Here is a 72,089-nt window from a genome sequence, read left to right on the forward strand (position 1 = left end):
AGCGACAAACCTTACTTGTTGCAGCAGTTTAGCGCCCAAGTAGTCTAGTTTTTTTTAATTAAGTAGTTGTAAACCTGTTCCTGCACATACTTTATCGTAGATTAACGGAAGATTTCATGCTTAGGCCTTTGGGCACAAAGTTTGGATGGCTAAATGGTTGTTATTACTATTTAGGACAGGAATGTATATGTATATTATCACGCCCTGAGCCTACACCCTTGACATGGCCGACACTCGAAAACCATTGCTGGTCCCAAGTGAACCCTTGGTCTGGCTGACTACTAAAATTGAAGACTAAACATACTTGTGGAATCTTTAATAAGCTAACCTTTAAAATCATTTAAAACATATTATGTAATAGTTTGAAATAAAGCTTAATATAATTAATAATGATTATAATAATAATGTTTCCTTGTGATGGATGGATTGAAGCGACAAATTCAAGGTGAGGTGCCATGATGCTTTTTGCGGATGACATAGTCCTGATCGATGAGACTCATAGCGGAGTTAAGGCTAAGCTTGAGGATTGGAGACATACCTTGGAGTTTAAAGGGTTTAAGCAAAGTAGGACCAAGACAGAATACTTAGAGTGTAATTTTAGTGAGACACCTTAGGAGGTTGGCGCGGAAGTTAGGCTTGGTGACCAGGCCATCCAAAAGAAAAGTAGTTTCAAGTATCTTAGGTCTGTCATGCAAGGCAGCGGAGAGATTGACGATGATGTCACACATCATAATAAGGCAAGGTGGATGAAATGGAGGCTCTCTTTTGGTGTGCTATGTGACAAGAAGGTGCCACTACAACTTAAGGACAAGTTCTATAAAGTGGTGGTTAGACCGGCTATGTTATATGGGGTAGAGTGTTGCCAGTTAAGGTCTCCCACATTCAAAAGATAAAAGTAGCCGAGATGAGAATGTTGAGATGGATGTGTGGGCATACCAAGAGCGAAAGGATTAGAAATAAGGCTATTTGGGACAAGGTAGGAGTGACCTCGGTGGAAGACAAGATGCGGAAAATGCGACTGAGATTGTTTGGGTATGTAAAGAGGAAAGACACAGATGCCCCAATGCAGAGGTATGAGAGGTTGTCCATGGATGGTTTCAGAAGAGGTAGGGGTAGGCCGAAGAAATATTGGGAAGAGGTGATTAGACAGGACATGGAGCAGTTATAGCTTACCGAGGACATGACCTTAGATAGGAGGGTGTGGAGGACCCATATTAGGGTAGAAGGCTAGTACATAGTTCGTTATTCTTTCGTATTAGTAGGCGCATTAGCGCACTATAATTTCTTATGCTCTAACTTTTGTTATTATCTTTCTATTACTTTCTGTACTTTGATTACTCTATTTTATCTGTGTCGCTTTCATTATTTGCGTTATTTGTTATTTGCTTTCCCATATCATTTTGAACTTCTTAGCTGTATCTGACCTCTTTTTATGCTTTTTTTGAGCCGAGAGTCTCTCGAAAATAGTCGTCCTACCTTGGTAGGAGTAAGTTCTATGTACACTTTACCCTCCCCAAACCCCACATTGTGGGATATCACTGGGTTGTTGTTGTTTTTGTTGTTGTATAATAATAATGCTTAAAACTTCTGAATACAAAAGACTGAATTGACTCACTAACTCTTACTATCTATGAAGCCTCTACTAACTGAAGATAGCTACTGAGACAAGGACCACGTCTACTTGACTATAAATAAAATGAAACTAAACTAACTACATCGGAGTCTTCCGAAAGAAAAGGAGGTCTCACCAACTGTTGATGGAAAGAGATCTTACTAAAGTGTCTACGATCGAGAGTAACTGAATCTATATGAAAAAATAATGCAACGTCGAATGATGTCAGTACATGAAATATATGATATGTAATAAAGTTGAATGAAACAAATAACTGAACTGAAAGACTGTATGTAACTCAACTAAAGGAAACCATGAAAATGAGGTAAAATCATTTACACTTGACAATAAAATATGCAATGGAAGTAAAACATTAAAATAATATACTTTACTTTATTGGAGAGTTTCTCTAACCGATAACCATCATTGATGAGCCCAGTGATGATACAACATCCTGCCCACGTTGCTAGAGCCATCCTATGACTTGCCAGGGCATAGGACAACAACTTTAACTTATGGATCCATCTAATAGTCCTTCTCAGAGGCAATAAGGTGTCGCCCGTATTGCTATACGATCCTATCATATACTAGCTACGTAGTTTATAGGGTTTGAGTTATCTAAACTCTTACCCAAATCGTTGCTCAATACTACTCTCAAAATAATGCATTAATAATAGTGCTCATAGAACTTTTGTGTTGAGACAATACTCAACTGAAATAATCCTCTTTAGGAAAAACCTAAAAATCTGATACTTAGAGCCTTTGCAAAAAATACTATATTTGAACTGAACTCTGCTTTACATCACTTTACTTTACTTTACTGAAATACCTTCTAAAAACCATCAATGCTCTTCTTGAAATGGTAATTCTTTTCTCAATGCAAAATAATGCACTTGGAACCATTTATGTTCCCTTAAAACTCATTCTCAATGAAAATGCGAAATACTTTAACTTAATTAAAACTTAGAAAATCATGCATAATGGGTAGTAATGCACAACACTTTATCTGACTGAACTTCTCTTTCAAAATTGATATGCTATGCTTTCTTTTAGAAATGACCATGCTCTTTTTTTTGTAAAAATAATGCACTTGAAACTCTTAACGTTTCTAAAAAAACTCTTATTCAACTTATAACTTAAAACACTTGAACTTTACTTTAATTGAAAATCAAAGCATGAAATCATTTATGACAAAGCTTTAACACTTCTTCAATGAATAAGGTTCAAGTGATCTAATAAGCATGAACAATAATTTAAGAACTCAAAGCATATGAAGAAACTTAATGTCAACGATAATTATATTCGAACTCAAGAGAATTTGAGGTAAAACCCATAACTTTTACTTGTACTAACTGAATTTAGATGTAGGGCATGAGGACTAGCATAGTACAACATTCTGAGTAGTCTTACATACCTTATACGCTGCTAGTTCTTAAGAGAAGTGAGATCTTTGGAGGAAGGGATGGCAAGAATCCGTTTCTTGAACCTTAGAGGTGGATTTTCTTGAAAACCTATGAATTCCACGGGTAAAAGATCTAAATTCAATGAATAAGGAGACTTGAACTTGAAATTCCTTGAAACCTTGCTTAAGGAAGACAATAAACTTTGAGAGAAATTCTAGAGAAAAGTTTTATTTTTTGGGTGAATGGGAGTGAATGAGGGATTTAGGAGGGTTTTGGGTAGTTAATATATGGATTTGTACCCAAAAACTGTCCAAATACACCACTTAATTAATTAGAAAAGACAAAAACACTCCTTTAAAATTAACTAAATGGGTCACTGAATGGAGCATCTTCACGGCCCGTAAAATCTCCATGGTCTGTGAAGAGGGTCATGATCTAGAGGGTTGAAGACTTACTAGAGGGGTCAACTTCCATGGAGGCCACTACGGTCCAGTAAGTGTTCCATGGATTATGGACCCAGTCGTGGAGTCGCCCTTTCCTTAGGGACCAACGACTTCCTCTACAAAGACCCTTCTACTATTCGTGTCACATTTGATAGTCCGTGCAAGGGCTCGTGGTCCTTAATAGGTTGAGTATGCATTCTATGGTGTCCACCATGACCTATAAACCCTTTTGTGGACTTTTCAGCCTTTTCCTCTTTTTCTCAGTTCACTCCCACGGTGCCTTTCACAGCCCGTGGTGAGTTATATGATCTGTCAACATGGCCTGTGAAACCCATCTGGTGTAAAAATTAAAATTTTCTAAGTATCTTCTTTTAAACTCCATTTTCTAACTTTCCAACTTCTGGGTCTTAAAATATCTCCCCCTTGGGAACATTCATCCTCGAATGAGACTCAAACTTGCATGAATAGAGTATGGAAAGAGACATATCATCTGAACATGAATGCAATGATACATCAAAATGCATAAATCATGAAATATTGAATCCCAAGATAAAATGCATCACACCCTTCATGGGTGAGATTTTCAAGTTAACCCAATAATCCACCTTAAACTCAAGTTCCTTTTCTTCACATCTAAATAGGACTTTTTTTCGACTTTGGGAAGTCTTCAATCTTTCTCTAATCAATCTAACCTTATCCATGACCTCATGCACCAACTCGGGTCCAATCAAAGTGACTTCACCAATTTCAAACCAAATAATAGGACATCTACACCTCCTCCCATATAAAGCCTCAAATAGAGCCATCTGAATGCTAGAATGGTAACTATTGTTATAAGCAAACCCGATCAACGACAAATGATCATCCCAATTACCCTTAAAGACAACTACATACACTCTCAACATGTCCTCTAAGGTCTAAATGATATGCTCAGCTTGACCATCTATTTTGGGGTAAAAACTTATGGTAAACTTAAGTACCAAGACCCTTTTGAAATGACCTTACCTCGATATGAAATGATAGAAAATGGAACATTATGAAGCTTAAAAAACTCACGAATATAAAGTCGAGCATAGTTTTCGGCTGAATAGGAAGTCTTAAGGGAGAAAAAAAGCACCGACTTGGTCAAAAATAACCCAAATTAAATCATTTTGTCTACGGTTATGAGGTAAACCTGTGATGATGTCCATATTCAATTCTTCCCACTTCTAAGTAGGAATCTTAATGTCTTGAGCTAAACTTCCCAAATTTTGGTGCTCAACCTTCACTTGTTAAAAATTAGGACATTTGCCCATGAACTCCGTAATATCATTCTTCATGCCATTCCACCAATACACTTCCCTCAAATCTTTATACATCTTTATCAACCCGGGTGAATAAGATATTGCAAACTATGAGCTTCAAATAAGATCATTTTCCTCAATCCATCAACATCGGGAATACATAATCGACCTTGATATCTAAGTACACCATCTCCTCCTTGAGTGAAAGCCTCAATGGATATTTTGGCAACTACTTTCTTCAACTCAACAAAAATATGATCACTATTTTGTTTTGCCTAAAAATCTTCCACAAGAGATAATTCAAAACCATTTAGTACAACTATACCACCATCCTCTGAATCAACTAAGAAAATACCCAAATGAGCTATCCAATAAAAATTACCAACTAAATACTTTTTTTCATCCTCAAAATGGGAAAAACTATTCATGGATAATCTATTAAAAGAATCAGCAACCACATTCGCTTTACCCGAATGGTACAACACACTCATATCGTAATCCTTTAGTAACTCAAGCCATCTCCTTTGTCAAAGGTTGAAGTTATTTTGGTTGAACACATATTGTAAACCCTTATGGTCGGTGAATACATCAACATGGATACCATAAAGATAGTGTCTCCAAATATTTAAAGAAAACACAACCGCCGCTAACTCCAAGTCATGATTCAGATAGTTCTCTTCGTGCACCTTGAGTTGCTAGAAGCATAGGCTATCACCTTCCTATTTTAAATCGAAACAAAACCAAGACCAACTCTTGAAGCATCATAATATACCATAAAACCATCGTATTCTTCCGACAAAGTCAACACCGGAGCGAAAGTAAGCCTATATTTCAACTCTTGGAAACCTTTCTCACAAGACTTAGACCTTTGAAATTTCACCTTCTTGTTAGTCAAAGTAGACAAGGGCGATACAATGGAAGAAAATCCTTCCACAAACTGTATGTAATAACCGGCTAAGCCTAAGAAACTTCAAAAATCGGAAGGAGACAAAAGTCTAGGTCAATTCTTAACAGCTTCAGTTTTTTTAATATTCACCATGATACCTTCATCGGATATAATATGGCCAAGGAAAGAAACTAACCTCAACCGAAACTCGCACTTGCTAAACTTAGCAAATAGTTGATGATCCTTGAGAATTTACAAGACAATTCTCAAAAGATCGGCATGCTCCTCCTCACTCCGAGAATAGATCAATATATAAATAATGAATACAATAAAGAACATAGCCAAATATTGCTTTAATATCCTGTTCATCAAATCCATAAAATCTACAGGAGCATTCATTAGTCCAAAAGACATAACCAAGAATTCAAAGTGATCATACCAAGTTCTTAAAGCCATCTTCGGAATATCATATTTCCTTACTATGAGTTGATGATAATCCGATCGAAAATCAATCTTTGAAAAGTAGCTTGCTCATTGAGTTGATCCATTCTCATGGTGGATTAGTTACCGATGGGAAAATTATTAAAGAACACGGTGAAGCTCTATCGACTGGTAATGTTTAAACTGAATGCCAAATCATTAATGAGGATGAAATAAAACCTAAGAACAATAAAACACCCACTGAAATTGACCAAGGTTCTTTGAATTTAAGAATTGGAATTTTAAAAGATCGAGATGTCAAAAAATTCCCAACAAAGAAAGGAAGAGCAATGTAGTAAATCTCAAAAAGAGTAAAAATTAATGGTTCTGAGCATAAGACCACTAATGAAGAGTTGAGTTCTTCAAATTTCTCTGTTGATGCTCAAGTCAATGTTCCATTTACTGGATACTTGACTAAAATGGATGGCAAAGATGAGAATACTGATTCAGCTAAAGAAAAGGATCGACCACAATTTGTTGGCAGTAGCAATGGTGGCATCAATACATAAACTACTTATGGCAATCAAGGTATGTCCATTAATTCTCGAAATGAAAAGGTTATAAAATTGAATTCTTTGAATGATTGTAGTGCTCAATTGTAATCTAATGCAGTTGAGAAACCTTTATGTGAATTGATCCCTGTTATGAAGCAAGATGGAAATGAGACTAAGGACTTGGCAGGGTCTTCTAGGAAAAATTCCATTCCTATTTATCCTAGTAGCAATGTTTCTCCCAGGGATACTGAGAAAGAGGAGAATAACTCTAAGGAGAATCTCAGTTCCTCCCAAAAGACCAACACCCCCATCCCTCATGATCTCACTAAACTCACTTCAAACTTTGCTAAAAAAATTCCTAACACTAACCAAAATAAACAACACCAAAATTGCCAGATTTCAAAACCACATTGCCAACTCAAAAATGGTCTAATCCTTGAACCAGGTCCCTATACTATAGTTTTGACCTTTCCAACACAATTCAAGGCCAACCAAGCTAAGAGTGCAATCCCTATTGAGCTTTTAATTCCTACTTTTACTACTATGCAGGGACTGCCTGTAGTGATCTTTAAGAAGAATGATTTTATGGTTAAGCTGGCATGAAGATGTAGGTTCAATCTGGTTGGAAATTTCATCAACATTATGCCTAACATTGAGTTGATTAGAAAGAGTTTTATTCTACAAACTTAGCTTACTGGAGGGGTAAAATTAGATCACTTCAATGCTAGACACATCTATATAGATTTGGACAATAAGGAGGATCATATTTCAATATGGAATAAACAAAAGATGTATATTGAAGGTCATCTTATGAGATTACAAATGTGGACCCCCTCATCTTTACTATGGAAGAAGAGACCCTAATTATTCCTGTTTGGGTAATTTTGCCAGAGCTACCTTGGCATTGCTATAACAAAGAATTTCTATCTGCACTTCTATCCCATATTAGAAAAACCCTGTACTTGGATGATGTTTCTCTACAAAAAACTAGGAGGAGTATTGCCAAGGTAAGGATGAAGATATATATAACTAAGGAAAGACCTCCCCATATGTGGATGGAATTTGATGAGGATGATTATACAATAGGAAGGTGGCAAGCTGTTCAATATGAGGGCATTCCTGATTACTGTGCCTACTGTAAGCATCAAGGGACTATAGCTAATGGATGTAACACAACAAAAAGAGATGAGGAGTATAAAAGGAGAAAAGAAGTTGAAGAAGATAACACAGATAAGGATAAAAAGACAATAGCTCCCAACAACCAAGTAAACTCTCAACCCTCTTCTCAATAGGTTAATATTAACATGTCTTCTAGTGTTTCAGGTACTGATGACAACAAACAACAAACACACCAAAGGAATCAGGAAGTAGATAATCAGCAAAAAGATGACTGCAAACTAAAAATAAAAAGAACAAGGACCAACACAACAAAGTTCAGCAAAATAGTAATCAAAACCCCAAAAATAATATGAACCAGAATGATAAAAATAAACAAAGCCTAATGGATAAGATGGTAGGTATTGACTTATCTCTCTCATCCCCTCACCCTAATAATAATATTGATCATGCAAAGGATAATATAAAAAGTAAGAATGATAAAGGTATATCAAGAATTAACTCAATGCTCTCTAAAACCAAACCCCCCTATTAATTCTTTTATTGTGCTGGCTGATAATGAAGTTATGGGAGGAAAGGAGGATGGGAACAAGGAGGAACCTACTGACTTGCAACATGGGGATACTAGGGGGGAAAGAATTTGTCCCATGCAAACCATGGGAACCAAATAATTAACCCTAGGATGGACTATAGAGCCCCTGCTACCACACAGCCAGATGATCAATAGGAACAAAGCCATATCAGAGATACTTCATAAAATGAGATCTCAGAAGGCTATAAAAAAAGAAATTCAGATGGGATAGAAAGGTCTACCAGCAAGCAATAAAAGGGGGATAATACAGGAACTAATGTGTCTCAAACTAATGGGAATTGTGGAGATAATGAAATTCAGAGGGATCCTAATGTTCACAATGACAGTTTTGTTCAGAAACAAAAAGAGACACACCAACAGATTACTCATAATGTTGTGGTAATAAAGGACAATATTCAGACTCCTAATAAGGGCTCCATGGCCAAAGATATGGGATCAGTGGAAAATACCTATGCAAAAAGTTCTGCAGTTAAGAAAAATAAACTCAGCAAGAAGAGGAGGGAGGCCATTAAAAAGAAATCTGAAGAGTAGGTTATTAGAGAAGATGATACTTCACCTCATAGTAGTATAGATAAATATGGGGTCTTGAACTCAGAAGATGAAGTAGATATTAACACCCAACCTATTGCTGATCAGGATGAGGATGATGAAACCAGTGAGCAGTTAATTAAGGCATTTAGTTCCTCTCTAATCACTGAGAGGTTAATGATGATATTCAACAAGTCACTAAGGAACAAGTTTTATCTCCAAGAAGACTTTATAAAACCAAGTTCTCAACCAAAAAAATAGCTCCTAATAGTTCTGTCACTATTGGCAAACTTATCACCATATCATATACCTCCAAATCATCTCAATTATCAATACAATCATTTGGAATACAAAGGGTATCAATACCCAAGGTGCCATGGAAAAGGCTCAAATCTCTCAAACACATTCACAATCTTTCAATAACTGCTATTCTAGAGCCAGTCTCTAATAATTCCCATCTTTATAATTTCATAAATCAATTGGCTATGGATCATGCTGTGTGTAATACTAATGGGAAAATATAGATTTTTTGGACTCTAGATATTGACTGCACGGTGCTAGAGACTGATGAACAACATATTACCTATAGTATCACATATGTTCAGCTTCCAGTGCACTTCATTAATACCTTTATTTATGCCAAATGTAATGACTATTTAAGAAGGTCTATGTGGGATAGGTTATTATATTATGCTACTGTTAACAATGGAGTTCTTTGGTGTACAGTTGGAGACTTCAATGTCATTATCTTTATTGATGAGAAATTAGGAGGGATTCATTACAATATGAGGAAGAAATTTTAATTTATTAGAGTGATTGAAGAATGTGGACTTATGGACCTTGGTTTTATTGGTCAAAAGTTCATCTGGTCCAATAAGAGGGGAATTCAGTTCAGGGTGTGGAAAAGATTAGATAGAACAATGGTAAATCATAAATGGTTAGAGGATATGCCTTACACCACTATTAATCATTTTCCCTTTGTGGGATCTGACCATTGCCCTTTACTTATGGAGATGACTATGCAACAAGACACAACTATCAAATATTTCAAAATTTTAAATTGTTGAGTTGATCAACCTAACTTTATGTATACTATTAATCAATGTTGGGAAAGAGAAGTGGAAGGCAACCTTATGTGGATATTTCATCAAAAGATGAGAAGATTGTCCTCTACACTCAGCACTTGGTCAAGAAATTAGTTTGGTGATATTTATGCTAGGGTTAAAGAGTATGAGGAGAAAGTCAGAATCACAGAAGAGGAGTTGATCAACCATAATACTGAGGCTAATAGAACCTCCCTCTATGATATAAATATTAAGTACATTAGATTTTTGAAGTTAGAGGAGTCTATCCTCAAACAAAAGTCTCAACTACAATGGTTCAAGGAAGGTGACACCAATTCTAAATATTTTCATACCCTTATTAGAGGAACAAAGATAAAACTATATATACATAAGATTCAAAATGAAGAGGGTGATTGGATACAAGGGGATGAAGTCATTACAGCTTCTTCTTGTGAGCATTTTGCAGCATATATTTTCTGGTAATGAGGAAGTATTCAATGAAGAGGTACTTAGCTGCATACCAAGGATGGTTACTGAAGGACAAAACCTTAATTTAGAATCCATGCCTGATATGAATGAATTGAAAATAATAGTTTTTTCCATGAATCCCATATCAATAGCAGGCCCTGATAGAATGAATGGAATAAAATTTCAAAGCTGCTGGAGTATTATCGATTCAGATCTATTAGGTTTTGTCCAATCTTTCTTTTGTGGTCAAGTTTTACCCAAATACTTCTCCTATGCTGTTTGGTTTTACTACCAAAATTAAGTCATCCTAATAAATTATCATAATTCAGACCTATTAGCCTCAGTAACTTCATCAATAAAATCATCTCTAAGCTTTTATGTCTGAGACTTGCACCTATCCTTCCAAATCTTATATCTCTGAATAAGTCAGGCTTTTTCAAAGGTAGAAACATATCTAAAAACATCATGTTGGCTCAGAAAATTATTCACCAAATAAAAAAGATGTCATAGGGGAATTAGGGTAATCAAGTTGGACATGGCAGAGGCATATGATAGGCTATCATAGTCTTATATTTGTTTGGTTCTGAGAAAGATGGGATTTAGTGAGACCTCTATTGATATGAAACGGAGAATTTTTGCTAATAATTGGTACCTAATCATTGTGAATGGGTCAAGATATGGGTTATTTCATTCCACTAAGGGACTTAAACAAGGTGATTCACTATCTTCTGCGCTGTTCATTTTGGGAGCTGAGGTGTTATCTAACTTAATAAATTGCATCAGAATCCTCAGTATTATGGTTTCTATATGGAATGGAGGGGTACTCAAATCAATCACCTTAGCTTTGCTTATGATGTAATAATCTTCACTTATGGGAGAAAAACTTCCTTGCAATTGATAATGGATACATTAGCTACTTATGAGGAGACTTTTGGACAGTTGATCAATAGAGAAAAGAGTCAGTTCATGATCCTATCAAATGCCTTCAAAACCACCACTAATAGGATTAAAAGAGTAACTGGTTTCAATTAGAAAAAAAACTTCATCACTTATCTTGGTTGTCCCTTATGCATTGGTAGGCAAAGAATTATATATTTTTCAGAAATGGTCTCTAAAGTGATCAATAGAATCACTGGTTGGCTTTCTAAGATGCTAAGTTATAGGGGAAGGGCAACTCTGATCAAGTTAAGATCCTATTCAATTGTACTCAACTATATCTCCACCCTCTACTAATGTATCCATAGAATTACTGCATACTTTTTTGGGGGATGGCAAAATGAAAATAAAAAATACCATTGGGCCTCATGAAAAACTATAAGCTTCCCTTATGATGAAGGGGGAATTGGGGTTAGAATGATTAATGATTTTTGTCTTTCCTTTCAATAAAAATAGTGGTGGACATTTAGAACCAAAAAGACACTTTGGAGTGACTTTCTGATAGCTAAGTATTCCCAAAGATCCAATCCAGTTAATAAGAAAGGGCATATAGATTATCCGGGAACGATTATCCAGGAACTGGAAGAATTTCTATTTCTTAAAAAAAAAAAGATTCCAACAACTCTTACACATGGTGTTAGCTTACAGCAGGTATTTCAAAGGTGGTGGAAATTTAAATATTATTTAATGGATGAAAATGGAAAAATTTTTAATCCATCCTTTTCATCATAAAGGATCCGCTTGCCCCGAAATGACATTGAGGGGAGCTTGCCTTCGAAGTTTGCATTCAAAGGTCTTCTATCGAGTCACGTGCCTAACTTCCAAGTAGAATCACAACAAGGCCGGAAGAAAAGAATTTGAAAATATCTAGTATGGAAACACATGATGAAAAACATGCTTATGGTGGAGCCTTACATTCAATGGATTATCAAATCAGATTCTTGTTATTTTTGGTGGGATGATTGGCTTGGTGTGGGTCCTTTGTCTAATTTCAGAAGTGAAAGCACTAGGCTTAACAACACTAAAGTGGCTGACTTTATATTGATGGAAATTGGAATGTGGATATGATCACACAACTTGCTCCTCCTCAATTTGTAGCTATATATTTTTGCAATCTAAATTCATTATCAACAAATGGTTCCTAATAAGCAATTCTGCAAACCAAATACAAATGAGGAGTTTACATGTTCCTCTACTTGGAATGTTATTAGGGAAAAAAGAACCAAAACTCAAATCAACACTTAGAGCCTGTTTGGATGGACTTATTTTTAATAACTTATAAATTGAAAAATGCATATAAGTTAAAAAAAAATAAGTAGGTGCAATCCAATTTATTTTTTTGACTTATAAGCTCTTTTCAAATTATAAACTGCTTAAAATAAGTCCATCCAAATAAATCCAATTATTTATTGGGACTTATTTTAAGCACAAAATGACTTTAAGTTGGACAGCCAAACACTCAAAAAAGCTGAAAATAGCTTATAAGTCAATCCAAACGGGCTCTTATACTTGGCATCAAAATATTCCTTTGAAGTGCTCATTTCTTCTGTTGAGAGCATTGAGAGGAAAGTTACCCACAAATCAGAAGATTACAGTTTTTGGAAATGATCCAGTCAATTGTTAGTACTGCCACAATTCTGGTATGGACACAATAGATCACATCTTCATGTCTAGATATTTTGCTACCAATGTCTGGAAATTTTGTACAAGATTCCCTGGGCATCAGTAATGTATATATTCCCTTAAGACATACACTGATAAAATAGTGGACTTATAAGTATAAAAATGCAGTCCACAAGCTCATTTTACACTCTACTCCCATATTTATTTGTTGGAATTTGTGGAAAAATAGATGTGCTTGTAAGTATGGAGGAAAAAAAGCCAATCTTGCAATAGTTAAATACTCTGTGTTCAAAGATACTACCAATCTCCTACTTACGGTATTTTCATACATTAAATGGCCTGCTAGTTGAAGGAAACTGGTCCTTCTAGTTGAGAAGTGAACTCGTGCAATAAAGGTGATCATTGTATATTGTTTTAAACTTCCTAATCATTGGGTAAAATTAAATACAGATGGAAGTTCCTGGAATAATCCTAGTAAGATAGGTGTTAGATGCATTTTAAGGAACTGTCTAGGAGAAATTATTTTTATATTTGCAACCCCGTTGCGAGAAGGCACAAATAACCAATCTGAAGTGGAAGCTGTTGTGTTTGGACTGTTCTGATGTATCCAATTGGGCTAAAAAAGAGTAATCCTTGAGGTTGACTCAAAACGTTTGGTGAAATGGATAGGGCCACAAGATGAACCACCCTGGAGTATCATTCAGCCACTGTAAAAACTTCATTACCTTACCAGTCAAATAGAAAATTTGAAATGTAGGCATACTTATAGGGAATCCTACTTCACTGGAGATGCACTCTCCAAAAAGAGTCACATTAATACTATCCCTCAACTTTACTTCAGCAAAAATAAACTTCCTGATGTAGCCATAACTCATTATCATTTGGACAAGATTGGATTGGCCAACTTCAGAAGGAGAAAACTGAGGAGGATCAAGGAACCACCTTAGATTAGCATATTATTTTGGGTCTATTTAGCTGCTTCTTGCACAGGCTCTCCTTTTTTTGGTGCTACTCAATTTTCTTCGCATAGGTTGTTCCTATGTTAGAAGTTATAGCTTTTATGAAGATGTTTGTTTTTATTTTGTGCATTGTAAGGGGAGAGTCTCCCGTATTTACGCTTTCCTAGATGTTTTTTATTGAGAGGAGTCATCTCTTCTAGGTGCTTAGACTGGTTCCTTGTTATAGTATTGGAGATAAGTGGGCCGTCCTTAGTAGTTGGCTGACTTATGAACCACCATAGGATGGAGGTAAGGTTTACGTTCCACTCCTTGTACTTTTGCTCTTTTTGTTATTAATGTTAAGGCCTGGGGGTATTACTCAATCCCTGACCCCCCCGAGGGTCGTCAAAATAAAAAAATAAAAACTAAAATGGAAATAAGCGATCAAGGAAGGCACTCTTGAATTCCTCCCAATCAACGAGACCCATTTCTATAGACCTTTCACTTTTCCACTAGTCTGACCAAACTTGTGCAACTTCGTTAAGTTGATAACCTGCCAAGTCCGCCTTCTCCACTGGACCAATACCCATGGCAGAATTTACGGTCCCTGAAACTATATACGGATAGTACAACCGTCCATATATCCTAACCTGAAATTTCCTTTTCCTAAGTTCCCTTCCACGGGTGGGTTCCATATACAGTAGAACCTTATACGGTCCATCAATGGCCTTATGAAACATGAAAGTTGCAAATTTTTCACCATATTTGATATTTCCCATTCTAACCCATTTTTTTTATTTTTGAGGTGTTATAGTATCTCTCTCTTAGGAATATTTATCATCAAAAGGGATTCAACCAAGCATGAAAAGAGTAGGAAGGAGATCTAATAGCCCAACATGAATGCAAATCAACTCAAAATGCATAAAACCAAGGAGTAATCGACCCCAAACTAAAACATGAACTTTAAATGGATTTCATGAAAATCCGTGCATATGGAAACATAATATTAGCTTAAATGCATGAATCTAAAGAGTGCTCAAGAGGAACTAATGCCTCGAGCTAAAATTGAAGAAGAGGGAAAGAAATGAGGATATTGGAAAATCATATCATCTTCGGCCTCCCAAGTAGCACCCTCAATAAACATATTCCTCCAAAGGACTTCACTAAACAAACTTCTTCATTCCTCAACATCCAGGCTTGACGATCAAGAATCTCAACTGGAACCTCTTTGTAAGAAAGAATTCCTTTAATGACAACACACTCTAATGACATATTGAAGTAGGATCACCAATACACTTCTTCAATAAGAAAACATTAAACATCGAGCGGATTGATTCCAACTCAAAGGAAAAATCCAACTCATAGGCCACCTTGCCAAAATGCCTCAAAATCTGATATGGACCTACATAATGGGACTAAGCTTCCCTTTATTACCAACCTCATCACACCCTGCATATGTAAATTTTTTATATAAACCTAATCATCAATTTCAAATTCAAGCTCTCCTCTTGTCACAACGACATTTTCATGACCTAAGCAAGGCCCTATGCATGATATGACGATTAGAATCTCGAAGGACTCTAACCAAGCCTATTACCATGTTATGTATGAGCATACATAAGGTAAGTAATATAATGTGACCAAATCATAAATATGAAAATAAATTATTAACATGAATATCTCAATAAAGGAGAAATCAACATCAAAAGAACATGACGACATAAACTCCATGGATATCCAACATGCCTCAACTACTGTGGATGGGGTGTAGGCCATGTTCCTAGCTCATGGATATAAAAGTAAAAGTCATAGGAACAATGAAAATATAAATTTCTCATCCTCGAATCATGAGGACTCACCAAAAATAGGATAATAGTACTCAAACTCTAGTCTAGATTAAGAGGTGTGTGATGATCGTCGAACCCTACATTATGACACAATATAGTCAAAAAATATATGTTAGTAAATGGAATGCACTAAGTATGTGAGAAGCATGCACGAACAATGATAATCGTACATAAACAATATGAACATAGAATGCATGACTAATATATTAAAAACATGAGTAAAACTTCAAAATATTTGAATATCATAATCATGTGGTCAATGCATCATAAAACATCATGAGAATTTATACCATTTCATATACCTTTGTGGGATAGGACCTTTAACCGACATATAAGACCATGTGTGCTATAACATAGAATTTAGTGTTACTTCCATACCAAAAAGAGAGAGGCTACTTGACAAGGTAGACTCTGTAAAAATATCATTAACTCGAGATATTCGTGGATCCATTAGCTAGACCATAAAGGCAAACCTATGCAGGCAACTTAGTTAGGGACTAGAGGTTACTATTAGAGTTCTCTTGGGTCACTACTTAAGCTTTCAAATCAAACCCCACCTCAAAGTCCTCTCGGTGCTTAATTAATATCCCAACATAAATCATAAATAATATTCATCAATATAATTAGGAAAGTTAATAATATATACCAATTCAATATCATATATTAATCATATGAGTAGCTCATTAACAAGATAATTCATACAATAAAACCTTTTATCTTTATGAATTCGTCAGTCGGTGAGAAAATATTTCACCATATTTAACATGAATAGGTGAGAAAACCATTCACAACCATAGATACATGCTTGAAACATCATTCATACACAAGTCCTTGATAACAATTCTTAAAAATCCTTTATAAATCATGATCATAATTCTTCAAATTCATACTTGAAAATAGCATAAATCATAGGTCCATGAAAGCCAATTGAAAACATTCAATTGAAACTTGAATCAAGCATAATTATATCGATGATAATGAAATAAACCATAAATAAATTGATCCAATGCAATTTTATAAGAATTAGGGCTAGAAGGTAATCATAGAAGAAGAATTTGGGAAGAAGCATTTGAGACTCCATGGATGGAAGGATCCATGGTTGAATTCCTACATACCTCGGTCAATTAAAGCCCTAAATGCAGTGAATAAGGCGACTTGAACTTGAAATTTCTTGAAACCTGAAATTTTTTAAAATCTTGCTTGAGGAAGAAGATGAACTTTGAGAGAAATTCTAGAGAGAAGTTTTGTGTTTAGGGTTAATGGGAGAGAATGAGGGATTTAGGTGGGTTTGGGATAATTAATAGACTAGGATTTGTACCAAAAAACCATCCAAATACACTACTCAAATAATGGGAAAATACCAAACCACCTCTTTAAAATTAACGGAATGGTTCACTGGACGGGCCATTTTCACAGCCCATCAAACTCTCCACAGTTCGTGAAGAGCTTCATGATCTAGAGGTTTGAAGACTTCCTTGAGGGCTCAACTTTCACAGAGTCCACTATGGTTTGTTAAGGGTTACATGGATCAAGGACCCAGTCGTGGAGTGCCTTTTCCTTAGGGACCAACGCCTTTCTTTACACGGACCCTTCTAAGGTCCGTATAGGATTTGACGATCCATGCAAGGGTTCGTGGTATTCAATGGGTTAGGGGTCATTGAGGGGTCAAGTTCACGAATGAGTATACAATCCGGTGTGCCCACTACGACCCGTAAACCCTTTTGTGGACTTTTCCCCCTTTTCCTCCTTTTCTCAGTTCACTCCCACAATGCCTTTCACATCCCGTGGTGAGTTATACGACCCATCAATATGGCTCATGAAACCCATCTGGTGCAAAAAGCTAACATTTTCTAAGAATCTTCTTTAAACTCCATTTTCTAACCTTCTAACTTTCGAGGTCTTATAGGTATAACATTTTTGCCTACTCTTGGTAGTTTTCAACCTCTCTCTAATAAGTCAAATTTTCTCCATAGCCTTATGAACTAACTCATACCCTATCAAAGCGACCTGACCAACTTTAAACTAACTAATAAGAGACCAACACCTTCTACCATATAGGGCCTCAAATAGATTCATCTGAATGTTAGAATGGTAACTATTATTATAAGCAAACTTATCATGACCCGACCTAGGGCCTTGTTGTAACACAGAGATCAAAAACCCGAAGGGCTCAAACCAAGCCTCTTATTTATATCATAAGCATATATAAGGTAAAGTAAAAGAAAAAACATCATAATAGAGTCTAAACCAGGGATAGTAAATGAAGGGTGTATCATGACAACATAGACTCAAAATATTTATCCAACTAGATGCCTCTAATCATGAACTTGGGCAGGAGCTAAGACATGTTCCTAGGTTACCCTCAAAATGAAACATAACAAATGTATTTGTAAATAATAGCCAACTCGGTAACTAGTTTCCGATAAATGAGGACTCACCACAACTTCGCCGGATAGAAAAGCTTAACTAGCCACGTGGATGGATATGATACTCAACCTCAACCCCTACATTATGAGACAATGTAGGAAAAAAGTATGCATTAATACATTTGAATTTTACTAAGTATGAGGGCATGCATGATTTGCAATGTAAATAATGGAATGTAATGTTCAAGTAAAGGACAGGATAAGATGAGATAAGTAATACATGAGAAAATCATAATGACCTAAGCATTTGAAGAGCATAAATTAGATCATGAAATAAATAATAGATCATACATATGTGGGATAGGAACCATAACTGAAGATAAGACCCTTGCGAACTATAGCATGGAATCCCGATGTTACCCCTAATGGGAAAAAGAGAATCTACTTGCCAAGGTAGACTCTACCCCGCTAGGCAGGTTATATCATACTCTATATGTGGATCCAATAGCTAGACCATGAAGGCAACCTACGGTGGCACCTAGTTATGGGACAAGAGACTTTATATACGAACCCCATATTTCAAGTTACCACCTCAAGTCCACATTCAGTGCTAAGTTAAATCCCATAGAATACTTACATAGCATGAAAATTGTAATCGACATATATTATAGTCATGATCATAGGTTTGAAATCATAGAGTAGCTCATTTTTATAAAATAAGTGAAATGTGAGTGTCGTCCTTCCACATTACAAATCATACATACATAGTCATAATTTATACTTGGAAGTTAGGGTAAAACATAAATGCATGATCAATTGATTTGAAAATTATGAAATTGACTTGAAAACATGCATGATCATATACATTCTATCAACCCATACATAATTCATAAAGATAATATCATTTGGAAGTATAATAGAAAATACCCACAATTTATATGATGAACCCTAATGATCAGTACAGGAGAATTCATGGAAAAACTCTTCAATTTAATACAATAACCATCAATTTATATTAAAATAGACTCATAATCATAATTTGAATCATAATTTATTCAATTGAAACAGAGATCATAAAACCCATAAAATCTCATATTTGAATTTAATAGAAAACTTGAAAAATTAATTGGGCTTCATTGATGAAAGAATTCATGAATCAATACCCACATACATTGAGCGAGAAGACCAAAAAATTTGAAAGAATTCGAGAATTTTGATGGAGAGTTTGAGTGAATTTTTTGAAGGTCTTCAATGGAGTCGTTGAGAGCTCTTGTAGAGAGAAAAATATTTGAGTAGGTGAATTGTAGAAGAATGAATGGAATTAAGGGATTAGGGTAGTTTATAGAGTAGAATTAGAACCTAAAAATGTCCAGATTCATTAACTAATAATTAGGGAAAAGTCAAAGTATCATTACGTAAAAAATGAATTCGGACAAAATTTCTTGCCCAGGTCTGCGATGTGAAGCTGCTCCCGAATAGTTTTATTTTTAGTGAATGAGATTTTGGCCTGATTTGACTTGAGGAAAATTATATTGAATGGGAATAAGAGGACGACGCGGAGCTACCGCGTACCTCACTGTTTTTTTTGCAATTTTTGACAAAATTTATCTTTTGATAAACGAGTCTTAAAAATCAACCGAGACCATTCTCCCATAAGTTTTGACCCCCTGATCAATATTTTGGACTCAAATTTTCCAAAAAGAATAAGAATAATGTGTTAGGCGAGTGGCCTATTCCCAAGACATTCTTGAGGTACTTATGAGCATTTTGAGGAATGTTACAAAACTCAATAAAAGACAAATGGTCATCCCAATTACCTTTAAAGTCGATCACACAAGCTCTCAATATTTCCTCCAAAGTGTGAATAGTCCTATCAGTCTGGCCATCAATCTGTGGATGAAAAGTTCTACTATCTTAACTTGAGTACCAACCTTTCTAAAATGATCTTTAAAAGTGAGATATGAACTAAGTACATCTATCAGAAATTATAGATAAAGGAATACCATGCAATCTTACTGTCTCCTGAATATGAAGGCTAGCATAGTCTTCAACTGAAAAAGGAGTCTTAACTAGAAGGAAATATACCGACTTAGTCATTTAGTCTACAATCATCCGTATGGAATCAAAATATTGACCATTTTAGTATAGAAGAAAGGTTGGTTTGGGTTTTAGAGTCCTCATTTTGATTAAAGGTGATTTTGCTATTTTAACTTTAAATTTTGGTCAAGAGTTGACTTCAATCAATATTTTGAGTAAACGTGCTCGGATGAGAATTCTATCAGCGCAGTTAGCTCCAGAACGCCAAATTTGGTCTAGAACAACCTTTGTTTTAGGTCCCAAGGTGATCGAAATGAGTTTTTGGCCATTTGTGCATTTTAAGTTTTTTCTTTGAAATCTTTGACTTGGATCAACATTTCGTTGAAACGACCTCCATTGGGAAATCTATCAATTCCGTTAAGTTTGGAATGTTATTTTTAGTTGGGTAGCATAGTTTGTTTGTGTCAACAGGATTTCGAATGAATTCGGAGCCCCCATTGAGGGGTTTGTTCCCTCAGTGAAAATGCACCAGCACAGCTATGGGTGCACATAAAAATTACTCTCTGCATTCGCGGAGGTCAATCCATTTTTTCTTCGTGTTCGCAGGCCTTAGGCCACGTTCGTAGAGTTATGGATTGTTGTTCTCTACATTCACAGAGAGTCAGCTTAGTGACCTCCGCGTTCGTGGAGCTTGTCTCCACGTTTGCAAAGTCCAAATAGGGCTTGGCAGTGTGGTCTTTTAAGACCTGTTTCCAGCCCCTATTTCCCCATTTCTAACATATCAAAATATAAATTTTGGGAGAAAATCTTGATCATTTTCGATCATTCCCATTACGGTGAGTTGGGAATTTTTGTGGGAATATTCCGAGACCTTTTTCCATCCTAAAAATCTTGTAAGTTTCGCGTAAATTTGATTGTTTCTTACATTTTTGAACTATTCTAGGGTTTGAATTTGATGGAATTGTTTGAGCTCTTTTGTTTCTCGGAATGAGCCTATTTTGGGGGCACAAGTTCCTTGAGTTATTTGGGACCTTGTGATGGAGTTGGTTTTTTGGTTTTGTGAGTGGGTTCCAATGTTGAATTTTGACACGATTTTAATTTCGTTTGTAATTATAGCAATATGGGTATCATTGGCCTTGTTTTTTTGTGTCCTTCGATAATTTGATAGAGTGGCATCGTTTAGAGGAGGCTCAGAAAGGAAAGACTCAAGTGTTGTAGTTCGGGTGTGGTTTTGGCTTTGAGCTAGGTTATGGCTTATTCTTTTTAGACTTGGCTTGGTTGGAATTGGTATATTTTAGGTGGTAACGTGTGATTGGTTGGTGATTTAGTGTTGATATCCTATTTATTAATTTGGAACCAATGATCATAGTTGGGACTAGTTTGGGTTTTGCATTGGAGCCTTATTCTAGGTGATATTGTGGCATGCTTGCACCTCTTAGAATCCTTAGGACTCGCTCCTAGGTGATTTGGACTTAGAATACCGTGGTTTGACTTGTTTGTGTTTGTTTGCCACTTGTTGTGAATTTTGGCTTATGTTTGTATCTTGATTGCCTTTGATATTGAAATATTGGGTCTGAGGCCGTGCTCTTGGTACATCGGAGTCTCAAGTTAGTGATTTGGTGCCCTAGGTAGGATTTTTACTTGGCTTGAAGAATATATGATTTTGACATATTACTTGCACTGATTTGCCTAGCCAGTGGTAAAAACTCTTTTTAAAGAAAGAACGAAATAATGAGATTTAGACTTTTGGTTGATAAATAAGAGTAAGGATTTTATTAAGGAAATATCGGTGATATTTTATTATGGCATTTCTTACTACAAAGCTCAATGTGTGAATTCCGAGTGGCCCATTAATACATATTTCATATTATTACTATTATTAATACTATTATCATTGAGAAGCTGGTGGTGTGAATTTTTGGCGGCCCTTTGATACATATTCGGATTACTATTATTATTATTATTATTCAAAAGCTCGAGGTGTAAATTTCGGGCGCCCCATTATACTTTTGAGGGAGTATTGACCTATATCTACTTTTATATTGATGCATTTCTCTGGTATATTGTAGGTTGAGATTATTAATATGACTACTTGTTTGGTTGGAAGTTACTTGTTTACCGTATGATTCTCCCTATACCCTTTTTCCCATAACTGTAGTTTTATGCTTCTCTCTTATTATTAATGGTATCATCGTGTTGCTTAATATATATTTAGTCTTTTTTAGCTTGGTTGGCCTATGATGCCTAAAGAGTACCCCATGTTTTGGTACTCATACTGCTCTTCTGCATCTTTTTGATGCAGCTCGCAGTTCGAGTCACCCCTAGTGCGCGCCTGATCATCCGTAGCGGTGCCATATTTGGATAGTGGTGAGCTCTCGGCATTCAAAGACTTGCTACTTTCCCTCTTTTTTACTGACTTACACTTGTACTTTTGGATAGTCAAATCTGTATTATATATACACATTGTCAGCTTTTATACTTAGTAGCTCCTGTATAGGTGACACCATGTTCAGGATTGGTCTAGTGTCAATTCATCATTTTTGGTCACTTTAGGGCCCTTTGTATATTTTGTATCATATTTACATATCTATATCTCATCCCGATTTCCTTGTTATGTTTTTCATGCTTCCTCCTTCTTATGTTCTTTATTATTTAATTAAATTAAGGTTTGACTTCCGCTTGAATTGGGTTTGGATTGTCTACTTGGGGGTTATAGTAGACGTCATCATGGCTCGGATTTAGGTCGTGACAGAGTAGTATCATATCTTAGGTTCATCGGTCTCACTATTACAGGAGCAAGTATCTAAAAGAGTCCCACAAATCGGTATGATGACGTCAATATCCAATATTTGGGAGGCTATAGGACATTGTTAGGAATAAATTCACTATTCTTATTTTTGATCATGCGCTAACGATAATGAACACCTCTAAATTCTAATTGTTTCACTCTTTCTCAGATAGCAAGGACAAGATCTACTCATGGTGGACAAGGGCCCTCTATGCCTATAAATTGAGACCAGTTTGGGGTAGAGGTCGAGGTCAACATCGAGGCCAGGAAGATCTTAGGCCACAGCACCAGTGCCGGGGCTAGATATAGAGGTTGAGTAGTTTGAGTATCAGCTGGCAGAGGAGGATCAAGCCCATCCCCTACATGAATTTTTGGCAACACTTCTATTACAGAATTCTCTAGTCCAGATCCTTAGCTTTATGGAGGTGATGTCTTAAGTAGGGACACTACCTAGTACTTCAGTTGGACCTCAGTTTCGAGAGGAGGCACACACTTTAGGCCAAGTTGGGGCACAGTACAATCAGACCCCAGTTCTACAGCCCACTACTACCGCTCCTCATCCAGTAATTCAGCCTATTCCTATTGTTGTTCATCACATGGCAGCTAGGTTGGTTATGACTATAAAGGATCAAAAGATTTTAGGGAGATTTATCAAATTGGCCCCTCCTAGGTTCTTAGGTGCCACGAGCAAGGATGCCCATGAGTTTTTTGTTAATTTCCAGGAGAGGTTGCATAACCTCGGATTGGTGGAGTCCCACGGGGTTGATTACATTTCTTTCCAACTAGATGGACCAGTGAAGCAGTAGTAGAGGTCTAATCTTAGCTATAGACCTATGGGAATGCCACCCATGTCATGGCCCACTTCTTCGAGGCCTTTTTGGAGAAGTATGTACCCCGCAACTTAAGGGAAAGGCTGAATGATGAGTTTACAGTTCTGGTGTAGGGATCGATGACGGTCACAGAGTATGAGTCTTTGTTCCATAAGCTTTCCAAGCACGCTATCATGATCATGCCGATAAAGGAATATCGGGTATGCCAGTTTGTCAGAAGGTTATCTGTTCTTTTGAGGTTATCTACGAAGTAAATGGTTGCATCGGGCTGTTCGTTCTTGAAGATAGTAGATCATGCTCATACTATTGAGGTTATGGATCGTGAGGGCTACAGAGGCAGGGACAAAAGACCTCGCTGTCAGGGCAGTTTCAGTGGATGCCAAACACATGGTAGGGGTTCCTTTTGTACAATCCATCCATAGCAGTATCCCCCTAGAAAACTAGTACAGGCAGTCTTACAGCTTACCAATGGTGGATCAGTAGGTGCCGTCATTCAGAGAGGCCAGGCTTTGGGTTAGTACTCTCGAGGTTAGACTTCTGCATATTTAGGTCTTGGTGGCCATTCAAGTTTAGTTGGGATATCAAAGGGGGTTCATTTAGAGGGCCATACTCTGAGTGCGGTGTAATAGGTCATTTTGCCAGGTAGTGTCCTACTATTAGCCACCGCGGACGCCAGATATAGTAGGGTCTGCAGGTTCAGCCCCAAGGGCCCCAGTTTATCCCTCTAGAGAGAATGTACAGGGTGGTTGAGGTGAGTATCAAGGTACTAGAGGTGGTCCCCAGGCAGGCCGAATGGGTGGTAGAGGTGGACGCAAACACGTGTATTCTTTTTCGTGTAAGACAGAGGCAAAAATATTGGATTCCATCATCATAGGTATGATCTTCATCTCTCATAAGCCTGCCTAAGCTTTATTTGACTCAGGGTCAACTTACTCCTATGTGTCTGCTTATTATACTACCTAATGGAATCTTTTATGTGAGCCATTGTCTGTGCCTATATGTATAGCTACCCCATAAGTGATTTTTTAGTAGTGGACCGAGCATATCGATCCTGTGTGGTGACTATCATGGGGTATGAACGAGAGTAGACTTGATTGTGCTAGATATGGTAGACTTTGACTTGATTCTTGGCTTGGATTGGTTGTCTACCCATTATGTCATGCCCCGAGAGGATACCCTAGGCGTGGCCGGCACTCAAAAACCATTTATGGCTTCCGAGAGAACCACTTGGTCTTATTTCTTATTTATTCATCAGCGGAAGACTTAAGAATACTAATGTGGGCTTGTCATCATCAAAGGAAAAATAGATAATTCTTAGAAGAAGTAGTTTCTGAGGAGAACTACTCCGATTACATCATCAAAACTCTGTCTATGAAGCCTCTAATACTCTTAGATGGTGCCAATGACATGTCCATAGCTACCTTAAAAGAAATATAATACTCAACAATAATTAAGTTCCTCCGAATACAAGAAGGACTCACCAAATAGCTGAAAAATAATGATCTTCAATGAAACGCCTGTTGAGGATCTCTAACACCTGTATCTGCATCATAAAACGATGCAGGTCGAATGACGTCAGTACGTGGAATGTACGAGTATGTAAAATGGCAGGAAGGTAAGGACAGATATCAAGAAACTCCTCTCAAGAAAACTTAGCTCAGAACTCAACATCATCTCAATATGAATATGTAATGCAAGTTTAAAATATAATAATAAAAATAATAGTAATAAGCAATGCTTACTCAGTTGGGAGTTTCTCTAACCGACAACCATCACTTATAAGCTAGCGATGATACAATGAAGCGATGTCGTTGCCACATCCATCCAATACCTTGCCAGGGTAAAGGACATCACCATCTTGGATCCACTCATCAAAGTCCTCTTTTTGGACTTAAGAGGCATAGCCTCCATCCTACGCTGGCTACGTAGTTCTGGGGTTTGAGTCAATTAAACTCTTACCCAACTCGGTGCTCAATACTACTCCCAAAATATGTGCTCATATTAAACTCATCATCTAGTCTCATTGGACTTTAATTTAAATCATCAAACTCGTCTCATTTCATGTTCATCAATCATTATACTTCCAAAAACATCATGTACATCTCATCAAAACATCTTGCTCAAAATATCATTTGCTCAAATTCATTCAAACTCAACTCTTTTGCTCTTTCAAAACTCAATAAAATACATATATAGTATTAATTCATATAACTTTATTTTTATCAATGAAAATAATAATAAAAAGCCAACATCTTTACTCAAAACATATGTAAAAATATTCATGAACATCAAATCAATTAGGATTCATGGGAAAGTAGCCATGAATAATAATTCCAATAATATGAGAGATAAGAATAATAATAATATTAATGCATAAATATATCAAACTCAATAGAAGAAGAATTAATTCATCTAGAATTCAAGATTTGGATAAAACTCAACTATAACTCAATTATAATAAATTTAAATATTGGACGCATGGATGAACTCAATCCAATGCTATGAAAGCCTTACATACCTTAAATCCGAAGGTTTACTCCGAATTGGAACACTCTTGGACCCCTAGCCTTTTCTTCTCGTCGGAGCGTTTTGTGTTCTACCCGGAGTATAAAAATTACCGGAGTAGTATTTTTATACTACTAAAACTAAAACTATATTTGAGAAGAAGTATATAGAGAGAAGAAATGCTTAAGAAAGCTTGATGAATAAAATGAGGAAATAAGGTGGGTATTTATAGGTGGGAAAGAGGGACCTAACAATAAATAAAATAATTATAAAGAAAAATCTGAAAATTTAATAGAATATATTGATGTCATGGATGATGTTAAATGGAGGACAATTTATGTAATGCATGATGTCAAATGTATCTAGATGTTTCCATGGTAGGTAAGATGAGTTCTTTTTAACAGAATACCTTTTTTCGAAGCTGCGTTTGAATAAGATAAATTCCTTATTAGGATTTAGTGTCTTCATAAGAATTGTAGATATGGAAGACTAGTTTCATATCATTTAAGAATCAACTAATTTGGAGAAACCTATAGTGAGATATGAATTTTCTTCTATAAATACTCAATTCCGTCACAGCACTATATCTTGCAAAGATTAATTTATTTGATCTACTTATACTCTGAATCTTAAGATATGTTATTCATGAAAGTTGTAGGTAAGGATGTTGTGGTTACCCAGAAATTTGAATCACCTAATTTGGACCAACCTATGAAAAGTTATGCCCAAAATACAAAGGCTGTATTATTTTCATCGAGAATTGAAATACCGACATACAACATTTTAGGAGTTGTTACAATATCTCCCCCTTGGGATCATTCGTCCTCAAATGAAGATGAAAATAGGAGACATAAATAATGAATATCATCAATACATCAATTTCTCAAAAACTCTGATACTCAAATGGTCAATGACTCAAACTCAAGAATAAACATCGATTCAAAGGTAGAAATAAGGAATATTACCTTGAATATCGTTATCAGAAGGCACAAATAGATGAGGATAGTTAGCCTTCATATCTTCTTCAGCTTCCCATGTAGCCTCTTCAACAAATTGATTTCGCCATAGGACTTTGACAGATGCCACTTCCTTAGTTCTTAATTTGCGAACCTGACGATCAAGAATTTGAACTGGAATCTCTTCATAACTCAAACTCTCTTTCACCCCAATGCTCTCAGCTGGGACAACAAGTGAAGGATCTCCCAAACACTTCTTAAGCATAAAGATGTGAAACACGGGATGAATAGCAGCTAATTCTGGAGGCAACTCCAATTCATAGGCTACGTTACCTACCCTCCTCATAATCTGATAAGGACCAATGTAGCGGGGACTAAGCTTCTCTTTCTTTCCAAATCTCATCACACCCTTCATGGGTGAAACTTTCAAGTATACCCAATCGTACACTTCGAACTCCAAATCTCTTCTTCTAACATCAGTGTAGGATTTCTGGTGACTTTGAGCAGTCCTCAACCTCTCTTGTATGGTTTTCACCTTCTCCATAGCTTGGTGAACCAAGTCTGGTCCAATCAACTCAGCTTTACCAACTTCAAACTAACCAATTGGTGATCTACATCTCCTCCCATACAGAGCTTCATAAGGAGCCATTTGAATATGCAAATGGAAACTATTATTGTATGCAAACTCAATAAGAGGTAGATGATCATCCCAATTACCTTTGAAGTCAATGACACAGGCTCTTAACATATCCTCCAAAGTCTGTATCGTACGCTCTGCCTGGCCATCTGTTTGCGGATGAAAAGCAGTACTAAGGTTCACTCTTGAACCCAAGCCCTTCTGAAATGACTTCCAAAACTGAGCAGTAAATTGAGCTCCCCTATCAGAGATAATAGACAAAAGAACTCCATGTAGTCTAACAATCTCTCTAAGATACAGTTTGGCATAATCCTCTGCAGTGTTTGTAGTCTTAACCAGCAAGAAATGGGCCGATTTGGTCATCCTATCCACAATCACCCAAATAGAGTCATGTTGTTTGCGGGTTCGTGGTAAACCGGTAATGAAGTCCATATTGATCATTTCCCACTTCCATTCTGGGATCTCTATATTTTGAGCCACTCCACAAGGCCTTTGGTTCTCAACTTTAACTTGTTGGCAATTCAGGCACTTGGACACAAACTCTGCTATATCTCTCTTCATTCCACTCCACCAGTATACTTCTCTCAAGTCATGATACATCTTTGTTGAACCTGGATGTATGGAATACTTAGAATTATGGGCTTCTTTCATGATTCTCTCCCTAATACCATCAATACTTGGAACACATAATCTTTCTTGATATCTCAACACTCCATCTCCTCCTTTGGTAAAAGCCATTACCTTCTGCTTGTGAACCTCATCCTTCAGTTGAAGAAGAATGGGATCCTGATCTTGCTTTTCTTTCACCTCTGCAACTAGAGATGATTCAGCTCTATTTCGTACTATTGTACCACCCTCACTAGAGTCAATAAGTTGAACTCCCAAATGCGCAAGTCTATGCACTTCCTTTGCCAACTCCTTCTTTTCCTCTTCCACATGGGTTGTACTCCCCATAGATAACCTGCTAAGAGCATCAGCAACTATATTTGCTTTACCTGGGTGGTAGAGAATGCTCATGTCATAATCCTTGAGCAACTCTAGCCATCTCCTCTGCCTCAAATTCAGCTCCTTCTGGCTGAATACATATTGTAAGCTCTTATGGTCTGTGAACACATCCACATGTACACCATAAAGATAGTGACGCCAGATCTTAAGAGCAAATACCACAGCTGCCAACTCAAGGTCATGAGTGGGGTAGTTTCTCTCATGAGTCTTAAGCTGCCTGGAGGCATAGGCAATGACCTTACCTTTCTGCATCAATACACATCCCAATCCAACTCTTGAAGCATCACAATAGATTACAAAACCATCCGTTCCTTCGGGTAGGGATAGTACTGGAGCAGTAGTCAATCTAGCTTTCAACTCTTGAAAACTTTTCTCACAAGCATCAGACCATTGAAACTTAGCCTTCTTCTGAGTCAGCTTAGTCAATGGTGAGGATATAGATGAAAATCCCTCAACAAACCTCCTATAGTAACCAGCCAAACCTAAGAAACTCCTTATGTCGGTTGGAGAGGTGGGTCGAGGCCAGTTCTTAACTGCCTCAATCTTTTGAGTATCAACTTGGATTCCATTCCCAGATATAATATGGCCTAGGAATGATACAGACTCAAGCCAAAACTCACACTTTGAAAACTTAGCATACAACTCCTCCTCCTTAAGAATTTGAAGGACAATCCTAAGGTGATTAGCATGCTCACTCTTACTTCTAGAGTAGACCAAAATATCATCGATGAAGACAATTACAAATGTATCTAGGTATGGCTTGAATACTCGGTTCATGAGGTCCATAAAAGCTGCTGGAGCATTTGTCAATCCAAAGGACATAACAAGAAACTCAAAATGACCATAGCGGGTTCAAAAAGCCGTTTTCGGGATGTCACATTCTCTCACTTTCAACTGGTGATAGCCTGATCTGAGGTCTATCTTAGAGAAGCATATGGCACCCTGAAGTTGGTCAAAAAAATCATCTATTCTGGGGAGAGGGTACTTGTTTTTAATGGTGACCTTATTTAGTTGTCGGTAATCAATGCACATTCTAAGGGACCCATCTTTCTTTCGCATGAATAGGACAGGAGCGCCCCAAGGTGAGACACTTGGCCTAATAAATCCCTTATCTAGGAGGTCTTTCAGTTGTTCTTTCAACTCTTTCAACTCAGCAGGAGCCATCCTATAAAGAGGAATGGAGATAGGTTGTGTATCAGGAAGGACATCAATACCAAAGTCTATCTCTCTATCAGGAAGGATTCCGGGTAGATCCTCAGGAAAGACTTCAAGAAACTCATTCACAATGGGAATTGACTCAAGAGATGGAGTCTGATCATTAATATTTTTGACTCGGACTATATGATATATACATCCCTTAGAGTTTAATTTTCTGGCCTTAAGGTAGGAAATAAATTTACCCCTAGGCACTACAGAATTCCCCTTCCACTCTAAGATAGGCTCGTTTGGAAATTGAAACTTGAAAATTCGGGTCCTACAATCAACTGAAGCATAACAAGAATAAAGCCAGTCCATACCAAGAATCACATCAAAATCAACTATGTCCAACTCAACTAAGTCAGCCATGGTATCCCTATGATAGATTAACACAGTACAATTTTTATAGACCCTCTCAGCTAAGATAGAATCACCAACAGGAGTAGACACGCTGAAAGGCTCAAGAAGACACTCAGGAAGGATCTCAAATTTTCTAGCCAAGTAAGGAGTCACAAAAGATAATGTAGCACCCGGATCAAGTAATGCATACACATCAAAAGAAAGGACTCGGAACATACCAGTAACAACATCGGGTGCATTCTCTTGGTCTTGGTGACTACCCATAGCATACAAATGGTTGGTTCCCCCACCTGCACTTGAAGCTGCACCTCTATGGTTACCTTTATTCTGTGGAGCTGCAGAAGAAAACTGAGCTCTACTACTTCCATCTTCCTGCCTCTTTGAAGGACACTCATTCTGGAAGTGACCTGTCTTTTCACATCCGTAGCAAGCATTGGTGCCCACACGACACTCTCCCAAATGGAGCCTCCCACATCTAGCACATGGTGGTTTTCCTCTAGAACCTTGAGCCATACTTAATTGGGACTGAGAACCTTGAGATCAAAAGTTTTGGTGACTTACCGATCTCTGATCATACCTGGTATTAGGTGTAAAAGCATTTGTTGGGGAAGGTGCATAATTAGAAGACCTTTTCTGAAAGAAAGACTTGTTACCCTTCCCTTGCTTCTGCTCATTCTCATGTCCAGCAGACTTAGCCTTCTTGCTTAGGTGTTCCTCTCGGTCCTTTTTCTTGTCATCCTCAACCTGCTGAGCATATACCATAAATCTAGAAAAATCCATGTCAGAAATCATTAGCATTGCCTTACATTCTTTCTTTACATGTTTGCCTAGGCCAGAGACAAACTTCCTCATCTTAGACCTCATATGAGGAATCATTTCTGGGGCATATTTGGACAACTGAATAAACTTCAAACTATACTCTTTCACAGTCATACTCTCCTGCTTGAGGTTCACAAACTCTTCAATTTTTGCTTCACGTAGCTCTTGGGGAAAGAAGTAATCAAGAAATGCTCTTCCAAACTCATCCCAAAGAGCAGGCTCTGCATCCTCACCTCTACTTTCTTCCCACTGGTTATACCAGACATTTGCCACATCCTTGAGTTGATAAGACACCAACTCAACCCCCTCGATCTCTATAGCATGCATCGCTTTTAGTATCTTCCACATCTCATCAATGAAATTTTGGGGGTCTTCATCAACATTGGAACCCGTGAAGACCAGTGGATTCATTCTCAGAAAATCTTTGATCCTCATGGCAGCAGACGACTCTTGATAACTAGAGCTAGGAGTTGGTGAACTTTGGCTACTATTTCGAGCAGCCACCAACTGGGTGAGCATAGCAATCGCTCCTCGAAAATCTTCCTCAGAAGTGGGAGTGGTCTGAACAGTAGGTACTTGGGGTACCTAAGTAGACCTTGCAGGTCGGCCCCTTGTTCTCCATGGAGGTATCACTGACTGTGGAACCTCAGTGCTGGCAGCATTCTTCTGACTAGCTGAACATTTAGGAGGCATGTCTGAAACATGTAAACAAACAAATTAGAAAGAAAGCTTTTATAGAGTTAAACTCTATCGCACGAACTCAGATTATGAAAGAAGTGAAATAATTCCTAATGTCCTATAGCTTCCTGATTATAAGTGTGGTGCACGACACACCCATAAACAAGACTCTACTAGACACAGCTTCATAGACACCCTAGGACTCTTGAACTCTGTGCTCTAATACCAAGTTTGTCACGCCCTGAGGGGTACCCTAGGCGTGGCCGTCACTCAGAAACCATTTATGGCTTCCGAGAGAACCACTTGGTCTCATTTCTTATTTATTCATCAGCGGAAGACTTAAGAATACTAATGTGGGCTTGTCATCATCAAAGGAAAAATAGATAATTCTTAGTAGAAGTAGTTTCTAAGGAGAACTACTCCGATTACATCATCAAAACTCTGTCTATGAAGCCTCTAATACTCTTAGATGGTGCCAATGACACGTCCATAGCTACCTTAAAAGAAATATAATACTCAACAATAATTAAAGGATAAAGAGTTCCTCCGAATACAAGGACTCACCAAATAGCTGAAAAATAATGATCTTCAACGAAACGCCTGTTGAGGATCTCTAACACCTGTATCTGCATCATAAAACGATGCAGGTCGAATGGCGTCAGTACGTGGAATATACGAGTATTTAAAATGGCAAGAAGGTAAGGACAGATATCAAGAAACTCCTCTCAAGAAAACTTAGCTCAGAACTCAACATCATCTCAATATGAATATGTAATGCAAGTTTAAAATATAATAATAAAAATAATAGTAATAAGCAATGCTTACTCAGTTGGGAGTTTCTCTAACCGACAACCATCACTTATGAGCTAGCGATGATACAACGAAGTGATGTCGTTGCCACATCCATCCAATACCTTGCCAGGGTAAAGGACATCACCATCTTGGATCCACTCATCAAAGTCCTCTTTTTGGACTTAAGAGGCATAGCCTCCATCCTACGCTGGCTACGTAGTTCTGGGGTTTGAGTCAATTAAACTCTTACCCAACTCGGTGCTCAATACTACTCCCAAAATATGTGCTCATATTAAACTCATCATCTAGTCTCATTGGACTTTAATTTAAATCATCAAATTCATCTCATTTCATGTTCATCAATCATTATACTTCCAAAAACATCATGTACATCTCATCAAAACATCTTGCTGAAAATATCATTTGCTCAAATTCATTCAAACTCAACTCTTTTGCTCTTTCAAAACTCAATAAAATACATATATAGTATTAATTCATATAACTTTCTTTTTATCAATGAAAATAATAAAAAAAAAGCTAACATCTTTACTCAAAACATATGTAAAAATATTCGTGAACATCAAATCAATTAGGATTCATGGGAAAGTAACCATGAATAATAATTCCAATAATATGAGAGATAACAATAATAATAATATTAATGCATAAATATATCAAACTCAATAGAAGAAGAATTAATTCATCTAGAATTCAAGATTTGGATAAAACTCAACTATAACTCAATTATAATAAATTTAAATATTGGACGCATGGATGAACTCAATCCAATGCTATGAAAGCCTTACATATCTTAAATCCGAAGGTTTACTCCGAATTGGAACACTCTTGGACCCCTAGCCTTTTCTTCTCGCCGGAGCGTTTTGTGTACTACCCGGAGTATAAGAATCACCGGAGTAGTATTTTTATACTACTAAAACTAAAACTATATTTGAGAAGAAGTATATAAAGAGAAGAAATGCTTAAGAAAGCTTGATGAATAAAATGAGGAAATAAGGTGGGTATTTATAGGTGGGAAAGAGGGACCTAACAATAAATAAAATAATTATAAAGAAAAATCTGAAAATTTAATGGAATATATTGATGTCATGGATGATGTTAAATGGAGGACAATTTATTTAATGCATGATGTCAAATGTATCTAGATGTTTCCATGGTAGGTAAGATGAGTTCTTTTTAACAGAATACTCTTTTTCGAAGCTGCGTTTGAATAAGATAAATTCCTTATTAGGATTTAGTATCTTCATAAGAATTGTAGATATGGAAGTCTTGTTTCATATCGTTCAAGAATCAACTAATTTGAAGAAACCTACAGTGAGATATGAATTTTTTTCTATAAACACTCAATTCCGTCACATCACTATGTCTTGCAAAGATTAATTTATTTGATCTACTTATACTCCGAATCTTAAGATATGTTATTAATGAAAGTTGTAGGTAAGGATGTTGTGGTTATCTAGAAATTTGAATCACCTAATGTGGACCAATCTATGAAAAGTTATGCCCAAAATACAGAGGCTGTATTATTTTCGTCGAGAATTGAAATACCGACATACAACATTTTAAGAGTTGTTACACATTATGCGGTTTTGGATTGCTTTTCCAAGACCGTTACTTCGTGTATGCCTAGTATTCTTCCGATCATGTGGACAGGTGCAGTTAGTCATGTTCCGTGTGGTATGACATCCTTTCTCAGGGATCAGCGGTTAGTGGGGAATGGGTGTCTAGCCTATCTGGTTGTCTAGGAGTTTCCTAATGTATTTCCCACCGATCTACCTGGTCTTCAATTGAAAGCTCTATAGGATGACTTCAGAAGCCTTGTTCAAAAGTTTCCCCAAGGCCAAGAATAAGACTTGCAGGACAAGTTGTAGAAATTATGTCTGGTCATGAAAACCACCCATCACTTAACTTTAGAGACCCTAGAATTTGCAGGTTTTGGGGACCTACAGGACTAACCTCAGGAATAACTCATTTTCAAGTTGACGGGATATAAACTTGACCCGTTCCCAAACTTTAGAGACTCGATTTTTAGATTTTTTTCTCAGACATGTAGGATGTGTCAATTAGATGACTCGTCATCCCTTCAATGACTCATAGAAGTTGGTTCATAGGTTCAAAATCCATAGTTTAATAAAGGAAAATAGTGTCTTTTCCAAAGTTTGGTTCAATGAACGTAGGCACATTTATGGCCAAGTTCAAAGTCTATAAATATTCAATTCTTCAAATTCCCCTCCTATTCAATTCATTCTCCCAAAACTTGTCTAAGGCAAGAACAAAGTCTCTCAAGGTTTCTCTCTAAATTCATGCTAGGGTTTCCAGATTCTTCAAGGTTCTACTTCAATTCTTATTGAGTTCAAGTAAGGTATGTGGGTATTGATTCATGGGCTCTTTTCACCCATGAAGTCCCAAATATTTCTCAAGTTTTCATTCAAATTATAATTGATTAAGAACCCTAGTTTTGATGAATTGCATTGGGCTGAATTAATTCTATTTTTAGATGTTATTAATAACCATTATATGTATATTCTCATATGAATTGCATGATATTAAATTAAGTTATAGATTCCCATGCATAAAGCTATTTTCAAGTTATGATTATTTCTTAAAGATGAGTTTATGAGTTGATCATGAGTTAAATAACTTATAATGAAAGTTTTCGATGATTTAAAGTTGGGGTTATGATTTTAAGATTGAAGTTATGATGATGATCAAAGTTAAGATCAAAGATGTTATTATAGTGTGATAAGTCCAATTCTCACATAAGTATGTTTTAAGATGGTGATAAGGATAATTCTCACCGAAGTTATGGATTCTTATGAATCACTAAGTTAACATGAGCTATTCTTAATATGTTTTAAAGGTGGATGTATAGGCAGTTACTATCTTTCCCTATTATTTTATGATCATATTTATGAGTTTTCGTTGGGATATTGACTAAGCGCTAAGAGGGATTCTAGGTGGGGTTCGGTGTGGTAATGCAGTTAGCTAGCCAAGGGTATCCTAATAGAAACCTAAAGTCCAAAACTATACTACCCGTATAGGTTTCCTTCATGGACTAGCTAGTGGATCCATATAGCCTAGTTGAATAGTTACTTTTGGAGTATTCTATGGCAAGGTAGCTCCCCTGCTTCGATGTAGGATTCATCAGATTCCATGTAATATCTTTGATGGTCTTATATGCCAGTTAATGGTCCTATCCCACATAAGTTGGAGTTAAGTTATGAGATGTCAAGTCATAAGTTTATGATAAAGTTTTTATGATATACATTGACCAAGAGCTTATTATGTTTTAAATTGCTTTTAAGTTTTACTCATATTCATTATGATTGGTCATGCATCTTATGGCATATTGATTATGCTTCTTTACTTGTTCATGCATACCTCACATACTTAGTACCTTCAAACATACTAACGCATATTTTGCCTACAATGTCTCATAATGTAGGGATGGACGATTCTCACGATTATCCTATTCGTGTCTAGAGTTTGTCGTACATTCTTAAGGAGTTGGTGGTCTTCATTCTATCAAGGACATGACTATTATTCATATTTCTATTGTTTTGACTTTCTTCCTTTTTTAGGGTGAGCTAGGAGCTTGTCCTAAGCCCCTATCAAAGACTAGATTAGAGGCATATTTAGACGATTTATGATATAGTCCATATTGGACATCTTTTGAGTTGTTACCCCTTAGACCCATTCCCCTATGTTGATTACTTCCGCTTATATTGTCATGTTACTTTTACCTTATGTATGTGATGTATGCTAAGATGGCTTATAGTTAGGGTCCCTATCCCTCACATCCCAATGTTGTTTCGCGGCTTGGCCCTAGATTGGGTCTTGACAAACTTGATATCATAGCACAAGGTTTAAAAGAGTCCTAGGGAGTCTAACATACCGCTTTAATAGAGTTTTATTCATTAGTGTGAAGCATACCACATCCCTTAATAGGAGCTATAAAAGATCTTAAGAAAATCTTACTTCTTTCATGATCTATGTCGGCGGTCGAGTGGTTAAGTCTTTTCCCTCTAATGCTTGTTCTTTACAATTTTTAGAATATGACATCATGAACATACCCTGTTAAAAGAAACGTGGTTGAAGAGGAGCAATAAGCTCCAAATGATCCTATGAATGATCAAGTTTCAAATCTTGAGTTTCGAGCGGCTTTTCAAGTACTCGCTCAAAACATTACGACTTAAGTTAACCATGAGGTGGTGTCTCCCATGAATCCAAATATGGGTAGGCAGTGACAAGAGTTTGTGATTTCATAAGGATGGATCCTTTGGAGTTTTGGGGTTCTAAAGTTGATGAGTATCCATAAGAGTTTGTTGATGGCATCCATAAGATTGCTGAGATCATGAGGATTGGCTCGGTTGAGAGGGAGAATTTGTCTACCTACCAATTGAGAGGTGTTTCTCAAATTTGGTTTGACCAATGGAAAAGTAAGAGGTCTAGAGAGGTGGAGCTTGTGACTAGAGATGAGTTCAAAGAGTTGTTTCTTGATCTCTTTCTCCCATTAGAGTTGAGGGAGGCCAAAGGGCAAGAGTTTACCAACCTTAAGCAAATAGGTATGAGTGTTAGGGAGCATGCCCTCAAGATTACTCAATTATCAAAATATGCCCCATTTATGGTTGCCAACTCAAGAGCTCGTATGAGCAAGTTCATATGGGGTGTGTCGGACATTATCGCGATAGAGTGTAAAATGACTATGTTGATTCGGTATATGGAAATATATGGACTCATGACCTATGTGGAGTAAGTAGAGGGTGACAAATTAAAGATGAAGAGTAGGGAGTCCAAGAGGCAAAGGACTGATGGTAGTGAATTCTCTCATGCTAAGTCCGAAAGTGGTGGAAATCCTCATTTTCGCCAAAGGTACTCCACCAAGGTTCTTCTAATGCCACTACTCTAGGATTTCACAAGGATAGGGTGCCAACCCTAAGCCCCTAAGAGGTGCTCCTATTGGTCAAGTTACTCTCATATACAAGAAGTGTGGCAGGAACCACAAGGGTGAATATGTAGCTGGTTTAAATGTGTGCTACCAGTGTCATCATGCCAAGGAATGCAAGGTAAAAGATGTTCGTCCTCAAGGTACCCAACTGCAACCAAAGGGTAGTCAACACAAAAATAGGTTTTATGCCCTCCATGGTACGCAAGAGGTAGAAGAGACTCCCTATATTATTATCGATATGTTACGGGTCTTTCACTATGATTTTTATCCTTTGCTTTATCTGGGTGCAAACTTATCTTTTATTTCCCCTTATGTGGCCATGAGATTTGATGTTAGTCCTGAGACATTGTTAGTGCCTTTCTCTGTTCATATTATAGTAGATGAGTCAGTTGTGGCTAAAAGAGTTTATAGAAGTTGTCTGGTTATGGTTTTCTATAAAGTTACTTTATGTGATCTAGTGGAGTTTGAGATGACTAATTTTGGTGTTATCCTTTGTATGGATTGGCTATATGCATGTTATGCTTCTATTAATTATAAAACCCAAGTGGTTAAGTTCTAATTTCCAAATGAGCCAATTCTAAAATGGAAGGGTAGTAATTTTGTATTTAAAGGTCAATTCATTTCATGCCTTAAATCTCAGAAAATGTTTTCCAAGGGTTGTATTTACCATCTTGTGAGGGTTAGGGATGAGAATTTCTAAGACCCTATCTTAGAGTAGGTCCCTATTGTTAATGAGTTTCCAGATGTGATTCTCGATGATTTACCCGGTGTTCCTCCCAAAAGGGAAATTGACTTTGGCATAGACCTTTTATAGGATACCCAACCTATTTCTATTCCTCCTTACCAGATGGATTCGGCAGAGCTAAAAAAGTTGAAGGATCAATTGAAGGACTTGTAAGACAAGGGTTTCATTAGACCAAGTATATCCCTATGGGATGCTCCCGTATTGTTTGTTAGAAAGACAGATGGCTCATTGCGCATGTTCATTGACTACCAAAAATTGAACAAGGTAACAATCAAGAATAAATACATGATTCCAAGGATAGATGACTTGTTTGACCAATTGCAAGGGGCAAGTTACTTCTCCATGATAGATCTTTGTTTCGGTTATCACTAATTCAGGGTAAAGGAGTGCAACATTACCAAAATGGCATTTTGGATGAGGTATGGCCATTATGATTTTCTAGTCATATTGTTTGGTTTGACCAATGCTCCCACGGCTTTCATGGATTTGATGAATAGGGTGTTCAAATAATATTTGGACATGTTTGTAATTATGTTTATTGATGATATATTAGTTTACTCCCACAATGAGGAAGACCATACTAATAACTTAAGGATTGTGTTGCAAACTCTAAGAGACAAACAACTATTTGCAAAGTTCAACAAATGTGAATTTTGGTTAAGGGAGGTGGCTTTCCTTGGTCATATTGTATCCGGTGAAGCGATTATGGTTGATCCTAAGAAAATTGAAGTGATTAAGAATTGGCCTGGACCATTATCTCATTAGGATATTAGGAGTTTCTTGGGCCATCCAATCAAAAAAGACTTTTTTAGATTTTGTTTGAGTTTTTTCTGGAGTTTGAGTCCCAAAACCACAGCCATTCAATGGGATTCCTAGCCGGATAATATAGAAAATTTGTGGAAGGATTTTCATCAATCTCGTCACCTTTGACAAAGCTGACTCAAAATAAGGTAAAGTTTCAATGGTCAGAAGCTTGTGAAAAGAGTTTTCAAAAGTTGAAAGATCACCTCACTACCGCTCTTATCTTGACTTTACTGAAGGGGTCAACTAGTTTTGTGGTGTATTGTGATGCTTCAAGGGTTGGTCTTGGTTGTGTATTAATTCAACATGGTAAGATAATAGCCTATGCTTCTAGGCAACTTAAGGTGCATGAACAAAATTATCCAACCCATGATCTTGAGCTAACGGCGGTTGTGTTTTCCTTGAAGATTTGGAGACACTATCTTTATGGTGCCCATATAGATGTGTTCATTGGCCACAAGAATTTACAATATGTGTTTAAGCAAAAATATTTGAAACTTCGACAAAGAACATGGCTTGAATTGTTGAAAGACTATGACATGAGTATATTGTACCATCCGGGCAAAGCTAATGTTATTGATGATGCACTAAGTAGATTGGTCATGAGTAGTGTGGCACATATTGAAGAAGATATGAAAGAATTGATTAAAGATGTTCATAGATTGTCACATTTAGGTGTGCATTTGGTAGATTCTAATAATGGAGGTGTCCTTGTTCATAAAGGTTCATAATTATCTCTTGTAGCGAATGTTAAGACCAAGCAAGACCAAGATCGAATATTGGTTGAGTTAAAGAAGTCGGTTGCCGAAAAAGCCATTGAGGCTTTCTCCCAAGGGGAATATGGTGTGCTACGTTACCAAGGTCGCCTGTGTGTACCCAATGTTGATGTCTTGAGAGAGTTGATATTGAATGAGGCCCATAGTTCCTAATATTCGATTCAATCAAGTTCCACCAAGATTTATCGTGACTTAAGAGAATTGTATTGGTAGAATGGTATGAAGAAGGACATAGCGAAGTTTTTAGCTATGTGTTCATATTGTCAACAAGTTAAAGTTGAGCATCAAAGACTGGGAGATCTAGCTCATGATATTGAAATTCTTACTTGGAAGTGGAAATATGTGAATATGGATTTTGTAACGGGTTAGCGTCGTACTAAGAAGAAACATAATTCCATTTGGGTTGTTGTAGATTAGATGACCAAGTTGGCTAATTTTCTACCGGTTAAGACTTCTTACAGTGTCGAAGATTATGTAAGTAGTATGTTCGTGAATTGGTAAGACTTCATGGAGTACCCTTGTCCATCATATCATATTGAGGTATACAATTCACTACGCACTTTTGGAAGTCGTTTCAAAAGGGTCTCGGTACAAAGGTTAAGTTCAATACCATTTTTCATCCTTAAATCGATGATCAAGCTAAAAGAACGATCCAAACATTAGAGGATATGTTAAGGGCGTGTGTTGTTGATTTTAAAGGTAGTTGGGAAGAACATTTGTCATTGATTGAGTTTGCCTATAATAATAGTTATCACTCTAGTATCCAAATGGCTTTTTTTGAAGCATTGTATGGGAGGAGATATAGATCCCCGGTGGGATGGTTTGAAGTAGGTGAGATGGCCTTGATTGGTCCAGATTTGGTTATGGATGCTATGGAGAAGGTAATACTCATAAGGTAGAGGTTGAAGATGGCTTAAATTCACCAAAAGTCCTATTCTGATGTTTGGAAAAGAGAGCTTGAATTTGAGGTGGATGATTGGGTCTATTTGAAGGTTTCACCCATGAAGGGTATAATGCATTTTGGCAAGAAAGGGAAATTGAATCCTAGATATGTTGAACCTTACAAGATATTAAGACGTGTTGGCAAAATGGCTTATGAGTTAGATTTGCAACTTGAGTTAGCTATGGTTCACCCAGTATTTCAAATGTCTATGTTGAGAAAGTTTGGGGGTGATCCAAACTCCATTATGCCATTGAAACATGTAAGTGTTGAGAATGATTTGACTTATGAAGAGATTCTGGTGAAAATCTTAGACCGGCAAGTTAAGAAGTTAAGAAACAAAGAAGTTGTGTCTATCAAAGTATTATAGAGGAATCAACAGGTAGAAAGCGCTACTTGGCAAGCAGCGGTGGATACGATGAAATGATACTCGTACCTCTTTCCTTGTACTCAAGCCTAAAGAAGTAAGTTGTCCTTATTCAAGTTAATTGAACTCTTACAAATTCAGTTCCTCCTATGTCATTAATATGCATGCATGCTCATGAAAAAGTTGATTTTAAAGTCATGATTTTATGTAAAGTTGAAGTTTTCATGTTCCATGCATTTTAAGATGTCATCATGTTCATGTTGGGTTGCTAGTCCTCTTTCTGTGTCCTTTCTTGTTAGACCCGACCTAGGGCCCAGTCATAACACGGTGATCGGGATGCGAGGGACCCCAACCATAATCCATCTTATCATACATCGCATACATAAGGTAAAGAACAATATTAACATGAGCGGAAGTAATCATTAGGTGGGGAATGGGACTAAGGGAGATCAACTATATAAACGTCAAACCAGAGTACACCATAATATTATCTAAACATACCTCTAGTATAGTATTTGACGAGGGCTCGGTAGAATAAGGACTCACCAACTTCTTGAAATCTAAAGCAAATCTCAAGCCAAAAATGGGGTGATCGTGAGTGTCATTCGTCCCTACATTATGAGATAATGTAGGCAAAATATGTGTTAGTACATTTGAATGTACTAAGTATGTGAGGTATGCATGAATAAGTAAACAACATAATCAATATGCCATAGGATGTATGACCAATCATAATGAACATTAGTATATTTTAAAATTAATTTAAATCATAAGAAACTCTAGGTCAATGCATATCATAAGAACTTCAACTTTTAACTCATAACTTGACATCTCATAGCTTTAACTTGAAATTATGTGGGATAGGACCTTTAACCGACAACTAAGACCATGCGAGCTATTACATGAAATTCGTTGACTCCTGCATCGAGATAGGCCGATGACTCCTACATCGAAATAAGGGAGGCTACCTTGCCATGGCACACTTCAAAAGTTACTCAACTAAACTGAAATGTGCTATATATGGATCCACTAGCTAGTCCATGAAGGCAACGTACGTGGGCAACGTAGTTTGAAACTTTAGGTTGTGACTAAAATTCCCTTGGGTAACTAACTGTGTTACCGGACCGAACCCCACCTAGAAGTCCTTTTGGTTCTTAGTCAATATCCCAACAGAAACTCATAAACATGATCATAACATGGTAGGGAAAGATAGTAACTTCCTATCAATCCCTCTTTAAAATATATTAGGAATAGCTCATTTATGGAGTGATTTATAAGAATCTATAACTTCAGTGAGAATTGTCCTTATCACCATCTTTAAACATCTTTTGATCTTATCTCTGATCATCATCATAACTTTAAATTTAGAATCATAAATCTCAATTTTAACTCATAGAAAACTTTCATTTAAAATAATTTAACTCATGATCAACTCATAAACTCATCTTAAATTCATAATCATAGCTTGAAAATATAGCTTTATGCGTGGACATATATAAATTAACTTGAAATCATGCAATTCATATGAGAACATGCATATAAAGATCATTTATAACATTTAAAAATGAAATCAAATCAGTCCAATGCAATTCACCAAAACTAGGGTTCATATAATCAATTGAAAATTTAATGAAAACTTGAGAAATATTTGGGACTTTACGGGTGAAAAGAGCCCATGAATCAATCCCCACATACCTTGAGTAAGAAGACAGGAGAATTTGGAATAATTTGAGAATTTTGATGAAGAGCTTGAGTGAATTTCTTGGAACTCTTCAATGGAGTCCTTGAGAGCCTCTTGTAGAGAGAGAAACATTTGAGTAGGTGAATTGTAGAAGAATGAATGGAATTAAGGGTAGTTTATAGAAGAATTACATCCTAAAAATGTTCAGATTCATTAACTAATAAATAGGGAAAATTCTAAAGTGCCCTTACTTAAAATCTGAATTCGGGCAAAAAATACCTCCCAAGTCTGCAATGCAGAGTTGCTCCCAAATAGGTTAATTTTTAGCGAATGAGATTTCGGCCAGATTTTGACTCGGGGAAAATTTACAGTGAACGGGAACAAGTGGCCAGATTTTGACTCGGGGAATATTCCAAACTCAGATTTACCAAAAATAATAAGGATAATTCATTACGTGAGCGTCTTATTCCCAAGGCATTCTTAAGACTTAGGAGAATTTTAAGGAATGTTACAATATCTCCCACTTGGGAATATTCTTCCTTGAATAAGATTTAACTTATCATAAAAAGAACACAGAAAGAGGACTAGCGACCCATCATGATTATGATGATATCTTAAAATGCATGGAACATGAAATCTCTAACTTAACATAAAATCATAACTTTGAAATCAACTTTTACTTTAGGCTTAAGTAGAGGGATAGAGGTACGGGTATAGTTTTATCATATCTGCCTCCGCCTCCCAAGTAGCACTTTCTACTAGTTGATTCCTGCATAACACTTTGACAAACACAACTCCTTTGTTTCTTAAATTCTTAACTTGCCGGTCTAAGATATCCACCAGAACTTCCTCATAAGTCAAATTCTCCTCAACACTTATATCTTTCAAGGGCAAAATGGAGTTTGTATCACCCACAAACTTCCTCAGTATAGACACAAGAAACACTGAGTGAACCATAGCTAACTCAAATGGAAAATCTAACTAATAAGACACTTTGCCAACACATCTCAATACTTTGTGGTCCAATGTATCTAGGACAATTTCCCTTTCTTGCCAAAACTCATTACACCATTCATGGGTGAAACTTTCAAATAGACCCAATCATCCACTTCAAATTCAAACTCTCTTTTCCTAACATTGGAATAGGACTTTTTAAAACTTTGATCTATCTTCAACCTCTCCCTTATGAGTTTTACCTTCTCCATATCATCGATAACCAAATCTAGACCAAGAAAGGCTACCTCACAACCTTAAAACCATCCCACCGGGGAACTACATCTCCTCCTATACAATGCTTCGATGATCCATTTGGATGCTAGAGTGATAACTATTATTATAGGCAAAATCAATCAATGGCAAATGTTCATCCCAAATTCCTTTAAACTCAATAACACATGCACTTAGCATATCCATTAAATTTTGGATTGTTCTTTCGGCTTGACCATCTGTTTGAGGGTGAAAAGCGGTACTTGACTTAACCTTTGTACCGAGACGCTTTTGAAATAAACTCCAAAAATATGAAGTGGATTGTGTACCTCGATCTAATATGATGGACAAGGGCACACCATGAATTCTTACTAACTCACATACATACAACTTAGCATAATCTTTGGCACCATAGGAAGTCTTAACCAGTAGAAAATGAGCCGCATTGGTCATCCAATTTACAACAACCAAATAGAATCATGTTGCTTCTTAGTATGGGGAAAACCCGTTACAAAATCAATATTTAAATCTTCCCATTTCCAAGTAGGAATTTCAATATCTTGGGCTAGACCTCCCAGTCTTTGATGCTCAACTTTAACTTGTTGGAAATTTGGACATGTAGCTACAAACTCCGCTATGTCCCCCTTCATGCCAGTCCACCAATATCACGATACATCTTGATGGAACCCGGATAAATCGAGTATTGATAACTATGGGCCTTATTTAATATCAACTCTCTCAACCCATCAATGTTAGGTACACACAAACGACCTTGGCAATATAGCACACCATCTCCTCCTTGGGATAAAGCCTTAATAGTTTTTCCGACAACCAACTTCTTTAACTGAACCAACATTGGATCTTGGTCTTGCTTGGCCTTGACATCCGCTACAAGAGAAGATTTCCAACCATTATGAACAAGAACACCTCTATCATTGGAATCAACCAAAATCACACAAAAATGTTCTAATGTATGAACATATTTAATCAATTCTTTCTTATCTTTGTCAACATGGGCCACACTACTCATGGAGAACTAATTTAGTGCATCGGCAACCACATTTTCCTTGCCCGGATGATACAACACACTCTTATCATAATCCTTCAACAACTTAACCCATCTTCTTTGCCGAAGGTTCAAATTTTTTTACTTAAACACATATTGCAAACTCTTATAATCGGTGAACACATCCACATGGACACCATAAAGATAGTGTCTCCAAATCTTCAAGGCAAACACAACCGTCGCTAGTTCAAGATAATAGGTTAGATAGTTTCGTTCATGCACCTTAAGTTGACTAGAAGCATACGCTATTAACTTACCATGTTTCATCAATACACAACCAAGACCAACCCTTGAGACATCATAATAAACTACAAAACCATCGGATCCTTCAGGCAAGGTCAAGATAGAAGCGGTAGTGAGACGATCCTTCAATTTTTGGAAACTCATTTCACATGTTTCCGACCATTGAAACTTTACCTTTTTTTGAGTCAACTTGCGCAAAGGTGAAGAGATCGATGAAAACCCTTCCACAAATCTCCTATAGTATCCGGCTAGGCCCAAGAAACTCCTAATATCCAAAAGAGATAATAGTCTAGGCCAATTCTTAACTACTTCGATTTTCTTAGGATCAACCATAATACCTTCACCAGACACAATATGACCAAGGAAGTCCATCTCCCTTAACCAAAACTCACATTTATAGAACTTTGCAAATAGTTATTTATCTCTTAGAGTTTGCAACACAATCCTCAAGTTACTTTCATGCTCTTCCTCATTACGAGAGTAAACCAAAATATCATCGATGAATACAATCACAAACATTTTTACATATTGCTTGAACACCCTATTTATTAAGTCCATGAAAGCTGCAAGAGCATTGGTCAAACCAAATGACATGACTAGAAATTCATAATAGCCATACTTTGTCTGAAATGCCATTTTGGGATTGTCCGAAATGCCTTTTTGGGAATGTCACATTACCCTCACCCTTAATTGGTGATAACTGGAATGAATGTCTATCTTGAAGAAGTAACTTGCCCCTTGCAATTAATCAAACAAGTCATCTATTCTCGGAATTGGATACTTATTCTTGATGGTTACTTTATTCAATTGCTGATAATTAATACACATATGTAGTGAACCATCCTTCTTCCTAACAAATAATACAGAAGCACTCCATAGAGAAATACTTGACCTAATGAACCCCTTTGTTTAACAAGTCCTTCAATTGATCCTTCAACTCTATTAACTCCGATGGAGCCATCCGGTAAGGAGGGATATAAATAGGTTGAGTATCCAGAAGAAGGTTTATACCAAAATCAATCTCCCTTTCAGGAGGAACATCAGGTAAATCATCGAGAAACACATTCAGAAAATTGTTTATAATGGGGACCAACTCTAGGATAGGAGCTTCAGAATTCTCATGCCTAACCCTCACAAGATGATAAATACAACCCTTGAAAATCATCTTTCGAGCTTTAAAGCATAAAATGACTTGACCTTTAAACACAGAGTTACTAACCTTCCTTTATATGACCAACTCATTTGGGGGAATTGAAACTTAACCTCTCGGGTTCTACAATCAATAGAAGTATAACATGCATAGAGCTAATCCATTCCAAGGATAACATCAAAATCGATTATCTCAAGCTCAACTAGGTCACATATGGTAACTTTATGAAAAAACATAATTGGACAACTTCTATAGACTCTTTTAGCCACAATCGACTCACCAACAGGAGTATAAACAGAGAAAGGTTCTAGCAATGTCTAGGGACTAACATCAAATCTCATGGCCACATAAAGGAGACAAAATATAAATTTACACCCAGATCATGAAATTCATAAATATTATAGTGAAAGACCCGTAACATATCGGTAACAATATCGGGCATCTCCTTCACCTCTTGCCTACCATGGAGGGCATAAAACCTATTATTGCATTGACCACCCTTTGGTTGCCCTTGGCTACCTTGAGTAATTTGGCCTTGAGAATGACCATATTTGACCTTGAATTCCCTAGGACCCATCTTACCACACCGGTAGCACACATTCAACTTGGCTAGACATTCAACCTTGTGGTTCGTACTATACCTATTGCATACAGGAGTAACTTGGCCTATAGGATCACCCTCTTGAGGTTTAGGGTTGGGCACCCTATTTTTGTCAAACCTTGGAGTAGTAGCAGTAGAACACCCTTGGCTGGAGTACTTTTGGTGAAAATGAGGACATCCACCATTTTCGGACTTAGCATAAGAGAATCTACTATCACCGGTCCTTGGCTTCTTAAACTCCCTATTATTCACCTTTAGCTTCTCACTTTATACTTGCTCTACATAGGTCATGAGTCTAGATATATCCATCTCCCAAATCAACATCTCCATTTTGCATTCCGGTGCAACCATGTCCAACACACCCGATACGAACTTGCTTGTACGAGCTCTTGAGTCGCCAATCATGAATGGAGCATATTTTGACAATTGAGAAAACTTGAGGGCATACTCACTCACACTTATACCACCTTGCTTAAAGTTGATAAACTCTTGCACTTTGTCCTCCCTCAACTCTAATGGGAAAAAGAGATTAAGAAACACCCCTTTAAATTCATCCCAAGTCACGGGCTCTGCCTCTGTAGGCCTCTCACTTTTCCATTGATCAAATAAAATTTGAGAAACACCCTCAATTGGTATGTAGCCAACTTCGCCCTTTCAACAGGGCTAATTCCCATGATCTTAACAATTTTATAGAGACTATTGACAAACTCTTGGGGATCCTCATCAACTTTAAGTTATGAGGTATGCATGAACAAGTAAATAATGTAATCAATATGTCATAGGATGCATGACCAATCATAATGAATATGAGGATAGTTTTAAAGCAATTTAAATAATAAGAAACTCTTGGTTAATGCATATCATAAGAACTTTAACTTTCAACTCATAACTTGAAATCTCATAACTTTAACTTGAACTTGTGTGGGATAGGACCTTTAACCGATAATTAGAACCATATGAGCTATTACATGGAATTTGATGACTCCTACATCGAGACAGGTCGATGATTCCTGCATCGAAATAGGGGAGGCTACCCTGCCAGGGCATACTCCAAAATCAACTAAACTCAACTCAACTGTGCTATATGTGGATCCACTAGCTAGGCCATGAAGGCAACCTACGTAGGCAATATAGTTTGGGACTTTAGGTTGCTACTAAGATTCCCTTAGGTAACTAACAGTGTTATTGGACTGAACCCCACCAACAAGTCCGCTCGGTGCTTAGTCAATATCCCAATGGAAACTCATAAACATGAACATAACAAAGTAGTGAAAGATAGTAACTGCCTATCAATCCATCTTTAGAACATATTAGGAATAGCTCAACTATTAAGTGATTCATAAGAATTTATAACTTCGGTGAGAATTGTCCTTATCATCATCTTTAAACATCTTTTGATCTTAACTTTGATCATCATCATAAATTTAACTTTAGAATCATAAATCTCAACTTTAACTCATATAAACTATTATTGAAAATCATTTAACTCATGATGAACTCATAAACCAATCTTAAATTCATAATCATAGCTTAAAAATTTAGCTTTATGCATGAGCATCTATAAATAAACTTGAAATCATGCTATTCATATGAGAAAATACATATAAAGATCATTGATAACATTTAAAAATGAAATCAAATTAGCCCAATGCAATTCACCAAAACTAGGGTTCATAATCAATTGTAAATTTAATGAAAACTTGAGAAATCTTTGGGACTTCATGGGTAAAAAGAGTCCATGAATCAATCCCCACATACCTTGAGTGAGAAGAAAAAAGAATTTGAGTTTTGATACAGAGCTTGAGTGAATTTCTTGAAAATCTACAATAGAGTCCTTGAGAGCCTCTTGTAGAGAGAGCACTATTTAAGTAGGTGAAGTATAGAAAAATGAATGAAATTAAGGGTTTAGGGTAGTTTATAGAGTAGAATTAGGCCCTAAAACATCCAGGTTCATTAACTAACAAATAGGAAAAATCTAAAGTGCCCTTACTTATAGACTAAATTCGAGCGAAAAACATCTCCCAAGTCCATGACGCGGAGTTGCTCCTGGATAGGTTAATTTTTAGCGAATGAAATTTTAGCCATATTTTGACTATGGAAAAAATTACACTGAATGGGAATAAGTGGGCGATGCGCATCTACCGCACCCCTCACTATTTTGTGCATTTTTTGACAAAATTCATCTTTTGATACGTGAGCTTAATCTGCCGAGATCATTTTTACGCAGGTTTTGACCCCCTAATCGACATTCCGGACTCGAATTTGCCAAAAATAATAAGGATAATGTGTTACACGAGCGGTCTATTCTCAAGGTATTCTTAAGGCACTTATGAGCATTTTGAGGAATGTTATATTTCTATGACAAGTTAATATCATTCGAGGATGAATGTTTCCACGAGGAGATATTGTGAGGCCTCGTAAGTCAAAAAGTTCAAAACAAGGAGAAAATTCTCAAGTCTTGAATTAGATCCATGTTCGCGACTGTCTTTACGAGTCGTAGAAGTTCCCATGAGTCACGACCTGATTTCTTAGTTTATGATTGCACCTACTATAACCCACTAGTAGGTAAGCCAACCCACCAACCAGGAACTTCAAGTAATGGGTTTGAGGGAAGAAACTAAATAAAAGTGGCGAATTATAAAGATAAGCAAAAAAAATAAGCGAAAGTAAACCAAAACATGATATAAATAACTAAAGATCCCTCCCAGAACCTGGAAATCACAAGTATAGAGCTGCTACAAAAAAAAGATGAGTACAAGTCTCGAAAGTGGACCGGAAATATATACAACAATTGGCTAGTCTCATAAGGGAAAAGAAGGGCCATCCATACTGAAGGAGACAGAAATGATCCAAAAATGCCAAGTGCCCACCCTAGGTTCTGGAGCTGACTACAACAAGCTCGATATATCCACGACGGTAGCTGGTGCTCGGTCCTGCATCACGAAAGTAGATGCAGAGTATAGTATGAGTATCAAGACAATAGGTACCCAGTAGGAATCATAGGCCGACTGAGCAGAAAAGGTGAAAACTATATGAAAAAGAGAAATAAGCCTAAATAGGATTCAACATAAGCATCTAAAGAGAAAACAGTACTATCTACGAGAGCTACAACTGATTATACCCAATTGGGACCCCATAAGCCCAGCAGGGACATACGTGCGCAAGTTAAGTAAAAACCCGAATGAACCCCCATAAACTCACCGAGTACACAGAATAGCTACAACTACCAAGCCTAGGAACCAAGAATATGAGGTTAGGAACCAAAGAATTGTATAATTTCTAAACCCAGAATCTTTGAGAGTCAACGAACTAGGGGTGCCTTAGGGGTCAAGGCCGGGATCGGGACCCAGATGCTCGCTCGAATGTTCAATGTCTCCACGGCCAGGACTAGGTACCCGGAGGCTTGACATAATACATCAATGCGGTCGAGGCCGGGACTGGGTACCTGGATGCTCGCTGTAATGCATTAGTATGATCGAGGCCAGGACTGGGTACCCAAATGCTCATCATACTAGCAAGCCGGCAGAGGCTTGGGCAGAGTACCCGGATATTCCCCGATAATTCAGAATGGAGACCGAGATTGGATACTCGGATACTCACAGATAATTTATTACATGGTGCCGAATATTCTTCTTCCTAACTAGGCTACAACATTACCGAGGATCTCCTCCCCAATGTGTCAACCAATATACCGCCAAAACTTGAGCCAAAGCCAAAGCCAAATGGTCACAAAATCTAGTATTATCGATGGATATTGAAGTCATGGTTATACTGAGTTATGGATGAGAGTGTTATTAAGAGGAAGGGTATCACCTAGCTAAGGCCAATTACCAAGCACTAGCTCGCTACACCATTCTACAAGGATCTAAGTTCACCGAAGGTATGCCGAGGCAATAGAAGCAAGTTTACAACCTATACTAAGGACAACATACTCCACAATATCAGCAACATTCTCATTCAACTCTTCTTATAACACAAACAAATAACAGTAAGACACGCATGCTTCCAAATACCCAAAAAATCCAATAACAAGTCTAAAGCATGATTTCTAACACCTAAGATATACCGTTAAGCTACCTAACCCAAATTCTAATTATTTCAACATGCTTTCACACATTTCATCTCAATCTAAAAAAGAAAAGTTGTAGCCTACCTATAGGTTGAACACGTGATATCCAAATCACAATGTTGAATCCTTTCTCTTCTGAGAAGTCTTGGAACGCTTTCATGCTGGAAAGAATATAAGCACAAAGTCGATATGGTTGTTTAGAAACAAATTTCATATTTTTTTTAGAGGGACCAATTTTTGGGTCTAAAATAGAATTTGGGGGACTCACATCTGGAATTTCAAAATTGACCCCAAAATAGGTTCTAATTACTATCCTCAGCTTGTGTTCCAAACAGGAACATAATCACAACCCCAACATGATCATGCAACAAAACCTAGGGTTTAGCTAAGAGAATGGAAAAAGACTGCATTTTAGGAGTAGCAAATTACCACAAATGATGAACCCTAACCCAAACCAATAATACAACGATGATACTTGACAAAAACCCCATAATTTAGCCTAAAAATCACTACAATCGGAGTCAAAATGAGCAAGAACCAGCCCCTCAAAGATCAACACAATTCTAACTCGAAAACATAACAACCAGCTGCTAAATTCAAAGTTTTACCTCAAACAGAGCCTCTCCTAAAGATTTTGAGCTACCAATAGATTTCCCACGAAATTCTCTTGAACTTAGACTCTTGAATCGTCAATATCGAATTTATATAGACCAAGAAATAAATTCTCAAAATTCTTCAAAAATTAATTTCGAAAATAGGAAGGGCAGCTGCTATAATGCAAATCTTACCTCAAACGAAGAGTACCCAATAGTCCTCAAGCACTCCAATGCATAGCCACGAACTTCCTGAACACACTGGGCTTGGAATCTCTACAAATGGAGCTCTAGAACTCAAGTTATGGGGTTTTAAAGTTGAGTGAAAAACCCAAAAAGGGGCTTTCCTTTGCGCCAGATTTTTGCTGCAATATTTGATTTTGGAAAAGTCTAAAATCTCCGACGGATGCTCGGAATTCGTTCAAAATCAGATAAAAATAAACCAGATATGCGACCCCCAATAAATTTGACATTTTGGACTTAATGGCACATTTAAAATTATCATACGAGGTCATTTTAATAAAAAGTGGATCTCACACCCAAGTGTCATTTTAAGTCACATTCCACAATGGGCCTCGAGATTAGATGGAAGCCTCGAAAAGTGAATGAAGTGTCCTTCTAGACTAAAATTGACATTTCAAAACTAACCTACTATGAGAATTTTCATCCGAGCGTATTTTTCAAGAATATTGACCAAAGTCAGTCATAGGCTAACTTTCAAAGTCAAAAGCATCAAATGGCCCCAAACTCGTATTGATTGCCTCGATAGTCATGAAAAAAATGTTTCTAGCCTAATTTGGTCATTCCAGAGCTGATAGAACCATCAGAAATTGAATTCAAGGTCTCCTTGACCCAGAACTTGAAAAGTCGCAACTAAACCAACCTAGGCCATCAAAATACCAAAATGGGCTTGGGGCCTCTAATAATTCAGCCAGCACTTCTTCTAGAACAAAAACCATTCCTTAAATCCAACAGAGTCGTCGGAATTGCATTCCAAGCATCAAAACTCCAAAAGTTGACCAAACTTAAATCTTCACCTAAAATTCCTTAAATTCTCAATTCAAAACCTCAAATCTTGGTTACAACTCCAAAACTGATTTTGTAAACTTTTCTAGGCCAATTTTGACATTCCAAAGCTGTTGGAATTGACAAAATTTCGTTCTGAGACCCGTAGCTTTGGTTATCCCAAAATACTACTTTTGAACACTTGAAGCTTATGTAAACTCAAAATTTCCAAAGACATAACTTTTCATAGGATTTTCTAAAAATCAACACCCGGTACCAATCAAAAATGGCTCACGGCAACTAAAGGGAGGTGTAAAATAGTCATTTTATAAAATTCCAAAAATGACCTTCAAGGTCACTACAACATCCACTACTAAAAGAACTTTCATCCATGAAAGTAAAGAAAAGGGTATACTTGGAGGGACAAATAAGCTGGGGAACTGCTCCCACATCTCCTGCTCGGTCTCCCATGTAGCCTCCTCTATCATACAATGGCACCACTGGACCTTAACCACATTGATGGACTTAGAACGAAGTTGGAGAACATCTCTGTTTAGAATAGCAATTGGCTCCTCAACAAAAGTCAGGCGATTATCCAACTCAACAGAATCATACTGAAGCATATGAGAATCATCTGGAATGTATCGGTGCAGCATAGAAACATGAAAAACAGGGTGTATAGCTAAAAATATCGGTGGCAAATACAATACTCCTCAGATTCTCAAAGGGCCCGATATACCTAGGGCTAAGCTTACCTCGCCTGCTAAATCTCATCATGCCCTTCAAGAGAGACACCCACAAGAACACCTGATCTCCCACCTCAAAGCGTAAGGGCCGACGCTTGCGATCAGCATAACTCTAGTACCTACTCTGAGCTGTCCTCAGCCATCCTGAATAACTCGGACTCTGGCTATGGCATCCCGAAGTAAATCGATACTGTACGGCCCAGGCTTTAAAGACTCAAACTAACCAATAGGAGTGCGACAACGTCGACCATAAATGGACTCGAACGAGGCCATCTAAATACTAGAGTGGTAGCTTTTATTGTACGTAAACTCTGCCAAAGTCAAGTACTACACCTAATGACCTTCGAACTCTAATACATAAGCTCGCAGCATATCCTCTAGAATCTGAATAATAAGCTTTGACTGACTGTTGGTCTTTGGATGAAATGTCGTTATAAGATCAATCCGGATGCCCAACTCTCTCTAAAAGGCCCTCTAGAAACTAGAAGTAAATTGACATCCCCTATCTGATATAATGGACATCGATACCCAGTGCAGACAAACCACTTCCTGAATATAGATTTAAACTAGATGATCTACAGTAAAAGTGGACCGTACTAGCAAGAAATGCTCTGACTTGGTCAATCGATCAACGATGACCCGTATACCATTATTAACTCTGTATGTCCGAGGCAATCCCATTAAGAAGTCTATGGTAATCCTTTCCCATTTCCCCTTGGGAATGGGTAATCTCTGAAAGACTCCACTAGGTCGCTGATGCTCGGCCTTAACCTATTGGTAACTTAAACAACGGGATACATACTCAGCTATGTCTCTCCTTATACCATACCACCAGTAATGTTGTCTCAAATCTCGATACATCTTCGTGATACCCGAATGGATAAAGTACTTAGAATTGCGGGCCTCACGAAGGATCAACTAAATAAAGTCTGAAACTCTGGGAACACAAAGACGACCATCAAACCGTAGTATCCCATCTGAACTTATAAAAGCCTGGCCACCCTCGCCTTGCAATACTAACTCTTGAAGCTCTACCAATGCTCTATCTTCAAACTGTAGGCCACTAATCTGGTCCAATAGAGATGATCGAGCTTCCACAAAAGCCAAAATCTATTTGGAATCTGAGATGTTCAACCTGACCATCTGATTAGCCAAAGACTGGATGTCCAAGGCTAAGGGTCGCTCCGTAGTAGACAAGTAAGCTAAACTACCCATACTCCTCTTCTTCTAATTTAATGCATTCGCTACTACATTCGCTTTTCCCGGATGGTAGTGGATAAAGATGTCATAATCGGCCAGTAGCTCAATCCAGCGCTGTTGTCTAAAATTAAGATACTTCTGACTCATAATGTACTGTAAGCTGCGGTCACCTATATATATCTTGCAATGGACTCTATATAAGTAGTTCTTCCACATCTTAAGTGTGAAAACTACCACCGCCAGTTCCAGGTCATGAGTGGGGTAGTTGCGCTCGTGCACTCTCAACTGTCCAGAAGCATAAGAAATAACTTAGCCTCACTCTCGTGTGCTCTCAACTGTCTAAAAGCATAAGAAATAACTTAGCCTCGCTACATCAGTACAAACCCAAGACTTACACCAGAAGCATCACAATATACCAAAACGATCTCTCCGTCAACTGGAAGAGTTAGAATAAGAATGGTAGTAAGCAATTTAAGCTTCCAAAAGCTCGACTCACACTCCTCGAACCACACAAAGGGAACATCCTGGAGCGTCAAATAGATCAATGAGGCTACAATGGTGGAGAAACCCTCAATAAATCATCTATAATACCCAGCTAATCCAATGAAGCTCCGAATCTACATAAGAAATATGGGCCTAGACTAACCAGAATAGCCTCAATCTTCGCCGGATCAACCTGATACCCTCTCTGGACACCACGTGTCCCAAAAATGCCACAGACTCTAACCAAAACCCGCACTTTGAGAATTTAGCATAAAGTTATTGATCTCTCAAAGTCTAAAGCACAACCCTCAAGTGATGTGTGTGCTCCTCCCTACTCTGCGAGTATACCATTATATCATTGATGAAAACAATCACGAAGGAGTCAAGAAAAGGCCTGAATACTCGAGTTATATGGTCCATAAAAGTTGCGGGGGCATTGGTAAGCCCAAAACACATCATAAGGAACTCATAGCGGCCATACTAAGTCTGAAAAGTAGTCTTAGGAATGTCGGCTGCTCTAAGCAACTGGTGGTAGTCGAACCTCAAGTCAATCTTGGAAAATACAGTCGCACCGTAAAGCTTGTCGAATAGATCATCAATACGAGGCATGAGGTAACAGTTTTTCACCATCACCTTATTCAACTGCCTATAATAAACATACATCTGCATAGTCCCATCCTTCTTCTTAACAAAAAGAATAGGTGTACCCCACGGTGACACACTCGGGTGAATAAATCCCTTACTTAAAAGAACCTCAAGCCGCACGCTTAGCTCCTTGAGCTTTGCGGGGACCATACGGTAAGGTGGTATAGAAATAGGCTTAGTTCCCAGATCCAAATCTATGGCAAAGTCAATATCTCTCTATGGGGTAGGTCAGTAGGGAAGACATCATTTTACTCTCTAACTACAAGGACTGAATCAACAGTAGGGGCCTCGCTAGACACATCACAAACATATGCTAAGTACGCTAAGCACTCGGACGCAATTAGCCATTGGGCCTACATAAAGTATATGATCCTAGTCGGTGAGCGACTATAAGTACCCTGCGATAAGATTGGGGAATGCCAGTCATGGCTAATGTAACAGTCTTGGCATAACACTCCAAAATTGCATGATGAGGGAATAGCCAATCCATGTCCAGAATAATATTGAAGTCTAGTATATCAAGTAAAATAAGATCTGCCCAAGTCTCATGCCCCTGAATAGTTGCCGCACAGGATCTACAAACCTGATCCACTACTAAAATATCCCCTACCGGGGTCGAAACATGCAACGACACGTCAAGTGACTCATAAGCAATACCTAAATATGGAGGAAAATATATAGACACATAGGAATACGTGGAACCTAAATTAAATAAAGTTGAAGCAGTCTGCTAATGAATAAGGATAGTACCTATGATAACATCATCTGATGCCTCAGCCTCTGTCCTTATCAGAGCAGTATAGAAGTAGCCATGTCGGCCTCCCCCATGACCATTCACCCTGCCACCTGACCTACCTCCTCGAGGACATCCCTGAATACCCTGCTGACCATCGCCATAGTCGTGACCCCGATATATATCTCCTGGTAGAGATGTCTCTACTGCTAATGATCTAGCTCGACCTGGACACACTCTAGCCCAATCTTGAGTGAGCCACAATCAAAGCATCTTAAAGCTGAGTGGTCCGTGATAACTCATCCACAATAGGAAAAAAGCATACTTGATCCCCTCGAGCTCTACCCTGTGATAGAACCCCCCGAACGGGGTTGACTACCCTTAACTACTCGCAGGGCGGCCTAAACCGGCCGGCTGGATGGACCTGCTAGTACCTATCCTACTGGAACCATTGGTGAGGCCTATCATAACTATCATGTCCCCTAGACTGGGATCCACTATAGCTTTCTTGATATCTGGGCCTCTTATCGCTGCCCCCTTGGGCCTGGCGATGAATAATCTCAATTATACAGGCATGATCCACTACATCTAGAAAAGAGCGACCTATGGAAACCAAGTGCTCGGTCCCCAACCTCAGGTAAGGTCTCAGTACACATACAAAACATCATACCCACTCCTTCTCAGTGGGTAGAATCATAGTGGCATATCGGGATAACTGATAAAATCTGGTCTCGTACTCGACAATCATCATGTGGCCCTACTCCAATAGAGTAAACTAATCTCAAAGTCGGTCCTTAATAATCCTAGGGATGTATCGAGCCAAGAAAGCCTATAAAAACTGGGCTCTTGTCAATGGTGGTGACCCAACTGGCCTGGACTACAAATAAGAGCACCACCACATTCTGGCTGCCTGTCTGAACTAGTGAAAAGTGAATTCGGCACCTCTGGACTCCACAAGACATAACGAATAGAGCTGCTCCTGACAGGTAGTCAAGAACTCCATGGCATCCTCGCCAATAAATCTAGAAAATATTAGGGGTGACAGCCTATGAAATACACCTAACATCTTTTGGTCCTATAATGATATCACACCCTTCGAACTACTGGTGAAGGTGCAACAACTAGTGGAAGGGCATCCTGGTGCTCCTCTACATGCTTAGGTGCTATATTCAAATCGAGAACTGGTGCTGCTCCCCTACATATGCCATAGGGTAGGCCTCTAGTCCTGCCAGGCCTTGGTGCGTTATTACGACCGGTGGTACCACGCGTACGAACCATCCCTATGAAAGAGTGGAACAAATGAGATTTCAGGAAACCAATAAGACACAACACTGCATGAAATGATACAACATAGAGAATGTTCCTAATGAAATCCTATAACCTCTCGAAGATAAGTTACGAACATCGTCGCACCCATAGGTGAGACTCTACTAGATGTTAGCTCTGTACAAGTGAGACCAACGAACCTGGGGCTCTGATACCAACTTATCATGACCCAATTCCTTAGGTCATGATGACACCTACTATAACCAACCAATAGGTAAGCCAACCCATCAACCCGAAACTTCAAGTAATGGGTTTGAGGGTAGAAACTTAACAAAATTGGCAAATTATAAAGATAAGTAGAAAGAATAAGAGGAAGTAAACCAAAACATGATATAAACAACTGAAGATCCCTCCCAAAACTTGAAAGTCACAAGTACAGAGCTGCTAAAAAATAAAAGATGAGTACAAGTCTCGAAAGTGGACCAAAAATATATACAACAATTAGCTAGTCTCAAAAGGCAAAAGACGGTTCTTCCATACTGAAGGAGACAGAAATTATCCAAAAATAACAAGTGCTCACACTAGTCTTCGAAGCTGACTGCAATAGGCTCGATCTATCCACGGTGATAGCTGGTGCTCGGTCTTGTATCACGAAAGTAGATGCAGGGTATAGTATGAGTACCAAGATAATAAGTACTCAATAGGCATCACAGGCCAACTAAGCAAAAACGGTGAAAACAGTATGTAAAAGAGGAATAAGCCTAATTAGGAATCAACATAAGAATCTAAAGTGAAAAGAAGTACTATCTAAGAGAGCTACACCTAACTATACCCAACTGGGCTCCCGAATTATAAATGATTGGATTGTATATGACTGGTCTCTATTTAAACTGTGTTCTTACTTTAGACTTATGACACCTTGATTGAGTCTCCCTTATCTTTTTGACTTTATATATTTGAATTGATATTACTCTATCTTGACGCATATTTCATTCTTCCATATTACGTACTCATACATTCCACGTACTGACATCCATTTAGACCTATATTATTTCATAATACAGAGATGGTTTAAGATATCATCAATAGGCATATCGTTGAGGATATTTTTGCACTAAGCTTATTGGTGAGTCCTCCCCTACATTCAGAGGATACCACTTATGTTATTCTTATGTTGAGTTTAGTCTTTTCATTTTAATTTGAGGTAGCCATGAACCTGTCATTGGCACCAATTAGATAGTAGTAATAAAGGCTTCATAGACTAGATAGGGATGCGTCAATTGAGTATTTTATTTTCTTGAATTGTTCTTGTCAGACTATTTTTAATGACATAGATTGGAGTTCAATTTGTTGGCCCATGGCCTTTCTTCCTTGAGCTAGATTATTGATTGGAATTTCCGACTTAATTACCTCTTTATTTAAAGTCTTTCGCTGATTAAATGAATGAAGGATGTATGATTAGGTCAAATGATTCACTTAGGAGTCAGTAATGATTTCCGAGTGCCAGTCACATCTAAGGTACCCTCTTGGGGCATGACAAACTTGGTATCAGAGCACAGAGTTCAAGAGTCCTAGGGAGTCTATGAAGTCGTGTCTAGTAGAGTCTTGCTTATGGGTGTGTTGTGCACCACACTTATAATTAGGAGGATGTAGGACATTAAGAATTTTTTCACTTCTTTCATATTCTGAATTTGTGCGATAGAGTTTAACTCTATGAAAGTTCCCTTCTAATTTGGGCGTTGCTCAAATCTGTTTACCTACCCCTCATACTCAAGGTAGTTAAATAGTAAATATCAGATTCTTGTTGATGAGTTACTCTCAGATAAAGTCTTGAGAATGTGAAGAGACTGCACAAGGCTTGATAGGAGTCAATTAGTGTGCTTAACTCTATTGATTCAAAAAAATACACCCAAATTCAAATGAATTGTGCGTTTGAGTCAGAGCAAGATGTATCCCAAAATCTTATCTCTAAATCTTGATTCGAATGTTATCTTTGAGAGGGAAGTTATGTCTCTAAATGATTCGTGTAATCATCCGATGGAATGTGATTTGAGGCATGGTGAGCTATGATTCGTAGAATGATCCTAGAGTTAGAAACAGGGAGTTAGAGGAGTAGAACTTAGATAGTGAGAATGGTGGTTGATTGAGTCTTGTAACTAGCGTGGAGTATCTATAAGGTAAGTAATGAGGTGTAATGAATGATTGTGATAGTACTAGTTTTAAGATTTGATTTAGTAGGCTTGACCTGACGTATGTGAGAGATTAAGATATTAACTTGCGAGGAATGTGTGTTATGAATGGAGGGGTATGCTACCCTCAGATGTAAATAGTGAATTGAGGCTAAGTCATTTGGTAAGATGAGGCTTAAGATGTGTATATGAGATAGTATAGAGTTGTACAAGTGACACCAGGCCAGGGATTAGTCTAGTGTCAGTTCGTCCTTTTTGGTCACTTTCGGGCCCTTAGTATATTTTGTATCGTATTTACATATCTATACCTCAGCCGGATTTCCTTGTTATATTTGTCTTGCTTCCACCTTCTTGTATTATTTATTATTTAATTAAATTGAGGTTTGAATTTTGCTTGAATTGGATTTGGCTTGTTTACTCGGGGGTTATAGTAGATGTCATCATGGCCTGAATTTGAATCGTGACTGTTATGTTGTATCCGTCTTTATTTTTAATTTCAGTTATGTATTTATTGTTTTTAATCTTTTATTATTACATATTTTTATTTATTTTCTTAAAATTTTTGAATTTTATTTTGTTAATCTCAACCACACTAATGTCACAAATTTCTAATTAAATTAAATTCAAATTCAAATCAACAAAATTTTGTTCAACTCATCATAAAAATGTAAATGAAGGAAAAATTAAAAATTAAGGAAAAATTACGACCACAAGAATTCAGACAAGACAAAGTCAATATTTCTCTTCCCAAGCCGCCTGAGCCCATAACCAAAGAAACTTAACATCAAATACTTGGGATTTATTCACAGTTTATCTTCCCAAAATAAATATGTTGCGTGTAAGGATATGTTGGCCCAATTATGGCTATTTTACTCGTATACATGTTCCTTCTTACTTCATTATTTTTTTCCAACAAATTTATCATAACAATTTATTTTGTAAAGTAAATATCATGTAATTAACGTTATAAATAAATAAATAATTCAAATTAACAAAAATATGTTGAACTCATCACATAAAAAATGTAAATGAAGGGGGAAATGTCAAATTAAGGTTAATTACCAAAAAAATTACAACCACAAGAATTAACAAAAGAAAAGTAAATATTTGTCTTCCCTCACCGCCTCTCGCCCATAACCTCACAAAATCAACATCAAATATTTGACAATTATCTTATAGTTTATCTTCTGATATACTTGTGTGTATGGATATTTTGTGCCAATTTTGGCTCCTTTTGCTCATTAGTTGTATACATATTTCTTACATCATAATGTTTCTCAACAAATTTGTCGTAATAATTAATTTACATATCGGGTAATTAATGTTGATTACAATAAAGTAAATAATTAACGTTAATTAAAATTAAAATGAGGGAAACAAAATTATTTTATTTTACAGTCTTCAAATAATTAACTTTGAGTTAGAATTATATTAAAACATGATAAAAAAATCTTGAAAAGAAGAAAACAAATCTTTATAGGTCTTTTCAATATCTTCTAGGAAAGGTAGGGTCAATAGGTGTAATGATGAACAATTAGTGTAGTTATAACTTAACCAAAGAAATATATATGTTGCGTGTATGGATATTTTTGCCCAATTTTGGCTCTTTTTTTCCAACAAATTTTCCATAACAATTTATTTTGTAAAGTAAATATCGTGTAATTAATGTTATAAATAAATAAATAATTCAAATTAACAAAAATCTGTTGAACTCATCACATAAAAAATGTAAATAAAGGGGAAAATGGCAAATTAAGGTTAATTACCAAAAAAAATTATGACCACGAGAATTAAGAAAAGAAAAGTAAATATTTCTCTTCCCTCACCGCCTCTGGCCCATAACCTCACAAAATCAACATCAAATATTTGAAAATTATCTCAAAATTTATCTTCCAATATACTTGCGTGTATGGATATTTTGGGCCAATTTTGGCTCATAATTTTTCTCAACAAATTGTCTTAACAATTAATTTTGTAAAGTAAATATCGGTTCATTAATGTTGATTACAATAAATTAAATAATTAACGTTAATGAAAATTAAAATGAGGGAAACAAAATTATTTTATTTTACAGTCTTCAAATAATTAACTTTGAGTTAGAATTATATTACAACATGATAAAAATAAAAAAATAAAAATCTTGAAAAGAAGGAAACAAATCTTTATAGGTCTTTTCAATATCTTCTAGGAAAGGTAGGGTCAATAGGTGTAATGAGGAACAATTAGTGTAGTTATAACTTAAACAAACGAAATATATATATTGCGTGTATGGATATTTTTGCCCAATTTTGGCTCTTTTACTCGTATACATGTTCTTTCTTACTTCATTATTTATTTTCCAACAAATTTGTCATAACAATTTTTTGGGAAAGTAAATATCGTGTAATTAACATTATAAATAAATAAATAATTCAAATTAACAAAAATATGTTGAACTCATCATATAAGAAATGTAAATGATGGGAAAATGACAAATTAAGGTTAATTACCAAAGAAATTATGACCACAAGAATTAAGAAAAGAAAAGTCAATATTTCTCTTTTCTCACCGCCTCGAGCCCATAACCTCACAAAATCAATATCAAATATTTGACAATACAATTATCTCATAATTTATCTTTCAATATACTTGCGTGTATGGATATTTTGGGCCAATTTTGGCTCTTTTGGCTCATTAGTCGTATACATATTTCTTACTTCATAATTTTTTTCAATAAATTTGTCGTAACAATTAATTTTATAAAGTAAATACCGGGTCAACATTGATTACAATAAAGTAAATAATTAACGTTAATTAAAATTAAAATGAGGAAAACAAAATTATTTTATTTTACGTACTTCAAATAATTAATTTTGAGTTAGAATTATATTACAACATAATAAATAAATAAATAATCTTGAAAAGAAGGAAACAAATCTTTATAGGTCTTTTCAATATCTTCTAGGAAAGATAGGGTTAGTAGGTGTAATGATGAACAATTAGTGTAGTTAAAAATTAACCAAACGAAATATAATCTGGTTCTATCATTTTGCTTTGTTTATATCGGCTGAAATTAATTAATTTTACTTTGCTTAATGTCATACATTTTATGTTGAGTTAGAATTAATATACTTCTCCTTTGTATATAACAAATAAGTATCTAAATTATCAAAATATATATATATATATATGTATAATATACAGCTAATATTTTTGTAATTTTGTCTATAAATTTTGACTCCAACTTCTCCTCACCAACATTTCTAAGAACCACATTTTACAATCCATTACTCTCTCTTCTCTCAAAAAATGTCGACCTCACACTTACGAAAAACAACTGCTCGCCAACTCATAGCCTCTTTGGAGGTTGTAGAGAAGCTCTATTGCCAGAAAAGGGATGCCTGTGAGTCGCTGGAGGAGGAAATGCACGAGATTTTGATAAGGCTCATTCAGTGGAAGGGTAAGAATTGGACTGAGATGGTTCTCTTGGAGTCCTCTTGAACCAAACATTCGATGCCTTCCAGAAAGTCGTGAAGAAGTATCCTAACATAGACTTCAAATATGAGGTTGATAGAGGATAAATTTCTCTACTAATGTACTTTACCACATTTCGAATGATAGCGACTCCATTATTGAGCCCAAGAAGAAGAATTGCGAAAGATCACTGTTGTTATAGGTTTGTGCAATAGTGTCCTGTGTAATGCAGTGCACGTTGCAGTGATGTTGTAAGATATTTTGATGTCATTTTGTTTACTTCATGCATGGGTATGTATGTTTTTTATTATTTTTCTTAATGAAATCGTATTTACCTTGATCAAATCGCCAAACAAATTCAAAATACTTCTTACTAAAAAATCATATTGCCGAAAACAACTAACACAAATCCACAACATATGTTATAAGAAAAAATTAATAGGTGATCTGTTTCTTTCTGGTGTCTGGTCATGATTGCTTATTTATTATTGCAATCTATCATATGTTGCCACATAACGCTCATATGTCGCAACATAAGACTCAAAAGTTACATCAGATGATAATAATGTTGTAACATACACCTCACTTTTTGCAACATAAGACTCATACATTATAACATATGTCTCATGTGTAGAAGTATACGTCTCATATGTTGTGACTCGTGGGTCTTATGCTGTGACATATGGGTCTTATGTTGCGACATTACTATCATCTGCTGCAATTTTTTTGAGTCTTATGTCATAAATTTTGAGTAATTTGTTGCACTCTCTGAGTATTATGTCGCAATATATGAGATTTATTTTAAAACTCTTGACTAATAAACATAATTGTGATGCCTAACAAAACATCAAAGACTACATGAAGTTGTCAAAGTGAAAGAAAAGTAGTAAATACAAAATAGTCATTAATTACTTACAATCTCCTAGATATTACTTTACAATCCAAACTCGATAAATGCAAGCGGGTATGATTTTATTTGTATGATAATGTATCAACATAAATTCATGGTATTTAATCTTATGATAAATGATTATTATTTATTCCCCAAAAAATATTTAGACGTCACACCTAAATTTGCCTATATTCGAAGGGGAGGCAGCAAAACAATCGAGTCACTCAACTACCTAGAGTGGTTAATGGGCTATTAACAACAACGGAGCCACTGAGTCTTATTCTAATTTTATTTAATAAAATCTCTCTTTATCAAATACTTTGTGAATGCATCCATCGAAGAGCAAGTATGGCATCTGCAATGAAAAAACTAAGTAGCCTAACCTATTTCTACCCCAACAACAAATATTGTCACCACCAAAAAAAGTAAGCAGTGAGTTAGATATGAAGTCTTAAGCATGCATCCAGCAAAGAGAACTACAAGGAGTCTGTGAGGCATGAGAAACCTGTTTCTCTCCACTTCCACTTCAACTGAGGAAAAAATAAAGTCAATACTGGGAAAAAATGATTAAAAGAAGAAGAAAAACTTACCTAGTTCTTCAAAGAAGGAATACATGACTCCAGCTCTCAATTACATCATCATTGCAAAACATCTTTGCATGTAGGGTAAACAATATTAATCACCCATAGGAAAATGAGGATAAGACTAGAATTCGAGGAAAAAAAACAAAACATTCTTGACCAAGGCAAGTAAAAGTTGGAGAAGAAGAGCTTAGTGAGAACTTACTTAGGAAGAACACTATTTTTTATGATTTAAGTTTGGGATTTTGAGATGGTTTTTAAATCAAAGTCTTTTTTGTTGGGACTTTCCAACTCAAATCCATGTGTCCATAATTTAACTAAACACGTCATAAACCTGTCACAACTCAAAAACCAAGGTCATGATGGCATACATCCCAAACCTCATCCCAACGCATAAGCCGAAACGTAAAACCATAAGAAACTCCAAAATGAGAGTCAGGCCACAAATAAACATGAAAGAAGACAACAACTAAAATACCCCAAAACCTAGTGTCATAAGGTTTAAGAGCATCTAAATACAAATCAAAATCTGAATATACAGTTTAAGTCTCTAAATATAGAAAAGACTATAAATGAAAGATGGACTAGCAGTGATTTGGATCCCAAGATCTCACCACTGATCCTATAATGATGAATCTGTGAGAAATCAACTACCGCACTGGGTACTCTAACTAGTATCTTCTTCAAAAAGGGACACAGAAGTAGGAGTGAGTACAATTCACGTATACTCAGTAAGTTTAATCTACTGACTATAAGGAATTAATCAGAAACTATGAAATAAACTAAGAAATGCTTCGATCTACACACAGAAAAGTCCTACTCTGGCTATGTTGCCGCCAATTTATATAGAATTGCACAAAAATAGTAAACATAGTTACAGTTCAATATCAAAATTAAACAGATAGAACAATTATCACAGGTATCAATGCAATACAATGCACTATGATGATGCAATGATATGATAGTACGGTGGGATCAAGGTTGTCGCATAACCTATCGTATATACCTTCTGAATTGTGCTACCAAGCAGGACCCATAGGGGTCTCGCAGATCACATACCTCATCATATATTAATGTATCAACTACCTTGCCACCCAACTCATGGTCAAGGACTCATGATACTAATGTCTCATTCGCTTGCCACCTATCTCGTGGTCAAGGATACAAAAGATGTCACATTGTATTTCTCAAAAGGTTTTCCACAGTTCTCCACTTCCCAATGATCAATAATAAAATGAATGAGGACAAATGTAATCAAAATGTATAAGGCATGGAGGTAATATTCAGCTCAACTTGTAGTACAAGGTTCAAGTTCTTAAAACTTAACCTAAGCATGATATTCACCCTCAATAGACATTAATGGGAAGGAAATACATCAAATTAAGTGTTTACCCTTTTCTCAACAATATCTCAATAATCAGGCACACTCAAAACCCTCAACTCAACCCCTCAGGCGGGCATTACAAACCAAACAATCTATGTACATACACTTATTTAATGTCATGGATTATACAGTATAAAATATAAATAAAATATCACATAAAGCCCCCACACGGTCTACTCAGTACATATATAAACCCCCACACGAGCATCACAAAATCAGTTATCAGGCCCAAACTACACTACGACCCCATTCCAAAGTCTGTAACATAGAATTTGACTAATTGCCCCGACTCTGCCCCAAGAAGGATAGTCAAATCTACCTCAATTGCCAAAACCGCACTCGAACACTCTACTAGATGAAGGACCTTTGAATTGACGCTCAAAAAGATAACCGTTATCAAGAATAGAACATACGAGCCATAAGGAATCCACAGACATCCATATTGATAGGTTTCAGAACTTGGGGTAAAATAGTCTAAAAATTGATCATTTTCGAAAAAGGTCAAATCTGGTATTTTTTATTTCAAAATCAGATTCTACACAAAAATTAGAGTTCACGAGTGAAAAATCCATAAAAATGAAGTAATATTTTAGGTAGAAATCATTATTTCAAGTTTCATGAAAAACCTCCAAAGTTTGAGTTTAAAACCATGAATTTCAAGTGAAATCACAAGTTAATGGAAGGAAATCGAAGGATTTAGGTTATAAATAATTGCCAAGATGAAATTCTCTGAAAATCTACTTCACAAATTGCACCTTGAAGCTCTTGGAAATCAAATATGGAATAAAAAAACCCAAATTCCATTTTTGGACTCCTTAGGTGTCGCTAATGCGACCAAAGGGTCGCTAAAGCGAAGGTTCGCTTTTGTAAACCTGGTTCGCTTTTCCAAACCTGGTTCGCTTTCGCGAACCCCGCTTAAGTGAGACCTTCTATTAAGCAATGGGTCTTGCTAAATCGAAGGTATTCTTTAGTGAACCTAGTCCGCTTAAGTGGACCCCTGCACCAGCAACACAGAAATAGCTCAAAACCAAATTTCCAAATCTCCAATCTAACCCTCGAGATTTGTTCGGAATCCCATACACACAAATCATATGTGAACTCCTACTAAATTTGATGTTCCAAACTCAATGGAACCATCACAATTTAAATTTGAGGTCTCCTTGACCCAAAATCCGATAAGTTGCAACTTAACTAGTTTTGGCACTTGAAATACCCCCAAAATACCCTCGGAACCTCTAAAAATTACAACCAAGTCATTTCTAGCATTACAATAACCCCCCGAAGCCATTAGAATCATTAGAAATCCAATACGAGTCTCTGAATTTGATTTGTTGACCAAAGTCAAATTTAACTCATTTAAAACTAACTTTTCAACTAGAGACCTCAAGTTTACATATCAACCCCAAATATGATTCCTATGACTCCCCTAGACCAATTTTCATGTTCCGAAGCTGGTGGAACTGAAAAAATCTCGTTCTGATACCTGTATCCTTGATTGGTCCCGTCTTAACTCTATAAAGCTCAAGAATTTTCCCAATTCACTAACTATTAAGACTTTAAAGCATTCAACCACACAAACTGAACAAGTAACACTTGGGGGCACTAATGATAGGGATAAAATGGTAATTTTGCATAAATTTTTGAAAATGACCCTCAAGGTCATTACAATATCTACCACTAACAAGGATGTTCTTCCTCGAACATAAGATATAGGTAAGTACCTAGAGTCTCAAAAATATGAGGGTACCGGGCCCTTTATATCAGACTCTAACTGCTAAGTCGCCTCCTCAACAGACCGATGCCTCCACTACACCTTGACCAAACCGATCTCCTTTGTCCTTAGCCTACGAATCTGCCTATCTAAGACAGTTATCGGCTTTTCCTCAAAAGTCAAATCTGGACCTAACTCCACCGCATCATAAGAAATCACATTGGACTCATCCAGTATATACTTGCGAAGCATACAGACATAAAACTGCGGATGGACAGCTGACAGTCTAGAGGGTAAGGCCAACTCATAGGCCACTCCACCCACTCTCCTCAAAATCTCGAATGGGACAACAAACCTCGGGCTAAGCTTTCTTTTTTTCCCGAACCTCATTACACCCTTCATGGGCGATATTTGAAGCCACACACAATCACCCACCAATAACTCTAAGGGATGAACCCTCCTATCAGTATAGCTTTTCTGATGACTTTGAGCTGTTAATAGTCGACCCTGTATCAAACGTACCCACTCCATAGCAGCCTTGAGTAAGTGAGTATCCAATGCATACATCGCAACAGAATCAAACCATGGGTGATCGATACCTATGACTATATAATGCCTCAAATGGTGACATTTGAATACTGGAGTGATAACTGTTATTTTAGGCAAACTCCGCTAAGGCCAAGTGTTGGTCCCATCGGGCACCAAAATCAATCACACAAGCCCTAAGCATAACCTCCAACACTTAAATAGTCCGCTCGAACTGGATATCATTCTGGGATGACATATTGAACTCATTTCTAGCTGTGTACTCAAACCATGCTGCAATGCCTCCCAAAAGTGAGAAGTGAATACTGAACCCCAATCCAACACAATCGAGATAAGTAACCCATGTAACCTAACAATCTCACGAAGATAGATCCTAGCTAAATGCTCTGCGGTGTAGCTAGTCTTCACCGGAAGAAATTGGGCTGATTTGGTCAATCGGTCCACAATTACGCAACAGAGTCATACTTACCCAATGCCATAGGTAATCCAGACACACAGTCCATAGTGATACATTCTCACTTCCACTCGATAATAGACATCCTTTGCATAGGACCACCCAATTTCTCATGTTCATACTTCACATGTTGGCAATTCAGACACTTTGACACAAAATCAACAATGTCTGTCTTCATGCCACACCACCAATAGTGTTGTTTCAAGTCATAAAACATCTTTTCCACTCCTAGGTGAATCAAATACTTGGAACAATGAGTCTCTCCTAATATCATACGTACCCAATCACTAACCTTGGATACACAAATACGACCATTAATCCTCAAAACTCCCTCCGGATCAAACTGGTGTGCAAGAATCTGGTCCATCGAGGTAGACCTAGCCTCAACAAAGACAAAAATGCTATGATGTGTAGAAATATCAATTCAGACCAATGGCCTAGCCAATGACTGAACCGCCAAAGCCAAAGGCTTCTCATTTGCCTTTAGGAAGGCCAAACTACCCATACTAGGTGATTTGTGACTCAAGGCATCCTCTACCACATTAGCTGTGCCCGAATGATAAAGAATGGGGATGTCATAGTCTTCCAATAACTCCAACCACCTACACTGCCTCGTGTTCAGATTCTACTAAAAAAAATATACTTAAGGCTACGATGGTCAGTAAATACCTCACAATGCACACCATGGAGATAGTTTGATAGCATCCACGTTGGCATACTTCCACTAAAATTGGCGGGATTCAATGAAAGATCAAAAATATATTTATGATGAATGAAGTGTCCAAATTCAAGCACAAAAGAAATAAGATTGGGCCACATGAAGCCCCAAAGTGAGCCCAAAAAGATGGACATTCAAAGTCAAAGTTTCCTAGTTTAAAAGTTCCTTATTTGAAAGTTTCCTAGTTTAAAGTTTCCTAGTTTAAAAGTTTCCTAGTTTAAACTTTTCTAGTTTAAAAGTTTTCTAGTTTAAAGCTTCCTAGTTATTATTTCCATGAAATTAGGAATTAAATCCCATTTTACTTGGGATAGGTTTTCCCTATATATAGAGGTAGGTTTTATTATTTTAAAAGGACAATATTATGATTAATATTATTTGAGAGTTTTCTCTTCTTTACACCTTTGTGTGTGGTGACTATAAATTTATCTTACAACCTTATAAGAATGATTCTTTAAGAGATAACATTAATTCTTAATTTGGTATCTTTGGTTCTTATTTGTAAATTAAAGAAGATGATTAGTTTTATAGTAATTGTTGTCTCTAGTTCTTCAAAATATGGATCTAGATCACTTTTATCGAAGTTGTTGAATTGACTCTATTAATATCACAATTAGTTTAATCCTCTAATTTTGAATAATAAGATCAATTAGGGTTCTTAGTATTTTTTTCTTGAATTTTGGGGGATTTTATTCTTGAATTTCACATATCTTTCAATTTTTGTGTATAATCTTTACAATTTTTCTTCCACATTATTTTCTTATTTATCCAAGCAATCCGATTCTTATCAAGTGGTATCAGAGCGGCTATATGAAGGTTACGCTCTTGATAATCTTGGGAGTTCAAAAAAAAAGAAAAAAAATTATCTTTGTTGTAGTATCTTAAAATTTAAGTTACTTAGCAAAAATCCAAAAAATAAAACAAAAAAACGATAATTATATTTAAAAGAAAGGAGGAGAAAAAAATCAAGTTCTTATAAATTGAGTTATTTTTAGAAACTTCGAGGTTATTGTGTTTCATGATTTCCTACATCAAGAAGGATAAACAAGAATATGGGAAATTTGAAGTTTTTTGTTCTAGTTGCATATATTGGTCTTTTTCTTGTGTCATCAATCCCAATTTATCTTGGTATTGATAAATTATTTTCTTTCTACATCTTACTTCTAAAAGGTTTCTACTAATAGGGTTTATATATAAATTCTAAAGGATCCATCCAAAGGTTGTAATTTGAGTGAAAAAGAGGCAAGAGAGAGTGAGATCAATAGAGAGAGGGGAAAAAACCAAGTTGAGAGATATTCGTTTCTTTGATTTTTTTTGAGATGTCTCAAATAGGTAAGGAAATTGATGTTGAAACTCAAAACAACATCAACTATGTTGAAGTATTGATCACACGATTGGAGAATATGAATGTCACTTTTGATGAATTAAGTAGGAAAAATATTTTTCATACAAGGTGTGGAATAAATGGTAATAGTTTCTCTATGATTTTGATAGTGAAAGTGGTGCTAATGTAGTTAAGTTCATATGTGGTAGAAAAGTTGAAACTTACATGCATCAAAAACGCTACTCTTTATAAGCGGCAATGGTTGAATGATTTTGATGAGTTTAAGGTGAATAAGCAATGCATGATTTCTTTCTCCATTGGGAGGTATTCTGATGATGTTCTTTGTGATGTATTTCCAATGCAAGATTGTCATATCATGCTTGGACTTCCATGGAAATTTAGTAGGAATACAATTCATGATAGGAGAAAGAATAGAGTTTCTCTTTAGCTAAACAATAGAAAATATATACTTGTATCTTTAACTCCATCTCAAGTTTATGAAGATCAAAAACGTGTAAAAGAAGAAATGAAAAATTTTGAGAAGGAAAAGAATGAGAGGAGTAAGGGAGTGCATGTTGACATCCCAAGAGAGAAAAAAAGAGAGGATTTGTTATGTGAAGAGAATGGGATGTCAAGTGAGAACGAGAGAAAAGAAAGAGAGATGGTCATGAGCATAAAAAGGAGAGGGATGGTCATGAGGTTCAGAGAGAAAAATAAGAGAGTTTAAGTGAGGTTAATTCATATTCTAACTCTAACATTTCTACTTCTTCTTGAAGTTGTTTTGACACTCTTGTAGGTACTCATGAAAAAGTTTGCATTGAAAAACAATCATTGGATGATACTAATCCTAAGCATGTTGATACTACATATTCTAT

This window comes from Solanum dulcamara, chromosome 11 (assembly GCF_947179165.1).
Source record: "Solanum dulcamara chromosome 11, daSolDulc1.2, whole genome shotgun sequence".
NCBI lineage: Eukaryota > Viridiplantae > Streptophyta > Magnoliopsida > Solanales > Solanaceae > Solanum > Solanum dulcamara.